The sequence below is a fragment of the Pelmatolapia mariae genome, linkage group LG10_11 (genome assembly GCF_036321145.2).
Source record: "Pelmatolapia mariae isolate MD_Pm_ZW linkage group LG10_11, Pm_UMD_F_2, whole genome shotgun sequence".
NCBI classification, from domain to species: domain Eukaryota; kingdom Metazoa; phylum Chordata; class Actinopteri; order Cichliformes; family Cichlidae; genus Pelmatolapia; species Pelmatolapia mariae.
The window spans coordinates 24402707-24471961 of record NC_086236.1 but is presented as its reverse complement, the minus strand read 5'-3'; the positions used below and the strand labels follow the sequence as shown (position 1 = coordinate 24471961).

At 40.5% G+C, this 69255-nt stretch overlaps 7 protein-coding genes across 11 annotated transcripts in view; 1 reads left to right on the top strand and 6 right to left on the bottom strand.

Annotated features, from left to right (window-relative positions):
* Positions 1 to 2206, top strand: part of cnih2 (cornichon family AMPA receptor auxiliary protein 2) — a 10238-nt gene extending 8032 nt beyond the window's left edge. The window contains exons 4-6 of the mRNA XM_063487219.1: positions 812 to 924; positions 1002 to 1145; positions 1276 to 2206. Coding sequence (XP_063343289.1) covers positions 812 to 924; positions 1002 to 1145; positions 1276 to 1303 — 285 coding nt within the window. The 3' untranslated portion in view covers positions 1304 to 2206. The remainder of the gene's footprint in view (positions 1 to 811; positions 925 to 1001; positions 1146 to 1275) is intronic.
* Positions 2207 to 10273: 8067 nt separating this feature from the next.
* Positions 10274 to 20446, bottom strand: tm7sf2 (transmembrane 7 superfamily member 2). Of its 2 annotated transcripts, none has more exons than XM_063486464.1 (11): positions 20305 to 20440; positions 19389 to 19471; positions 18340 to 18536; positions 17801 to 17855; positions 17213 to 17407; positions 16808 to 16911; positions 14363 to 14482; positions 14114 to 14282; positions 13928 to 14008; positions 13643 to 13765; positions 10274 to 10744 (listed from the first exon to the last, which is right to left on the bottom strand). In XM_063486464.1, exons 2-11 carry the CDS (start codon positions 19459 to 19461, stop codon positions 10584 to 10586), a joined length of 1278 nt encoding a protein of 425 aa, XP_063342534.1. In that variant the 5' UTR covers positions 19462 to 19471; positions 20305 to 20440; the 3' UTR covers positions 10274 to 10583. The 2 variants fall into 2 exon arrangements, with proteins under 2 accessions (XP_063342534.1, XP_063342535.1); XM_063486465.1 differs by having other exon boundaries at positions 10275 to 10744; positions 20374 to 20446.
* A 266-nt stretch (positions 20447 to 20712) lies between these two features.
* Positions 20713 to 27384, bottom strand: vps51 (VPS51 subunit of GARP complex). Its single transcript, XM_063488123.1, has 11 exons — positions 26960 to 27384; positions 26445 to 26574; positions 26189 to 26335; positions 25870 to 26089; positions 24490 to 25381; positions 24128 to 24343; positions 23934 to 24017; positions 23715 to 23849; positions 23507 to 23628; positions 21638 to 21725; positions 20713 to 21547 (listed from the first exon to the last, which is right to left on the bottom strand). Exons 1-11 carry the CDS (start codon positions 27134 to 27136, stop codon positions 21287 to 21289), a joined length of 2472 nt encoding a protein of 823 aa, XP_063344193.1. The 5' UTR covers positions 27137 to 27384; the 3' UTR covers positions 20713 to 21286.
* A 962-nt stretch (positions 27385 to 28346) lies between these two features.
* Positions 28347 to 40713, bottom strand: frmd8 (FERM domain containing 8). Its single transcript, XM_063486880.1, has 11 exons — positions 40292 to 40713; positions 38963 to 39060; positions 38680 to 38847; positions 38460 to 38561; positions 37125 to 37183; positions 36618 to 36784; positions 34492 to 34707; positions 34288 to 34411; positions 34041 to 34190; positions 30832 to 31060; positions 28347 to 30696 (listed from the first exon to the last, which is right to left on the bottom strand). The coding sequence occupies exons 2-11, from the start codon at positions 39051 to 39053 to the stop codon at positions 30587 to 30589; spliced, it is 1416 nt and encodes a 471-aa protein (XP_063342950.1). The 5' UTR covers positions 39054 to 39060; positions 40292 to 40713; the 3' UTR covers positions 28347 to 30586.
* A 1454-nt stretch (positions 40714 to 42167) lies between these two features.
* Positions 42168 to 47204, bottom strand: rom1a (retinal outer segment membrane protein 1a). Of its 2 annotated transcripts, none has more exons than XM_063485622.1 (5): positions 47075 to 47204; positions 46585 to 46822; positions 43569 to 43999; positions 43187 to 43433; positions 42168 to 43047 (listed from the first exon to the last, which is right to left on the bottom strand). In XM_063485622.1, the coding sequence occupies exons 2-5, from the start codon at positions 46732 to 46734 to the stop codon at positions 42826 to 42828; spliced, it is 1050 nt and encodes a 349-aa protein (XP_063341692.1). In that variant the 5' UTR covers positions 46735 to 46822; positions 47075 to 47204; the 3' UTR covers positions 42168 to 42825. The 2 variants fall into 2 exon arrangements, with proteins under 2 accessions (XP_063341692.1, XP_063341693.1); XM_063485623.1 differs by lacking the exon at positions 47075 to 47204 and adding an exon at positions 46897 to 46990.
* A 3371-nt stretch (positions 47205 to 50575) lies between these two features.
* si:dkey-273o13.3 (filaggrin) lies at positions 50576 to 58627 on the bottom strand. Of its 2 annotated transcripts, none has more exons than XM_063485819.1 (8): positions 58517 to 58627; positions 57222 to 57457; positions 54403 to 56911; positions 53977 to 54005; positions 53683 to 53844; positions 53528 to 53594; positions 53320 to 53424; positions 50576 to 52311 (listed from the first exon to the last, which is right to left on the bottom strand). In XM_063485819.1, exons 1-8 carry the CDS (start codon positions 58610 to 58612, stop codon positions 51469 to 51471), a joined length of 4047 nt encoding a protein of 1348 aa, XP_063341889.1. In that variant the 5' UTR covers positions 58613 to 58627; the 3' UTR covers positions 50576 to 51468. The 2 variants fall into 2 exon arrangements, with proteins under 2 accessions (XP_063341889.1, XP_063341890.1); XM_063485820.1 differs by having other exon boundaries at positions 57222 to 57410; positions 58517 to 58588.
* Positions 58628 to 61919: 3292 nt separating this feature from the next.
* zfpl1 (zinc finger protein-like 1) lies at positions 61920 to 67023 on the bottom strand. 2 transcript variants are annotated; one of them, XM_063486018.1, is made up of 8 exons: positions 66865 to 67023; positions 65284 to 65401; positions 65082 to 65193; positions 64729 to 64922; positions 64483 to 64561; positions 64175 to 64360; positions 63265 to 63388; positions 61920 to 63174 (listed from the first exon to the last, which is right to left on the bottom strand). In XM_063486018.1, the coding sequence occupies exons 2-8, from the start codon at positions 65383 to 65385 to the stop codon at positions 62988 to 62990; spliced, it is 984 nt and encodes a 327-aa protein (XP_063342088.1). In that variant the 5' UTR covers positions 65386 to 65401; positions 66865 to 67023; the 3' UTR covers positions 61920 to 62987. The 2 variants fall into 2 exon arrangements, with proteins under 2 accessions (XP_063342088.1, XP_063342087.1); XM_063486017.1 differs by having other exon boundaries at positions 65284 to 65398.
* Positions 67024 to 69255: the final 2232 nt, after the last annotated feature.

The following is a 69255-nucleotide window of genomic DNA, read 5'->3' as shown; positions in this document are numbered from 1 at the left end:
GCGCAGGTGAAAGCTTAAAAGATTTAAGGTGAAAAGCTAAATAAAGAAAAATTCACCTCCTGTAGTCAATTTGTAGGGGTATATTAGTTATAGCAACCAAAACTCTTTTTTGGAACAAGAAAGCTCTTTAACGTGGGATTATATGGTTACTCACTGACTTGTAGAACAGCTTTCAAGTGGCCACTTAAGGAACTTTCTGGTGCTTGCAAGCTGGCCTCATTTAGCCTAGACATTACAGCGTCGGTTCATTCTCAGTGCTCTCATTGCACTGCTTTTGGCTGCTACAAGCAGCTATTTTCAGAGAAAAGTTCTGAAAAGTGGTAACACACTCCCTGCCCAGCATGAAACACTAAAATCTTGATATGAAGTAAGTGTTTCTTACTTCATATCAAGAGCTTGTTTCTGTTGCCCTCAAGTTGCCCCCCAAAAGTTTTTGTCCTTTCACAGTAAATGTAGTTTTATCATCTTTGTTGCTATCCTGTTGCCATCTTGAGTCTTAACCCCATCTCAGATTTTCTCAAATAGTATTTTAACAACCAAACGCTAGACTTTACATCACAAGAAAAAAAGGTCAGCAACTTACATCACCTTCTACTAATGTATAAAAAACAGTCCACGTGCAAGTGAATGTATGTTTGCACCCGTAATAGCAGCTAGCCCTGACTAACAGCAACACCTTCCGTGTGAAAGTGTTTGCCCTGCAGTGTGGTCTTGTACACTGTAATTCTATCACATCAGTGTTTTCTGAAGAGTTGTTGGAGTGTTATCACTTAATCATTTCAGTTTCCGTCCTTCTTATATTTCTTATTAGTTGGTGGTACCAGAGTACTCCATCCACGGTCTCTTCTGCCTGATGTTCATGTGTGCTGGAGAGTGGGTCACACTTGGCCTAAATATCCCGCTGCTCTTCTACCATCTGTGGAGGTACGGTCCCACAGCAGATGTGTAACTAGTTTGTGTTGGTCTGATGGGTGAGTGAGCCAAACCTCCTGCTTTTTCAGGTTTTTTCATCGGCCCGCTGATGGCTCAGAGGTCATGTATGATCCTGTCAGCGTGATGAACGCGGACATTCTTAACTACTGTCAGAAAGAGTCCTGGTGTAAGCTGGGCTTTTATCTTCTCTCATTTTTCTATTATCTCTACAGGTAAGTGGGAGATTTACAATGTTTCTCATTTCATAATGACACTTCAAAGAATCCTTAGACGTGTGTTACGATTCATAAATTTGCAAAATTAATTTTAATTTTTCATCCATTGCACTATTTCTTGTTGTAGTATGGTCTACGCCTTGGTGAGCTTCTAACAAACAGGAGAGATGAAGAAATAAAATAACTGTAAAAGAAAAATTGGAGAACAAACGGAGACACAAACCTTTACTTTCTCCATGTATTCTGACCTTTCTGGCTTTGGGCTTTGGAAGTCTAACCTTGGACAAACCATGAAGAACAATTTGAGTGAATGTGAATTTTTTCGAAAAAGCCTCTTTTCGATTGTATCATTGTACACCCGATACTGCTGTCGGACAACCGGATGAAATCTTGAAGGACTGAAACGCAGGTGTTTGTGTTGCCTTTGACCCATTATACAATTTAACAATATTTCGGAAGGGCTGGATTTTCCCCACGCTGCTCTTAATAATCCAGTCGCTCAACTCACTGTGAATCTCCAAACACTTGGGGACTGGAAAATGAAAAATTATGTCTGTATTCTTTGACTTTGACAATGTACTAAAAGCAGGATTGTTTTGCATATGGAAACTCTGACATCAAACCATTACTCTGATCGTGTTGCAGGAATTGGGTTAGCAGTGTAAGACGTTTAACGGACCTGGCATGAGCTGGAGTGTGCACAGACACCTTTAACCATGACAGAGGATAAAGATTTGCCTGATGCCAGTCTCTGCCAAACGCAAAGTCAAATAAGACATTGGTAAAAAAAAATAAAAAAAAATAAAATGGAAAAAAAAGCAAGGAATTATCCAGGTTTGACTCAAATAAGTTTGACTTTAAGGGTCAATGCTTGTGATGCGCATTCAAAATAGGTGTGTCCATACGTGAGAGGGCATATTTTACGCTATATGCTAGGTTCATGCTTTCCAAAGAGCGTTCAGCTCAAACATGCCAAAATGTTACCGCTGAAAATCATTGTGCCAAATATAAAATCAAGGTCAAAAGAAAAATGATGAGACTAGAAAGTAGTTGCAGTATTTTGTGCTCTCAGACCTTATCTTTAATTCTACTTTCTTTAGCACATTATTTTTTTGGCACAATTTTTTTTTTCCCTCAAAAAAAAAAAGAAAAAAAACCTTTTGTTTTGTTGTGTTTTTTAGTGTGCAGGAAGCACCTTATTCCTCTTTCCAGTGATGTTTACTCTTATTCATCTGCATTTATACTATAGTCATTTTAGCACAGCAACTCTTCTCTGATTCGAGGTAGAATAGCATAGCATAGTCATCTCATGTACAAAAAAGCAATTAATAACAGTAATCTAGCAATGTAAATTGAGTCATGAGACATATCGATCCAGTGTTATTCAGTGTTTGTAACAGTGAGTGGGACAAAAGTGGCAGATGAGACAATAATGACTCTATGACAGTGTTTCAGCTGTTTAAGGAGTGCAATGACAGCATCGCAATACATCTACAAACATACAGCTTCAAAGGCAACAGACGTAAGAGACACACAGTCTTGCTAATGACCAAGATTTATAAACAGTAAAGCCTTTCCTCGGCTGGCCTTTGCCGCCATGTGTTCATTAGATGGATCTGTTTGCAGATAAGTGATGGTTCAGATGTGTGATATCAGTAGGAAAACAGAAACTCTGGGGGCCTGAGAACAAGCTGTGATATTTGCCATACACCAGCTCCAGGTGTACTAAATGGTGGTGTCTGATAGACAAACTGTGGGCTCAGATAGGAAAAAATGAGGTAAGGAGTCTCCGGAGAACACGGGTGGGCATTTCTCAGCTGCTAGACATGGCTGGCTGTAATCAGTTACCTTGCCCCCAGCCCTGACTAACCACGTCTTGCTGTCAAGGAATGCCCACTTAAAATAATGATCTCAGCTGCTGCAGCCTACTGAAGTTCTTGTTACATAGAAGGATTCACAGCAAAAATTGACACATTGTCATGACTTTTAGCCAATAATTAAATAGTAGATCTGTTTAAATAAATGTAATTACATTTTATTTTGATAGCACAAAATCACAACAACAGTCACATTCATATTACAAAGTAAAGACCCTACAATAATAGAAACAAAACCCCAACAATCAAACGACCCCCTATGAGCAAGCACTTGGCAACAGTGGGAAGTAAAAACTCCCTGATCATTCGATCAGTGATAAAAGTAACTGTATAATTTTCCAGTGTGTGTTAGCAATATATGAAATTTATTTCTAATGAAAACTATATTTTCTTTAGAAAACGCCCACACTGCACTGTATACCAGTGCTTGAGGCTGTTTTGCTAAGCTCAGCAAATTCAATACAAATGTGAACACCAGTGTTTGTGTACATCAGCATTTCACGCTTTCTTGCCCTGCCTGTACGACTTAGCCCCAAGCCCATATTTTTCACTGTAGTTTTAGCAAATGTCCCTCAAAACAGGAATAAATGCAATATTTCTTATAGATATATTTTTAGAAGTGGAAACATTTTTGCATCAGCACTTTTTCCGGCAACAGCACTGTGTTTATCAGATTCATAAAACATTAGCTCCATGCTCATTTGTGAAGCTGAAACACTGGGGGGAACAAAATGTATCAAGCCTTTGCTACAACTGTAATACTCACATCAGCTGAATTGTGGTTTGTTAATTTTCACAGAATGTGTTGGCAATTTGGAAAGGATGACTTTAATTCCTAATATTCAATTCAATTCAGTTTTATTTATATAGCTCCAAACCACAACAACAGTGGCCTCAAGGTGCTTTATAGGTGGAAGGTAAAACAGTCCCTACAATAGTAAAAAGAAAACAGAGAAAATCCCAGCAATCATATGACCCTCAGTGAGCAAGCGCTTTGGTGAAGGTGGGAAGGAAAAACTCCCTTTTAACAGGAAGAAACCTCCAGCAGAACCAGGTGTAGGGAGGGGCGGCCATCTGCTGTGACTTTTTGGGATGAGGGGAGGAAGGTTGTGAAAGAAAAGCAGAAATTAATAATAATTAATATAAACCTGTGAAGTGTCCAGAACGTACTTACAGTTCTAAAATCACCTTTATTGACTGACATACAGTATGCTCTACAGGAAGCCTAATTTCTTCAAAAAATATATCATATATTAGTCTTAAAGGAAAAAAAATTATGTTTTATAACCATTAATAACCCATGTTGTTAATGTAGCTGCACTGTAGATGTTCAGGACATACACATACATAAATATAAACAAAGCCTTATCTAAGTCTGAAATCATGGCACGCAGAGCAAATCAAACTGCCTGTGTGATCTGAATCGCAAGCACTGAAGCAATTTCAGTAGGCTGTCAGTGTGTCTGAAGACAAGACGGTATATGCTGTTCCAAATAATGTCAAAAGTAATCACAGGACCTCAAAACTACAGTGTGAGCGTGTAGAGTCTGGACAATCGCTACTAAAGCACAGGAACACGAGGAGAAAAAAAAGGGGGGAGGAGACATACAGCTTGGTTGAATGTCATTATGTAGTTGCTGTGAACAAAGCCTTTTAGAAAACTGTATTTGAGTATAATTATTTGTATCTGTCTTTTATACATTTCTCATCAATGTACGCTACAGTAAATTTGGTGGATGACTTTATATATAGATATTAGGCTACACTATGATGTACAGCTATTCTACATGCCGTATTCTAATAAAACAACAATGCCAAAATGTCCATTTCTATGTCGCTCATTTCCTGCCTGTTGAGGGTCAGCATTTATTTGTCCATTTGTGAAGAGTTGTCACAGAAATGCGATGTTTCTTCCGAAGATGTGCTGGAAAAGAAAAAATAAAACTGAAGGATGATGAGGACACTGAGTGGTGCATTAGAGGGAGGGATAGGAGACGAACTGCCTCATTGAGAAGCTGTTGAAAAACAGCTGCATTTAGAAGTGGTTCCAGAGACATTCAGCCAACCTCTCTAAAGGCACCAGAATAACTAAATACCAATACTGATGTGGAAAAAGCTTCTACTGGAGGGCAGCAAAGAGAGGATTAAAGCCTTTCATTAATGTCTGCACCTTCAGAATACTAACATTTCAAATTATAGAGCTCTGGATGCCTATTAGATTACATAATAAAATGAAGCTGACAGAGTTCGTCTCCACAGAGAGACATCATCACTTCTGAAAATGTCACTGTAGCTATAGAACATTTAAAATTCACAAGTTGTGATTCCTCAGAGAGAGAGGGGGAGAGAAAAAAGACACACAACCTAAAACACTGAGTGTGGGTCTAAGCTGGCTCTGGGGCTCATTTGTAGAGTCTGAAAGGTTTGCCAGGTTATCACTTGTTTAAATAATGATTCAGACAGAAAACAGAGAAACAACAAGGCTTCAAGTTGGCGTTTTCCCCTCTGTTTGAAGAGGACAGATCATTCTCCGCTGTCACCATGGAAACTAAACTGTATTAGAAATTCCTGTTGACTCACTCTGAAGCTGAAAACACAGAAAAATCCAATAGAAGTTGGTGCACATGCCTGGCAGCACTGCTTCACTGCCCAGTGCATTTATATTTATTACATCCACTACATACATACCACTTTCATATAAGCAGTTATGACACTTGCTTACACCAAGACAAAGACACTCACATGCGCGCATATATACAACATTCACACACACACTAAACCCGCTCACTCACAGCACATGCATCTGTTTCTCGTTCCCTCTCATCCCACGATTCACACTGTTTCACACTCATCATCTCGGGCTCTTCCTTTTTTCAGCACCCTCCACCACCATAATTGTCTCAACTCCTTTCCCCTCTCTCCTACGTCTGTGCACCTCTCAGCCAGGCGTTACCATGGAAACTGGCTAACAACTGATGGGCTTGAAAACGTCAGGATTGGCATGCACGATTGGCAAGCGCGCGCACGCTTGGAGGTGCATGCACAAACACACACATACATATTGTGCACATTCATTATTATACAATTCTAGCTTGGTGCATGTTATTCTGGCTCTATAGGCATGCATGCATAAGGAAAAGATAGGTATGGTGAAGGGTGCACATCACATTTAAAGGGGGGGGAGGTTAATTTAAGAAAAATTAAAGAAAAAGGAGAAGAATAAAAAATATGTAGTTATTGACTGTCCCTTTTTTGAATGCACATTCGGATTCCTGTAAAATGCAAAATGATTTTGGTTTGACATTTATCATAAACACTCTGCGCATGCAGTGAGACCTTTTCATATGTTTGAAAACTCAAAACAACAAACAAAAATGTAAGCTACTTCCAGCTGCTCCCTTAGACACAAGGGGTTACCACAGCAGGTACCGCCGCATGTTTGGTTTGGAGGATTTTCACACCGGATGCCCTTCCTGACGTAACACTCCCCCCCCCCCCCATGAAATGTATGAAAATTAACAAATCAATCAACCAGATTTATCACTGCATATCATGGATGTATTACAAAATTAACATGATGTTTTTGCATTTTTTTCTGAAGTCCTAAATTTGTGGAAGGAGCAGATGTGCTGTCTTAGCAGTCTCTTTTTGTTTCCAAGGATGTGTCAAACCTGTTCACACTTATGTTTTTATTTGGACTGTGCATCGTCTGTCCAGACAGAGACACGAGCGTGACTCACTCTGTCAGCTGCTGTCTCACTTATATAAATAAATTTCATCAAACTAACTACTAACTTCATTTTCAGTGACTGGCCTTAGAAAGTCATGACTTGGCTGCTGTTGTCTTTCCCTCTTCACTGTTATGTGAGACTGCTTTAAGACGAGTCTGAAAGTTCCCGGGTCACGTTTAAGGCCGCTTTATAAACAGAGTATTACTCGCTTGTAACAGACTTTTTAATCAGCCACGTCTGCTCATATCTAATTTTAATTTTCAATTTTCAGATCAAATTGAATATCTTAAATGGATGAAGCCCTCAGGCTGAGAGTTTTTTTTTTTCTTTTGGTAATGAGAATGGCAGTCTAATTTTAATCCTGATGACTACTGTAATGCTGATAGTGTAGTTTAATACCTGAAATATCTATATAGCATTTAATTAATACACAGGGAAAGCAACTTTTCACAGATTATACAGAATCAAAGTGACAATCATTTACAGAATAATTTGGCGCTACGGGGAGTGAAGAATGACAAAGTCTTTACCCACACATGTCAGTTGTCATTATATTCATTAAAGATGGCAGTGTGTTTGGATGGCATCATGTCAAAGAAATCATGAGCTGATATAATGTAATATAATAATGCCATGAGATGGTTTGTGACGTCCTGATTTAAAGAGTTAAACATTTAGTTCTTATTAAAACTGAACACCTAATCTAAGGGCTAATTACTCATTTTGTATAGAGACTTGTCAGTCACAAGTGTGATGATGACTTGCAAAGTAGACATCGTATTGTATTAAATAATGCTTGGAACAATAGAGTGTATATAAAAGATGGAGATGTGTCATTAATATCTAGTAGTCTTGGCTAAATACAAACATTGTATTTACATTCGAACTCCAGGTTGAATGACCATAAACAACTATATTATACAAAATAGTGTTGACCAGAAGTTAAAACAGGTGGGATTTAGGATTTAGCTAATTGCAGTAGTTTGCTGGTAGTCCTCAGTCACACTGACCTAGAAAATGGTCAGCAACCCCTTGGCAACCACCGGTCACTGGGGACAAAAAGTGTATTTCCCAAAAGGATGGGGAGCAGTTGCTGGAGACAGCTGGCAGTCGCTAGGGGAAATCTGTTCTGCACCTTGTGGTGGTCCCTGTGGTTATTATCAGATTAGCAGATTGCTGGAGTCACCCACAGTTTGCATGGAAGATGCCAATTTGTCTGCACACACCAACTATTTGCCTCTCTGTGCCTGTGCGACAGACCTAGCTGACATATATTAAGTGATTAAAGTAGTTTAATTACCTTTTGTCATTTATTGTGTGGCTAACTACTGCAACAACAACAGAAAAGGAAATAAAATATATTTGGCTGGTTTTTAATGTTCTGAATCTGAATTTATAAGCCACTATATTAGGTGTCAGCCATATTTATTACTGATATATATTAATAAGAAGCGGCTTGGTGCAATAGCCACACCTGAACTTACTGACTTCAAAGCTAAAGCTAACATTCCAGCTGAGATTTGTCATTTCGTTGGTTTATGTATGATGTGTGAACACTTTTTGCAGTTGACTACAGTTACTTTTTTAAGTTATATTTTGCTATTATTTTGTGTCACATGCACAGGTAGCTGTGGTGTAATCCAGCCTTATAATTACCATATGAACAAAAACAAAAATAACAGAGGAAAACAACACGCACAGTACATGCTGCACATGCATACAAATATTCGCATATCCTATAAAAAGCTAAGAAGCTTATGTAATAATTCAGCATGAGTCTAGCCACCATGTAGACACGCATTCACAGTATAGAAGCCCGTTCCTAATTAGCACTTAGCATTTGAAAAACAACACAAAATAGCTTGTGTAGGCGAGGCCAGAGGCCAACTGTACTGTAAATGGGTTTAAAAGGTGAAAAACGAAGGTGTGCATCAGCAGAGTGCTCTGTCATCTGTACGCACACGCCTCACTGCATGTGAGAAAAACATCATTTTCTAGTGTAAATGCAGGGTGATTTATAATGGAATAGGTCAAATATAATACGAACATTATTTTTAGACGAATCTGCATCGCTGCCTAATAGAATAGACGTCTCAATCTGTTTTTAAAAAGGGCAACAAACAAGCTCAAGCATTAAAGCGCCATATAAACCAAACTGCTGATCATCGCACAGTCATGAAAGATTTTGAGATTGCCTAAACAAAAAAACCTCTTCTCAAAGTGATGCATCAGTTCAGCAATAATGTGGCCACCTGTCACCTCCACAGCAAAAGAAGTTATTCTAATGCAAAACCTCAAGAAGAAATTATCGCTTTAATGCAGACAGAGGCCATTTCAGCAGCTTCTGATTGCATTTACTGGTACTAATATCTGCCGTGTACTTGTTCCTTTGGAATAATTTGAAACAGAGCGAGCTCAGAGATGAAGCCTAACAAATGTTTAAAAAGCCTAGAGGCTTGGCGAACATCTGCTATTGTAGCTTGGAAGCCTGGAAAGGGAATCCATTTGAACAAGATGATAACAGGTTCTAAAAGGTTAGCAGAGCGCGGTACAGCTAAAAACAGACATGTTCATAGCAAGTGGCTCCTAATAGCTGCTGTGGTTTTACTAATAAAAATTACACTCCCTGGCCACTTCATTAGGTACACCTCTACAACTGCGCATCAACACAAATATCTCATCAACCAATCACTTGGCCCCAATTAAGTGCACTTAGACATGATTAAGAAGAGCTAGTGAAATTCAAACTGAGCATCAGAATGGTGAAGAAAGGTTGTTGGTGCCAGATGGGCTGGTCTGAGTATTTCAGAAACCACTGATATGCTTTGATTTTCCCCACACAACCATCTCCATGGTTTGCAAACAATGGTCAGAAAATCTCCAGCGAGCGGCAGTTCTCGGGAAGAAAATGTGGAGGAAGGTCTGAGAAGAAGGGCCAGATTGATACAAATGAACTACTGCAGCAGAAGACCAGACTGAGCACCACTCCGTTGAGTTGAGAACAGGAACCAGAGGCTACAGTTTGCACAGGCTGATCAAAGGTGAACAGAAGATTGCAAAAACATTGGAAAAATGTTGTCTTGTCTGATGAGTCTGGATTTCTGCTGCTACACTTGGATTGTAGCAACTGAATTTGGTGTGAAACAATGTGGATCCACTCTGGTGGCGGTGGCTACTTCTGAAGGCTACTTCTATGCTGCAACGTCACAGAGCTAAGATCATGTCATACTGGTTTCTTGAATGTGACAATGAGTTCACTGTGCTTGAACGGCCTCCACAATTACCAAACTCAGGCCAATACAGAACCTTTGGGACCCAGTACAAGGAAGGCATATTTGACAAAGTGTCCACTGAGTGTATGAGTCACATTTTCACATGAGAATTTTCACAAAAGAATGGGCTTGACTTCTACATACATAATGCAACGATGTAAAACATCATCACGTTTTATCTTCATATTTCGAATACTTGGTGTTTTGTAGTTGTTTATTTCCAATGTAGTTTACTGTGACACTACATTTAAAAAAACAAAAAACAACAACAACAACAAAACAAGACACTGTAAAAAATGCTTTTACGCAGACTTTCTTTGAACAAAGGCACTGATATTTATGGGTTTGTTTCTACCGTCCAATCAGTATTTAAGTCATATTTGTTTTTCCAAAGAGATGTGGAGCACAGACTGACTTCACGGTCAAAATGCAAAGATTCAAACACTAGTCATCTTTGTTTTACTGAAAATAGATTTACATGAAATTATTGCTAGGTTTGTGTTCAATAAGTTGTATGGCAGTTCAGATCCCTCTCCTCCACATCTTCTTTCCTTCTTAGTATATATAAGGGAAAATCCTGTAAGGCACACGTCGGCAGTATGTGTCCCAAGCCAGCCCGTATTTGGCTCTACACTGTCTTTCATCACGGGCCTCTCGGTGAATCAGTAAAATGGTGAAGTATATGACGTAGAAATAAGGCAGAAGATGCGAGAATCCTATAAATAAAGAGACACATATGACAAAAAACACAAGACAATATTATATGATTCAGTAATGAATGGTGAAAAAAAAACTAGTACCTTCTTTTGCTACTGACATCAGCATTTGTGATTTGTATAAAACAAGCTGCAATCAAGTGTACATCCTCCTCTGCAAATAGCAGTTTACTTTCTATTCAGTCTGTATTGTACAAAAGCCCTGCAGTGAATACCAGTCTGATTAAGCTCTTAATATTCAGTGTTGATTCATCACAGTAATCTGTTTTTTGAGACTGCACTTAGTGTTTCAGAGCAGTACCCCTTGTCCCTTTAGTCAGCGCTTCCTCAGTCCAGGTTTACAGGGGACCACTGAGATCGTTTGTTAGGGCAGCTTTCATCCGTCATCACTTTTTTTTGGGAGTGCATAATTTTTGCAGTTTGTGCTACAGCGATAAAAAAGGATAAAAAGCAGAAACTAAAGAATGCATCTCAATTACAAAAGCAGAGAGACAAATGAGTCACATAATGTTGAATACCAATGAGAGAGTGTCAGCTATACAAAAGTCTGACAGTCACTATTTCAGGAAGTGGGTTTTTGAGAGAATAGGGCAATTTACAGAAGAACAAAGAGAACAGTCTCCTGCTGCCTTTGTTGGAAGTACACCAGTTGCAAATGTAATGCAAATACTTCATAAGGACATGGAGGTAGTCTGAATAAAAAATCACAGTGCACAAGGCCATTAATACCTTATATAACCAAAACCACATCAAAATGTACTGAGAGCACACAAAATGTGGCATTAAATGCTTAGTTAGATTGAGGCTGTTTTCCATCTGTATTTACCACAATGCAAAAAAAAAAGAAAAAAGAAAAACAATAGCGGCTCGGTGAGGAGGGGTAAAATTCAGAGAAAGAAAACCTCTGAATTTTCAACAAAACTGTTACAAATTTACTAGAAAACAACTTCCCAGGGAACAGGTCTTAACTGTTGTTTGTTCCTTGTGTGCTGAGCAACAGTTCAGGGTACCCTGCCATTAAGACTCCACCGTGGGCACCGAACAGGTGAGACCAGGTGGGGATTGATCAGGATGAATGGTCTGCCTGATCTGAGCCAGAGTGGTGTTTATCTATTGGACTTCTGTGCTAAGTACAGTTTGTCAAAAACAAACACCATGTTCAAGAAGAAGGGTGTTCATAAGCGGGGTCCTGGACAGGTCTTGTATACCCAAATGTACAGTGAGGACCATTTTGCAGAGCCCCCAGTCTGTGAGTGAGATTCTCATCCCAACCTCCAGCACAACTTCTGAAGCATTCAAAGGAAGGTTGGGTTAAAAAAAGGAACGTTTAACGCCTGAGGCGCCTTCGCGAATCTGCAGCTGCAAAGTGGCTGGTGTCTGTTCTGGCAGCAAAGAGTCCAGCCCTGTTAGTAGCTGAAGGAAGGTCAGGGAGGACTGGGTGAGACCAAGAAACAAGACTTTTGGACAGCCTTGAAACGATTCAGACATACTGTCATGTGACTTAGAATGGGAAAGCAGCTGACCTCAACTTCATATAATCAAGCAATGGAAGGAATACTTCCACTGAGGACCCCCTCAATCTTATTGTCACACCCAGAGGAAGAGAAGAAGTGAGGGGGAACACCGGCCCATCACTGGGGGTGAGGTCACTGAGGTAGTTTAACAGCTCCTTGGTCACAGAGCCCCTGGGGTGGATCAGATTCTCTAGAAGCATCTTAAGACTCTTGATGTCCTCCAGGACCAATTACACAAGGATCACACTTTTAAGCCTCGCTGGAAATATTAAGCTACTAGATGTAATAGAGAAGAAGTTTGTCCACATTGGTCCTCCTGAAGCTCAGTTAAAGAAGTTGTATGTAGTGTATGTAGTAAAATCTAGTTTTCGTCCTGGTTCTGGAATACTGGACTGCTTCTTTATCCTGCTGAGCATGTTTGAGGGTGTGTGCGAGTTTGCACAACCAGTCATGTTCTTTGTGGACTTGAAGAAGGGGTCTAACTGTAACCCTCAGTGGATCCTCTGGTATGTGCTTCAGGAGTGTGGGGTATCTGACCCATTGCTATGATCCATTTGGCCCTCATTTTGCAGTGAGAGCTTGGACTTACTGACAATTATTTGCTCCTGGTGGGTGTTGGACTTGGCCCAGGTTTTCATGGTTAAGTTTGAAATATTTGAAAATCCTTGGATCAGCACCCCATACAAAACGCTATTTAAATACCAAAAACACATCTTTCCAATCATATTATAAAGGTAGATAAACTCAAAGGAGTTGGAGCACGCCGCAAACACTCCCCTACTGGCCATAGATCTGTAAATCTCTACTTGTGTGACACACCCATTCATTCTCCCTCACGTTTCTTCTGTTTGTCAGTCTTTCTCAAAGCTATCAGTTGGATATGCCAGGCTCACGAGTCACCCCTGATCCGATAAAAGGCTTCCTCAAACTGCAGCTTGCTGCTTCATTATCAATAAATGCATTTGGGGTTGGGGTCCTTGCTGCTAAATACAAACATAAAGATTTTCTTAAAACGACCAATTTGAGGTATAATCACAATAAAAATGAAAGATTATGACTTTTGCTATGAGTTACTTTGCTATGAATGTCACTAATCCCTGGATTAGTGACATTCATAATGAGGAGGTCAAAACTTTAGTACATACATACATACAAGTAAAGTTTCCGAGAAAAAAAAGAACCTGGATTTCACAGTGGATCATTAACACAACCAGCCATCATTATCCATACTAATAATAAACAAGGCTGAAGATGATTAATACTCAGCCTGACATTAATCTCTTATCCATGACTTCACCCACATATGCTAAAAAAACTGTTATGTCAGCGTGGCCTTCTTTTCTAGCAAAAAAAAAAAGGGCAGAGGGCTTTTAAGATGTCTTACCACACGGAAGGGACCAGGCAAGGGCCATGAGGAGGTCCCCAAGGTAATTGGGATGACGAACGAGACCCCACCAGCCGGACACCAGCAGCCGCTTCCCTGTTGCTGTGGCAATGGTCTCCAGTCCTGTAGGGAGTCGTAAAACACACCGATATTTCTGAATAAGATTTACCAACTCTCTGTCTCCCTCCCCACTTTGATGTGAGGAGGAAATCAATAAAAATTAAAAAAAGACTTTATCTGAATGCATTAAAAGATAAAGATAAAAAAGGAGGGAAACAAACTTACTAGCGACACTTGGATGAGTGGGGTCCCGTCTGAACTGATTCTTCTGTGAGTTGGATTGTCTGAAAATGTAATATCCAATACCTGACGGCAAAACCCCCCCAAAAAACAAAACAAAAAAAAAAGGTTCATTATTCATTTTCAGCCACTTTTCAGCAGAACAGCAGAAAAGAGCTGACAAGCGATTACCATTCAGTGCTATTATGGCTGCAGCCTTGAGTGAACTTAGGGTCTGGGGGTGGACAACCAGGAAGGCTGCCTGCAGGCCGTACGTGAATGGAACCCAGGCCAGATCACCGAAGACCAGCATGAAACCAAAACCATCGTGCACAATGTCCATGGTGGTCAGGACAGCCTCCTGTTACAGCAAAATGAAGCAGACATTAAATAAAAGCAATGATCAAATAAAGTAAAAAAAAAAAAAAGTGTGACTCTCACCTCATTCCACAGAGCGTCCGCCACATACAGCAGCTGGAAACTGTTGACCAGAATTATGGCGAGGGAGGGGGACCCTCGGAGCTCCACCTCCTTCATCAGCATGCCGAGGTTAATGACCACCTGAGGGGGTCGTGAATAATGATGAACACAAGTGGGGCTGCGTGTGTTCATTTGCACGGGCAGACAAATTCCTTCTGTGATCATGAGATTGCCAACTAAAATAAATGGATGCTATGCTGTCATTATTCTACTATTTATTTTGCAATAAATAAAAAGCTTCTTTTGGCTGGTCACTTATTCTCGTGTGGATGGATCCACATATGCGATTTTTACAGATGATGCCCTACCTGATGCTTCCCTCCCAGGGATTTTCATCTCCTTCCAAACTCAAACAGGGGCTCTTTCATGTGTTAGGCAAATTAACCACTACACTACAGAGCCACTGTTTTTAGGATTAATAATCTGCCAAATAATGTCTCACTTAATCGAGTCTTTCATTTGTGAGTGAAATATAAGACACGTGTCACATTTTCTGTCTTTCTGAATAAGAAAATTCTTCCTGTGATGAAGTGATTATAAACATACAGTAAAAACCTACTCTGTATTTAGGTACATTTAATCTAACATAATATGAAACAGTATAGACTTCATTAAAAGTCAAGTCTTAGCCTTATCCATCCATGAGATCATTTGCAGGTCTTGTTCCAGTTTTCTTGAGTGAAAATTAAGAATGAATCTAACTTTTGGCAAACCGGCCATGTCGTCAAACAAGTCCTTGATATCTTCTTCACCTCCTCTGAATCACCTCAATCTGAATGACAGCTTGCAGTCAACTCTGGGTCACATGTGAGGTCTTTTGCGCAAATGTCCCATTTACATTTTAACCATTTGTGATTCAGGGCGACACGTTTAACCGTATCTCGCACGGAGTCTTTTCAGTGCTCTAATGAAAGCCCAGACTAGGCGCTGTGATCCATCATTTTATGTAAAATGGAATGAGCTGGAGTGCAGAGTCTAGAGAACAAAAAACTGTGCAAATAATTACAGCGTACACGCCAATCAATTGTCTGCCATTTGGACTAATCGAATAAATGATTAATAAATGCATTATCACACTCCAAATGCTTTCTGAAGGATATTCTGCAGCTGCATTCATTCCCCAGACTGTTGTCATTTATGTTCCCAGTGGGAAAAAAAATCCATACATTGTGTACATTTTTCTGACTTGATGATACACGAGAATGCAGAAACAAAATAAATATTTCACACTCGAGTCATAAACACTCCCATAACTCAAACTGAGTTATTAAATATGAAGCTGATTAAGATCTAAGAAGCAATATTTGGCACTATTATACTAAAGTCCAAGGAATCCATTAAATTATTAAGAAAGCCCATTGTGCTTTAATATTTGAGACTTTATCAGCAACTGTGAAATGCTGAACGTTAAAAGAAAGTAGTTTGGACGTTGAACAGGAAATGAAAATATCCCACACAGTGTCTGTAGCCAGTTGGTGGAGGCTTTTTCTGGGCTCTCCCACGCACATGGCTTTAAAACATTCACATGTGCAAAGGTTTTTCCTTTGTACACTGTAAATACCAAAGGAAAACGGCTCCTCGCATCATTGCTTTACCGAGACGCTTTAACCTTCTGCTGTCTCGGTGCTGTCGGTTTTGTGACCAGCGATGACATTGAGAACCTCGTGGTCATTTTAGGGATCTTGTTTGAGGTTCTACAGCACATTTATTCTAATTTAGTCTGATGACTCAGACACAGATAGCTGCGCGCTCCCCAGTCCTCCAGCAAATGTCTTACTGTGTCAGGTCAGCAGGGAGAAAAGCTTTTGATTGTGACTGTGTCAAACTCACAGACTGCAAATTATTATGGAAGCTCAGAGGAGAGCAATACCGCCACCTGTTGGTCATGTTGGGCTCTTGGACAGAAATGACCATCAATGTTATTTAATGCATTTAACGTGAATCTGAAGGTGTTTTGCACACTTACAAATACATCCGGGTAAGACTCTATTAAGACTCTATTATCTGGCCGGGCCTTTCTGTGCAGAGTCTGCATGTTCTCTCTGCAGCTCTGTCGATTCTGTCCGAGTACTCTGACTTCCTCCCACAGTCCAAAGACATGCAGTTAATGGGGTTAGCTTAACTGGTGATTCTGGTGTGATGTGAGTGTGAACGGTTGTTTGTCTCTTTGTGTTAACCCTGAGGCATAGTGGTGACCTGTCCAGGGTGTGCCCTGCCTATAGGGATAGGATTGTGGAGCCACTTAGATAAGTGGAAGAGAATGAATGGATGACCTCTAAAGTAAAAAGGATCTTGTCATCTAGTTAGAGACAGTTTTCAAATGTGTCTCTTATAGAGTACTGTATCTATAAATCTTTGAACAGTGTTAAGGTGAGCCAAGTAGTTTGCTAATCTGGGTAAACTCACCCAGCCAATCAGACCCGGTCTGAGCTCGCAGAAATATTTCAGGTCAAAATCTCCAATCCGGGGGTTTAGCTCCCGCCCGATGAAGAAGTCATAGAGCGGGTTTCCTAAATCATATCAAAGAGAAAAATGGGTTAAATCACAAAAATCAAATGCTATAATTACATGCTGACATAAAGGTAGCAGCGTAGCAAGTACAGGAGCGCTATCTCACTTAACAGTTTGCCTCATACATAATGCCTACAAGCTCCTGTTGAGCGTGGCAGTTAGATAATTACCCACAGGAACACCCAAATCCTCCAGCAAACAATACAACAAGCCTGTGGACGCACTGAATGCTGCCAGCTGCTGGGTTCAAACCGTGTTTTAGCATGGATAAACCTTTATTAATGATCCTCAACATCTCACCTGTGTTTCCCCCCAAAGCAAGCGCATGGGAAGGAGCCCAGAAGGAGCGGATGTAGAGGTAGATGGAGAACAGGAACGACACAGCTATTGCACATACTGCCAAAGGCAACAGCAGCTCAAACAGATACCCCAGAGGAGCCCCGAGCCCCAGTAACAACATCAGGAACACACCGCTGATGCACAGGCCATGAAAACCTGAGGGAGGGAAACAAACAACACTAAATGTTGTCGCCTGGAGGAGCGAGATAAGCAGGCTGACAGAGGCTTGCGTGGAGAAAAAGGTAAAAGTTGGAAGAGCTGAGTATTATGTAACTTCAACTTTTAGATCAGACCTGTGGATTTTAGATTTTCTTTTTCTTTTCTTTTTTTCTCAAATTTACTACAGTCAGCAGCACAACTGTGAACAACACATTTGCAGTAAAAACATGTATAATACTGAAGAATAGCTGTGAAACATTGCAGATAGTGCTGCAGGATTACAAATTATTTCACACTTAGGTTTAATATTTAAATCTGTTTCTTGAAGGTGCACAGATTCTGTCCTAAACAGAAATGCTTGTAGTTATATCGCGCCCTGCTCAACGATACCATTTATGGGATACTTGAGGCGTGTTCCATCTCTGAGCACCAGCCCCTCAGACACCTGCAGGCAATAAGCAGAATACAACACAAATCATATGCTGCATACCTATTACAGTGTCATAAGGTCAATAATTCAACCCATTCTTTCTCATTTCTCATTTCTTTATAATTGTGCAGCTTAGAAAGTTCCTCTGCAAAAATGCTGGACTCTATAGGCAGAGAGCGCCTATAGCCACAGATGAACTGTATTATACAGGTCGCTGTATTTTATAAACTTTTCAGTATGTAGCAAAGGAGAAGTGTTGAGGCGTGTAGCTCTGAAAGAACTCTAATTGCAGAGTACAGTCATTTAACCAAGAGGATGATCACACTGACTGGAACTTAACAGACAATAATTATCTGCTGATTTATTAGTATTAATTATTACACACAGCATGTTATAAAGCTACGTTTACAGCTTCATTATACACATAAGCTAGATCACAAACCCACAGCAGATTTCACTGTAAGTTTCACATTGAATAGGGCTGATGAACATGCCGTACCTTTCCTAATGGGATCAAATAGATGACTGCATGCAAAGCAAACCACCCAAGAAGAAGCACGGGGGCCAGCGGGTCCCACAGCTGGTCAGCTGAGGGGAGGGGGGGCGGCCATTGGAACAAACTGGCCTCAGGAGATCGGCTCAAACAGATCAGGAACAGCACCGTTAACGGAAGAAAGATGGGAATGCACACGGCACCTGAAAGATGAATACAATTAAAGAGTCAGACAAAAGTATGATGACAGGTTAGGTGCGTGTTAAGACAGCATGGCTGAGACAACATGTAAAGAAGTAAAACAGCATCCGTGGAGATTTGGCATTGCAGCACATTAATAATGCATATGCAGGTAAACTGTGGTAACTCTAATAACTGCAGAGTAGCAAAACAATTCAGTCAGCTGACTGTAAACATCAGTAGTGACGGATGTGAAATCTGTGGTTAGCTTAACTGGAAAAGCAAGACATGAAGCATCATGCACATTTCACTCCAGCAATGATGAATCTGACCTAGGAGGCTGCCTTGATTCTTGATTAGAGGTGTAATGACGGAGATGATGCTGTGATGCCAGCGATCATTACTACAGTGCAACATCCTACATCCTATTAGTTTTACTGAGGCATCAATCTTATGGTCCACCAAACAAACTGCTCAATTTAATAAAACAACACATCTCTAGGCAGTGTCAGCATCATAAATAGCACATTAGTGTAAACGTTCTTTTGTATGTCAGCTAAAATGATCACCACCGCTTATTTCTTCCTTTTATAAAATCAGGATCCTCTTAGCTTCTATCTAATTTGTATATAAAAACAGCATTTAGCTGCAGGGAAATGCAGGTAATGTGATAGCACTGTATTTGCAGACAGCAGCTTGAGCATCAGAGTGCATGAATGAATCAAAGGAAAGAAACGTTGCTGTTGTTTTTCTAGTTTAGTGCAGCAATGGCACATGCTGCATCAATGCCCAGCACTGTGATCATGGCAACGTGACATCAAACTAAATCGAAGATGTCTACTAACACAACATTAAGACACACTGCTGTGACTTACCCAGGGTTCCTCCAAATTCCCTCTCTGAGTCATGTGACAGTTTGTGTTTGAGTGCTTGACTGTTTGGTCTCATTATTGTGCTCCTGTTTAAAAAGTAGACAATATATACAATAAGTTAAAAGGTTGTAAAAATGACAACACAAACCCCTCAGAGACTGTATTATTATTAAGATCTTGAAGCTTGAAGATACTTTTCCCTTGAGTATTTCCATTTTATTGGGCACTTTTTACCAACTACCAGCAATCAGTAATGATTATCTAAAACCGGAGATTTAAAGAGCATACACACTGCAATACACTTATAACTGATTTAATAAACCCTGTAAACCCACAGAGTCCCTCCTCAGGTTAGACAAACTGAGATTTCCACCAGACTGTACCAACAAGACTGTCAGCGTTTGAACTCTATCTATAACAAAGCTGTCAGGAAAGTGAAGTTGACTTCAAAGGCATCTCTCCTATTTCAGTAAAATCTAAAGCTGAGGGCTTCCGCTTGCAGTAGAGTATTTTTTAAATGATTCTATTTGTACTTTTACCAGAGTAGATCCAAGTACTTCTTCTACAGGTGCATACTTGTCAGACTATATTTGATGTAAACCCCTCACACTAAATGGCGAGGCCATAATAATGATGCATTCAAACACCCAAAGGGAATTCTAAATGTGGGCTAATAATCAAACTTGACCAAAAGGAAGAGAAATGGCCAACGAGACGATTAAAAGTCATCAAAAAGTCATTATGGTTCGATTTAAAAACCTTTTTCTAATAAAATTTTAAACCGCCGCTTATTTCTGCACACCCGTGCTGGACTGTTGCGATGGGTGCCATAAATAAATAAGGCAAAGTTCAGGTCAAGCTGCTGTCAGTTCCTGAGCAGTTCTGCTGTGGACGGTGAAACACGGGTTGGACCAGTTACCTGTGAACGAACTGAAGGCTTTCCGCAAACACGAAGAGTGCAAATCTGTAGTCCTGTTTAGCCTCTTACCGGTTACTGCAAAATGGGATGTTTGCATCAAGGCAGCTCGTGAGCGTCCATCCAGCAACCTGCACACGGACACGCCCCCACCTACGTTACCGCAGCACGAAATCCTCCCCGCGCCAATCAGGAGTCTCCGCGGTCATCAGAAGAGGGTGGGAGAAAAAGGCTTAGCCAATCAAATGCGATCGTCAGGTGGCGACAGTCAGCTGTTCCCTCCAGATAGTAGAAAATGTTGTGAAATTCGCCTCAGTCACCCTCATGCTCACAAGTTTAGATCAGTGCAGGCGCACACCGTTATATCTACCAGCTGATTTCAACAGGGACAGCACAACCTCTGAATCCCACATTCATACACTTTTATTGCAGACAAGCTACATTTAAACATTCCTTACATGGAAACAAGCCCAGAAAACAGAGACTCAAACGACCTGAAGGTAGCAGGTAGACACACATGGATTACATAATCAGAAAATTATTATTCAGCAAAGCACTCTTAAAAATTATTTATTAATACATGTGATTTTCACAGGACACAGCTTCTCTCTGTAGTCATTAATATTATGTACTCAAGGTCAATATTTTATCCTTCAAGTGAAACAGGTGCTAAAAGCTTCAGCTTGTACAGTGGATTATTCAACTCTATCTTTGTATAAGGAGGAGATGGTTTTGTTAGTTTGTAACAGTTACGATATCAAACCAAAGTGGTACACGCTCATTTGGACTTTAATGACAAGCACTTCGATTTAAATCTGCCACAAATTTGCCGTCAGTTAACAGCTACTACTGTTTGATTTAGTGTTGAAAAAATAATCATTCCTGACTCGTTCGATCTGGATCAACAGACTGAACAGCAAGTGTTGAACAGAAAAGAAGTGTTTAAATTTGGATTCATGATTTCAGTGCAATTCTTTCCATCCCCTTAGCCTCTTTCACAGATAACTTCGATCACACTCTGCTCCATTGGTGCGGGATCCAGGCAGCGGTGGGCGGCGCTTCCAACGATCTCATCTAGCAGGAAGTGCACGAGATTCTCGTCGGAAACAAAGCGCCACAAGTACATCTGCAGGTAGTGGCAGTCCACCTGGATCTGCTGCAGCCCGTATCGGCCAAAAGTGCGCAGGCGGACACACTCCAGGAATGTTTTTAAGCTGATTTTGATAATTCCCGTCATCACGGACACCTAAGGAAGCAGAAAGATGTGCAAGTGAAAATCTAAGATTTTTCCTTTTTCATTTTATTAAATGAGGACCATCTGCAGATCTGCACCCACCTTGTTGAACTCCACTGAGCTAAAGATGTCGATCCTCTCAGAGAACAGCTTGTGTATGTTGCTCAGCAGATTGGTATCCATGGGAGCACTGAAGGTAAACAGAAGACAAGTGTTCAAGTAAATGTGTTTAAAAATAAAATAAAATAAAATAAGTTAAAGTATGATTAAAAATGCCTATGAAACAACTGACATCGTACTTTCAAGTATAATGTAACACTGTATCTATGTGCCTTTTATTTATAACATTTTAATAACCACTCAGTGGTTATTAAAACCACTGAGTTTTAATAACTCAGTGGTTATTAAAATGTCATTACAATGTCATTACTTTATGCTGACATTTCCAAAATCACTCACTGTACTCTACCAAAATAAATAAATAAATGAATCAAAATCAAAAACAGGGTGCCAAACATGAGGCCCAAGGTCCAAAATCTGCCCGACAAAGGCTCCAACCTGGCCCACTGACTGGCATAGAAAAATGTGAAGGCAAGCATACATTTTGGAATTTTTATTGTGTTTTCAGAAGTTTTACAACTTTTCTTACTTATAAAGAGCTTCCCTGTGGCCATTCATAGCAAAGTAAAATAATTAAGAAAAGTAAAGTAAGATAGGCACAGAATTACAGAAAGATTCCTGTTTTTTCACTGTATATTGTATTTTTTACTGTGAGTGAACAAATGTTCAGTTTTATAATTATAGGACAGTATGGTAATAAGCTACCAGATCTTTCTCTGTAATTTTACAAATTTATTTCTCACAGTTTAAGCCCAATGAGTCATGCTGACAGTTTTCTTTCATTAACTGCAGCAGCATTTCTTCATCACGTAGAAAAACCGAGATGTAGTGTTGAAATTACACTTCTTTTTCTTATATTGGGATATATTAGGGATTAAATGTTTGGTTAAACTTCCGGGCCTCTTACGGTCAAAATAGGCTGCATGTGTCCCACAATATAAACAAGTTTGACATTCCTGATTTAAAATTTGCTTTCGCCCCATTTATAGGTAGCTCTGCACCACTGCTAGCACTATTATTAACTATTTTAAGGTCAATCGTTGAAAATCCCATTCTGTCCACTTGCACTGGTGTGTTTGCAGTGCACACTGGATCACATGCTGGGTGGTTAAGAGGACAAAGTTACAAGCCAGAGAGCCATAACTTGTAAACAGGTTGAACATGTGCTGCATGCTTACACACCAGTCAGTTAATTTCTACAGAAATATTTATCTTCAGATACCTCCAGACATAGACTGTTATGACCTTACAGACAAAGTCACAGCACAAAACTGTGTAAATGTTGCAAGTAAACTACACGAATTCTGCATTTTCACCTTTGACCTAATGCACGGCCTCTGAGCTTGAACACTCCAACCTTTTCCACTGAAAACTCCTGTTTGGGAGTTGGTATTTGTTCTCTATGGAAGTTTGAAATCACAGATGTTCAAGAACATCCAAGCGCTGACTGAAAATCTTGACGGGAAACATTGGACAAATTTATAAAGGCCCTTCTATCGTTTCATTTTCTGCACATTAGACTCTACTTACTCTACTTTTGCGCAATGGTGTAAACCAGTGGTGTCCAAACCCAGGCCTCAAGGGCCGGTGTCCTGCAGGTTTTAGATGTGTCCTTGATCCATCACAGCTGATTTAAAAGCTAAATTACCTCCTCAACATGTCTTGAAGTTCTCCAGAGGCCTGCTAATGAACTAATCATTTGATTCAAGTGTGATGACCCAGGGTGTTATCTAAAACCTGCAGGACACCGGCCCTAGAGGCCTGGAGTTGGCCAATCCTGGTGTGAACAGAACCAAAAAAAACAAAACCACAACTGCCACCAGCTGAGCAGTGTGTGTAGAGCTATGGTACCTTGGGGTGTAGCTGGCAGCATAGCGGGCTTGCTGCCTGGAGCTGCTGTAGACAGAGAAAGTCCTTTTGCTGGAGTCGCTGCTGTGCGCTTTCCTCACGCCCTCTTCATACAAGAGACCAACCTATCGTGCAGAAGGTTCATAAAACAGCCCGTTCATGTGGGATCATGAGTGCGTGAGGACAGTGGAACAGTTGCAAAAACGCTCACCTGCACATCAATGGATGTGGTGTCCTCTACTACTCTCTTCATGACAGCGCGGACATTTCTTGGCTCAATGGTGTTAACCCAGTCTCTGGTTTCAACGCTTTTTCTTAACATTTGGGAAATAATCAGACCCTGAACCTGAAGCAAAACAAAAATACAGCAACTAAATAAAAAGGTTGTTTTGCTTTTGTGACTTTTAAAGGTTGTTGATAAAATGCCTACCTTGACATAATGGTTGAGTAGTTTCTGTGCTGCCTCCCTGGCTTCTGCACATAAAGTTGTAACAGGTGTTACGGGACTGTGGTGCTGAGAGAAAGAGCAAAAAGAACATTCTTGTCATTACCTTTGGCAGGGTGACTGGCTGATTAGCGAGATCAAAAGCATAATGACAGCTAGCTCTTCTTGTTTTGTGATACCTGTACAAGGAACTGTTCATCTGTGAGAGTAAGTATGTAGGAGATGGTAGAGGTTTCGTAGTCCAAGCAAAGACGAGACAGCAGCAACAGAAGGGCTGGGGGAGTTGAACCTCCTTTGTCTCCGGCGGTCTCACAAAACTGCCGAGAAGACTGGCACACAAACTTGATAAAGCTCACCACCAGGCTCTCACGTACACCCTTGCTGCAGAATTCACCCTAAAAGGGGGGGAGACACACACAAACCGGTATCACTCGCACAATGTAGAGACAACACACAGGGTTACAGTAACACATGATGTCACACATTGGTTCAAACTCATATGAAAACTATAAAAGGTAGTTTGGGAGCAGAAAATGTTCACCTTGAAGTACGGCTTGTTGGAGAATGTGATGTCCTTAGCTGTAAAGAGATGCACTGACGCCAGCACCGACTTAATCTGATTGAGAATTGAGGCTGACAGGGAGGAGAGCAGCTCTGGTAGGCTGGTTGGAGCGTCTCTGCCAGAGGCTGGCCCAGCCACAGAAGTGCCAGCCACAGAGAGACGAGGAGTTGCCAGAGCCTGCCTCACGTCTGTCAAGCTGTCCATGTAGAAGCTCTGCAGAGCGGAAAGGTACTGCTTGACTCGCTCCGTCGCCGCCCGTATCACAATCTCCGTCCCCTTGTTTGGCACAGCTGAGCCAGGCAGAAGTTTGGCCACAGCCTGGAGTCTGCGGTGGAAGCGGTCCAGCGCACGTACAAGTAGGGAGTTATCCCCAACTCCTTTCTCCTCTTGTATTCTCCGCTCGACAAGCATGAAATATCGAGCAGCCAAATCATCCACAAAGGCATGCAGCTTGCCATTTGCCATCTGAGGAATATTTTTGGATGCCAGTTCGCCCTTTTGAGCATGGTTGATAAACAGTTCTTGATAGGAAGTGATGACCAAGCATAAGCTACTCACAAACTCATTGCAGCCTCTGTCAATGAATTCCAGGATGTCAGTATTTGATGCGGGGGAAGGCAGAGAGCTGTTTTTGGGAGAGCCGTCGGTCGGCGATCCGGGGGCTGTTGCAGACGACAACCCGTGCGCGGAAGCATCTTTTGTGGCTGTGGACGGGTACGGCCTTATCTCTGCTTCCAGGCCCTGAAGATCTGACTCAAGGCGAGACTGCGCGTGGCTCAGGAATTTATCACACAGCTCTTCTGCTGGCTCATCCAACTGCAACAGAAGCTCCACACACTCTGATAAATCTTTGGCACTTGACCCACCATCCCTATGATCACAAGAAGAAAAGACAGAAGCAGAAATGTAATGAAACGTGTGATTTTTTTCCCTGAAGTTTGGTCAGTTGTGGCTCATTCATCAGCCTCTTATAAAAGGAAAAGTTTTTGAGTAATGTTCCCTCAAGTTGGCATCTAAAACTACACTAAAAACTAAAACTAGGTGTGAAAGCACATCCGAGTCAACTTAAATAAAACTAGACTATTTAAACTAGGCTTTGGAAAAAAAAAACTTACTGAAACAGTATAGAACAAAACTACCCAAAATAAAATAAAATAAAACAAAAACAGTATATATGTAATAAATTTGTCAATAAAACCTCTCTGATGAGGCTTATGTCCATTTGTTTATTGTCTATGAGTCAACTCAATTTGTGTTTATTTATTTGCAATTTTAATATCTATGCAGTTGTGTCAAACATGCTGTTTATCCTAATTAAAATTATTTTTCTTATATATTGTAATAACTAGTCATTGTCACCTGAACTTCTGTCGAAGCTCCTGTGCCAGCTTGTCCATGATGGCGTGACAGTCATCCTGAATTCCCTTGAAGGAGGGCAGGTGGCTGTACTGCTGCAGTACGCAGCGGGCACGGCGGTGGGTGTTCACTGCCTGAGCGTAGGCCTGCAGCTCCAAACATTTATTCAACCTTGCGGGGAGTTCAAACAGAAACTGCAGCTTCCTCAACAGAGTGTGAACACCTGGAGTGAAACATGGTAAGACCCCCAAAATAAATAAATAAAATATGAATCAACCTATTAAAAAGTTTAATCCAAACAAACAGTCAGGTTAGGTCTCACCAGAGAGTTTGGTTATCTGCGCATGCTGGTCTTGAAGAGTGCCGCTGATCCGAGCGCTGAACTCTGTGATCGCAGCCATGTTAGCAGACAGACAATCCATTTCATCTTCCATTTTCTTGAAGTCATTCTTCATCTTTCTTATGGTGTCTGGCAGAAGGAAAGAAAGAAAGAAGGATATTTCAGCTATCCAGGTTTGCACAATTTAATGTCAGCTTACGTTAGGGCAGCAGTGTGTGTGTTTGTGATGTTCCTTCACCTGTAGCAGATATAAACTTGTTGTAGTTTTCATACACCAGGGTTTGCATGTCGCTGTCCAAAGAGCGGATCTGCCTGACCATACAGGTCTCCTGGTCCATCAGCTCCGTGAGAGAGCACTCCCTCCTGAGCTGGATTTGGATATTTAAATAAAAAAGTTACTGCACGTATGCTTAGTGGTCATTTGTGTCTTCTAGATATAGTGTGATATAGTATTACAACTGATTCATTCCTCACTGTTTGGCAAAGACAGAAGCAGATTTTTAAAAAAGTGTTTTAAAATTCACAGCCATCTACATCTTCACCTGTAGTGACATTACAACTGGGACAAATGAAGGAAATACTCTGGTGTTTTCTTCAGTTCATGTAACATTACTGCAATCTGCACTGTGTATAGTATTGTCGATTTCAGCATTTCATTTTCTATTATCTGGCATCAAGCTTACGCTAAAATTCTGAAGCAGTCCAGCTTTGTGAGCCACTGAGCGGATTACAATGACAGTAGCAGTTTCGCACCTTGTTGAGATAGAGCTCCGGGTCGAAATGAGGCCCATTGATGTCGCAGGGATCCAGGGACTCCGGCTGCTCCGGGGCCTTTCCTTCCTCATTCAGCCCGTAGTAGAGCTTCAACATGCCGTGCACCCTCCGCCTCCTTCCCGGGTCTTCAGCCACCGGCACCGAGCCCTCGTCCATAATGAACGGCGGCCAGCTGTGAAACGTTTAAAGTAAAATAACGATAAACAAAGGCGACGACAAACCAGCTGACAGGAGACAAACGACAGCCACTAGCTGGGAAACGGCAGCACACAGCTCCTGTGTAATCGCTGTGTGTTTAGCCTCGCTGCCAACTGGAAACAACAAACTCATTCAGGATAAATATTCAGAAAATGTCATATTTTCTCTGAGACAGAAGCAGCTAGGTGGAAGCGCTGTTGTTTCCGGGTTTCTAGCCTATCCGGTGTTACGTCGTCCACCAGTGCACGTAATCTAAACAGCCAATTAGAGCAGTTTCTCTTTGTTGAGCTTTTTATTCACTAAAGGCTTCAAAATTTATGTATTTTATGTAAGAATGTATTTTTTGGCAAAGTATAGACAGAGACAAAGCTCATAATTGTTCAGGTAAGTGTTCTAGTTATGCGCACAACTGCGCATGTCCTAATTGGCACGTAACGCCATATTAAAGTGCTTAGATTGAAGGAATCTTCAATTTGTTTTTTGGTTGTAGGGAAAAATTAAATGATGACACCAAAATGGATTAAGTGTGTATGATAAAATTAACATACAGTCTTGATTGTACTGCAATCTGATCATAGCAAATCCTACAGTGTTGAAATCAAGAAAAACACAAAAATGTTAATCCCTTGAGTGCTCAGAGGAAAAAAAAACACTTTTATTATAAGATTTAAAATGTGACAAAAGTCTATATTGTATCATGAACATAAAAATCACAGAGGAATAATAATCTGGGATATAGTTCAGGTATTTGAAAATCATTTGTATAAACAGAAAATCAGAGGTTTTAGGTGCATGTTAAATCATTTCCACAGGAGCACTCACCAAGCTTTCTACAGATATATATCAACTCTTATCATACCTGCCATATATTAAAACAAACATTTAACAATAAACTTATTTCCTCAAACAATTTGAAATGGATCTAGTTAAGATGGCACCTCAACTAAGAAATTGTTGGCTCAACTCTAACATTATTCTACAACTGCAAGTGTTAAAGTAAAACAAAATGCCACAGAAATACTGATGAGAAGTTTGCATGAAGTTATGTTATTAAATCATATGCAGAATAACATGTTGGTTAAAATATGGCTTTAGTACACTTAAGCAGCAGGTAGCACACTGAGGAAGGAATATTTGATGACAGGTATGTTCAGAAAAACGGGGCCACTTTGCATCATCCCATAATTTTAATGAAGGCCGAGCTGACAACCGAGAGGAATTATACAGTACACCGTTCAACATCCGCCATCCAGTTACTCAAATATACTCACATCAGATAACATAAAGGAAATACATCATTTTAAACCATAGCAATACCACAACTGTCCATTTTCTGGTTTCAATGCACCAAAACAGTAATTTATATGCCAACTTAGTAGAAACAAAAAAGGCACTTTAAGCTTCTGTAAAGTGTTTGAGACCTATTTCTTCATTCACATATACAAACACTGGCAAGTACATGAAATCAAACCAAAAGAAAGTAAAAATGTTCTCTCATAAAAGCTAACAAACAATACAAAACAAATCTCCTGCTGTAAAATGTTTAGAAACAGTGTATTAGTATTAACAAGTGCAGCATCACATGTGTCGGAATGCCTAGTCTACAACGTGACATGCATAGTGTTTGTTCGCAACAACATACTGAGCTGCTGGCATTAGTATACAGACAGCAGCTGATACACAAGTCGAAGCATAGAAAAGTAAGAACATTCTGCCGTTTGCGTGCTGAGGAGAGTCGGGAAGAATAGACCGCATGTGCCGCCACATCTCCAACGAGGGCACGTGTTCAAGTGGAAGGCGCTATTATAGAGATGTGGAGACAGAAACTGCCTCCGTTAGCATTAGGGTGGGGTTCAGAGTGACACCTGGGGGACTCTGCCAAGTGCTGGAGGCTAAAATCTGTCTCTGCAGCGTTAAGGTAGCATACCCTTGGTTGCAGCATGTCAGACAGGCTTGCTTTGGTGGAAAGACTTAAGATTTTCAACAGTGTGGCCACACCTTGGTCCTTGTTTTGTGTTCAGAACACACAGTCGCTCTCTAGTGACAACCGAGTCAACAGATTGGTTAGCTTTTGGAGATAAAGTGAAGCAGAAATTGTTTTAATGCTATATAAATCTAATAATCTAGTAATGAAATTCTTCGCATTGGTAGATGAATCGTTCTAAAGCTGAAAACGAGGCCTTTTTTCCCCCCCAATGATGTCAACAGTGACCGTGTTTGCAGAAAACAACACTGTTAGTTTCTTTAATGTCTACTCTTTCAATTTACCTTCTGTCATGTCAGAAGTTGCACAAGAACAGTATTGCATCAGTTTTCTTGCTCATCAGGTCCAACAGTCAGGTTAGACTGTGTGCCGAGAGATCGCTTGTACTAATCGTCCATGCTTTGAAATTTAACATTTGAATACAAGCATGGTGCAGCAGTGCTGGATGATCTATAGATGAATATACTTTTTCCTTACACAGGTTCTACAGTTTTATAGCTTTAATTCGATTCTTTTATTAGTGCAAATCCATTTAAACACTTGATACTGTGACCACAGAGTTGCGGCTTCTTTAACAAGAAGTTTTAAAACTCACATTTTTTTAAAGCAGGTCGGTCGTGCCACCTCTTTCAAACTAGCTGCAGATATCGCTTAATATTGACTTTGTCAAAAACTCCTGTACTTACAAAAGTCCTCCACAACACAGCCAATGTGCTCCCATAAGGATTGTTTATGGTCAGGATAGCCGGACGCGACGCGTTTCTACTTTTTCTGAAGTGGCTTCACCCTTTCTAGAGATCAAGGCACTGGCAGTTTGAAAAAAGCAGAATAGCGGAAATGCACCCTTAGATAGTCCCCTGAAAAATGTTTGTCATGCTGACTGTTGCCGTTTGTGGTATCGCTTAAAGTCTGAGGTGGAGTTACGAAAGCTTTAAATATTCTTAATGCTCAATCCCCGATAAGATGAGTAGAGGTAATGCAGTGGTTATACTCATTTGAGGTGCAACATGTTTGAATAATAGCAGTAAATCCGCTTCCAGAGCGCTGCAGAAAGGTCAAAAACAGTTATTGACTGGAGTCACTGTTTGAGGATTATTATAAGGCTTGTCTCACACTTATTCATCATATGACCTTTACAATAGGCTGTTTAAGGAACAGCCACTTCAGTTGAACCTTGGAAGCATAGCTGCTAGATCTTTTTTCACATTACTGTACTCGCTTACTGTACACAACTTCAGAAGATAAATATTGTCACTCACACTTGGATCGCTGTCATTTGGTCCTTTACATGTTCATATATTAGCAGATAAGTGTCTCAAGCTCAAAGTAAGTCTCTCCGTTTTTGTTTTTTTTTGTTTTAAATCTCAGTGTAAAATGTTCAGATTTGGTCTCTGAGAGGATCGGGTCAGATCTGATGTGCGACTTTAACCCTGCTCCAGACTCTCTGTTTGCACTGCAGAGTACGACACTGCAGATGCCTGTCGGGCGAAGAAAGACGCAGCTCTCTTGGGCTTCAAGCGTTTGATTTCTTTTCCTAAAAAAACAAAACAAAAACAAAAAACACAAAAATGAACAAAGGCTGAAAAAAAATCTCTGACACTGTGAAACGGCACAGAAGGAGCTACCTCCAGAAAGGATAACACTGCTGTTAAACAAGTTTGGCCCTCACCGTCATCGACGTAGCTGATGGTGTTGAGCGATTGGACTCGGCTGCACACAACGCTGCCTTGCCTGTGCAGCATCCCACGCCTTCCGCCACGCCCATTCTTGCTCCTTTCTTCCTGTCCGCTGGGCTGCTGTGACAAACTCACCTCGCCGTCCATCTCGGCTGCAGCTGCCCCCTCGGACGCAGACTTAAGCTCCACGCAGAACTCGATGAAGCCGCTCATGAGCTCCGCCTTGTTGGAGGGGGAAGAAAAAAAAATCATAACTGAGTCTGCTGTAGTCTGCTGTTTAATGGCCTATTACGGAACACAGACATCCTAAGACTGGGGGATCTAATATCACAACAGAAGTCACTACTTCACCACAATATAGTGCATTTTCTGTAAATTCAGTGAATAGTTTATATAATCGCCACACGTAAAGTACAAATTCTTTTTTACACTTAAATTAATTAATAAAAAATGAACAGTACTCATTCATACGTGATTATTTTTGTGCTTTTATGTATAACATCTTGACATATGTTTGACATATGACACTTTTCAATATCAAATGACTAAAGACCCAACATAAACTACTCACAACATATATGAAATGCAAATGCACACTAAAAACTATATAAGGCTAATAAACACTTTAAACAAAATAAATATGGGTCTTGTGTGGCATCATCCATTGTGGCACATACTAGATGACCCTCACACAGTCCCCATGACTCGAGAGCCTCCCTGAGGGCTCTGGCTAACATTTCCCCTACATGGTCGTCAGGAAAACAGCACATCTGCAAACACTGACTGCAGTGTGTCCGGTCTCGGATGAAGTGCACTTTGCATACATTTGATGCTGCAGTGTAGCATGACACATTGTAGATTTCCTCCAATGTTTTGGCCCGACACTCATAATATAAATGAGGCAACTGGACTTGTGTGAAGTGTTTTCGGCTGGACATGTCAAGTGTTTTGACCAATTTAGAAATCCCTGTTTCTCGACATTCTAAGTTAGGGCCGTGTCTTTATAGATAATAGCTGCAATAGCAATAATTATCTCCTTCCATCTTTGTGAGTCTATTATATGGCGCGCCAAGGGTAAAGGGTGTTCTAACACTTGACTCCGTTTTATTTTGAGCACCTAACGGTTCTTTTTTTGCTTCTCATTCGTGAACCCTCTCCATACTCTTTCATGTGATTCTTGCGTAGGTGCTAGAACAGGTTTGTTTTGTCGGAATCTGTGCTGGGGACTGGTTTGTGGTATAATTTTGCAAAGTATAGTTTTCTGGTCCATGTCAGACATTTTACAACACAACTATGTATATGCTACAGAAGTAGCCCCTTGTTTAGGAATAGGGATGGGTATTGATAAGATTTTCACGATTCCGATTCTCTTATCGATTCTTTTTAAAAAGGGAGAACACTAAGGTCGATTAGCTTAGAACTTTGTTTTATATCTTCTCTTTGAACAAGATAGAAATTTAGGAGTAACATGGCCTTACAAACCCAACAGTGAGATCTTAAGAGATCCACAGCCTATGGCTCTTCAATGGGGTGTCACAGGGTCCCCGGGGAAAAAATTGTAAATGTAAAATAATAAAATAAATATTCTTCTGTAGCAATAACAAAGTATAACATAAATTATTCTGTAGCAATTACACAAGAATATCCAGTAATCTCCCTGCCTACAATTAAACACATTCACTTACCGAAAATTGGGGGCATCTGGTGTGGCAAATGCCTTTTACCACAAACTTAGTCACTGCTCGGTGACATTCTGGCCTGAAAGGAGACGCTACCGGTAGACTGCAGCGAAAACTGCCAGCATCTGAGCCAGCCAGACTCTGTCTGTCTCTCTCATCATGGTCACCTAAATGCACAGTAATGGCAGGTTTTGTAATAAGGCAGATCGCGCTAACATAATATGCACTGTTAGTTGATTATTTACCTGCCGCATTAACGGGAGAGGACGTGCAAACGTTACCGCTGCTGCTGGGTTGAGATTCACAAGTCCGGAGCGGAATTAAAAAGACGACGTTCATTTAAGGTCATCGCGTGTTTTGTGAGCAAATGCTTTTGCATATTCGTAGTGTTTCCTCCCTTAAATGAAATATCTACTTTGCAAGTATTGCAAGTTGCCCTGTTGTCATCCGTTCTCGTAAAGTATGACCAAACTTTTTAGCGTTTGAGCCGCCATGTTTCCTGTCAGGTAAATGACGCGCCGCAACGCGGTGACGTCATTCGGGGCGACTGGAATCGATAAGGGAATCGTTTGCAAAAATGGCAAACAATTCCAAGGAATTGAAACAGTGGGAACCGGTTCTCAACAAGAACCGGTTTTCGATACCCATCCCTATTTAGGAACAAACTCTTTGATTTGTTTTGCAGTAAACAGTGTGTGTGTGACAGCACAAAATAAACAACGGTATAATATGAAACAACAGGCATTTTAATTCCATCTTCTGATATATTTCGTCATTTCCTACAGCCCTACTAAGGCTTAGAGCCTGGTGATTATGGTAATAATGCTTTTACTATTAGGTAACAACTTTTTGGTGCCACGTTCACGGAATGAGGATGATAAACCTGAAGCACAAAAATGACTTGATATTTTTTAGGCTTCAGCACCTACATCAATTTTAACACTCATCTAAACATAAATATGCACAGCTGCTTCATTCAATCCTGGAAATCTCACAAACAGCAGGTGCTCTTGACAAGTGACTGCATCTTTTGTCCAAGTTGAAAACATCTCATTTGAAACTGCGTCAGAGGACTACAGCTGACAGCCAAGACATGCTTGAATAGAGCAAAGAAAGTGGAGATATTCACACCATATTATTATTATTTTTAATTTCATAAAAAGTTTTCAAACAGCTGGCTTCAATAGTCGAGTACTGAGGATAGTGGATAGAGGCTTTCTCCAAATGGGCATAGGCCTCTCCCTTAAAGATAGGGTGAGGAGTTCAGGGCTCAGAGTTGAGCTGCTACTCCACTGTATCAAAAGGAGCCAGCTGACAAGGATGTCTACTAGAAACTGAGATATTCTGAGCATGTCCTACCAAGAAGATTCCCCAAGGCCTGGGAATGCCTCAGTGTTCCCCTTGGGTGAGCTGAAGGAGGTAGCGAGGGGAACACAAAGGAGGTTTGGACTTCTCTGCTAAGGCTGCTGCCACAATGACTCAGCCCTGGATGAGCGGATGGATGGATGGAAAAAGTTTCTTACCTGTTTTGAGTAGATCTTTAGCAACTTGTTGACAGGAGTGCCGTCTTCATCTCCGTCAAACTCCAGCCACAGGATGTGTGAATCTCCCTCCTCCTCGGGGTAGCTGTGGTCCCAGGAGAGCTCACTAAAGCGCAGGCCAAGCAGCACGTGCTGCGGGAAAACATTTCCATAACAGGAACAGAAACGCAGAGTGAGAACCACGGCATGTGCGGCTGCTGTTTTACAAAAAGTGTGAATCACTGCTCACCTTCTCTTTGACATCCATCACATAAACACCCTCCAGGCAGATCCCGATGTTGACAGCTTTACGTTTTCCCCTTTGCAGGATCCCCTGCGCTGGTTTGTCAATCTCCCCAAAGAAGAAAGCGCACCTGTTTTCACATTTAAAGTTAATAATTTGCCTTCTGTGGAAAAATACAATGCAAAAATGTGTCATTATGCTACTTCATACCCATAATAAGGCAGCGTGTGACACGTGTTGAGGTACTGGTGTAGGAGCTGCGTGGGCTCGGGAGAGCTTCCAGCAGATGTGCAGATCTTACTGTACTCCTTAAAAAGGTTCTGCTCCAGCCCGACCTGACGGCTTGACTTCCCTCGCAAAGTAGAGAACAAGCCTCCGCTCCCCATGGTGACATGTGCAGGCAGATAAGAAGACAGCTTCTTCTCCCTGTGGAAAACAGAGGACAGAGGTTTGCATCGGATCTGTGAAGTATTTTCTCTCGTCTGCTCCTCTTTCCTAATTTACCCAACTGTCAATCTTTCTTCCTTTCATGTTTGTCTCATTTAAATGTTCTTCGCAGCACGTCTTACTGTGACTTTTTGTGAGCCCAAAGGACAAAATGCATTCATCTCCCAATTAAATTGTTTAGAGTGTAGCTCTAGTTTTTGACCTTTGCTCCTTAAATGCTGCCACTCACATTCTTAGATAAACACGCTCCTTAAGTGCAAGAGGACTACTTCCTTTACAGAATCTATTTTATATAATTATGTAGAAATCTTCTGATGAGAGCATCTATATTTAAAATAACCCATAAACATGCCTCAAAGAATTGCCCGGCTTTGTCTCGTCATCGGCCATCATAGGAATCTATTTTGTTCTACTTTGGACAGTTAACGTGAATGTTTTATGTAGAGGACAAAGCAAGTATCTCGTCTCATTTTTAAACTGGTTGGGGTGCAGCATTATTGTTTATGTTCATGCAGTAAGAACATCAGATTATCTTTCGTAGTATAAAACTTATGGATCAGTCAGTAAATTGCTTTGAAACAGCAGGCAGGAAGTTCAGACACCAGATAAAAACACACAGTAGGATTTTGCAACTCCATAAGCAAAGACTTCCTTAAAAAGTCTATAAATATGCATGTTTTTGTGTAGCTGCCTGTAAGATGCTTCTAAGAGTAGATAGGTTACACTAATAATAATATACCTAATGCTGTATTGTATGTGCAGTGTCAATTTTTAGTACTTCACTTGCAGTGGCTCTTAGACAACCTGACAGAGAAGAAAACAATGATGAATGTTGTCATTAGAAATGCCTTATCCCACCTGCACACCAACAAGTACTTAGAAAAACACTGCAGTGTTCAGGCAACTGTTAATATAAAAAAGGCTTCTCAAACAAAAGGACTACTGACCTTATTCACAGTATCTGTGTACCTTTTACAGGACTGCATCACATTGTCATAGACTTTAGTGAAGCACTCAAAGCTACTCAGTCTATCAGATCCCTAATTGAGGAATATGCAGGCTGTGGGAAATGGTTTGGGTGGTGCTTTTTACATTGTTTATTTTTTCTACTACATTAGGCTGTGCTGTAGAAAGGAATCCTCTCCGAGTCTGACAGATTTATGAAAAGCAGAGCGACCATTTATTTATAAATAAATGGAAGAGAGATACTGTTTCATTTTGCATAGACTGCAAAGTCTGTGTGAACGTGTATGAGCACATTCTCTAAGTGCAAGAGTAAACATACACAGAGTAGAATACTGGGAAAAACTTAGTCAGATTAAGCAAGGATTACTTTTCTGAAATGGCACGCAACTGGCTCACTTTCACAGATATGTATTAACCTCACTGACTCTGCAGTTTCCTTCTCTTCCATCTATACTTTAAGAAATGTGTTTTAAGAAAAATGAATCCCACTAAATTACCAAGGCCTTAAGCAAAAATTATTTGAAATACTTTAGGTGGAGGGTACATAATGTGAATAAGGCAATGACTGAATGTTGCCAGACCACTAACAAAACACATAAAATAAACATCAGTAGGGTCTGGGGACCGATTTCTTCCTTTACTATTATGTAAAGAGGAAGATATAACTGAAGTAGGAAGAAGCAATTGCTTTCAAATTGTCATTGTCCTGTAGATAAATGACTGAAACTGACAAAATCTAACCATTCCTTAAGCTTGTAGCTCACAACTTCCCCCCCCAAAACTACAATATCGGACCAAGAAGCAGAACCGATATAAGACTTAAGACATATCGGCCAATACGTTTTTCTTTCAGGCATATGAAACATAAACAAATTCCCCCTAGCATCATCATGTGTAGTTATTTATGAGCAGTTGCTTCTCACCTTATAGTTGTAGTAAACTGTTGGCTGTCCAGACTAGTTCCCTCATCGAGAGCAATAGACAAAGCTCCAAGACTAGTCCAATGCTCAGGGTCGCAGGGGTATCGACCGGTGAGGATGTTGCTCCTGGCTTCCTCATAAAGAAGTCGCAACACTCCCTCCTCTTGTATCTGCACAGGAGTGAGACAGTAACTCCCAGTAAGCACATTAAATTTGAAATTGAAAAAGAGTTTTTGTCTAATTAAGTCAAAATTTGTATTTCATTTAGCTTCGTTTGATTTGATTTGACATATTTCATAATAAAAACCATTAATATTATGAGTCGTCAACTTTAATTTGCTGCTATGTGTGTAACACAAGGAAACACTGTTAGTTTTAACAAGCCATGTGAAGTCAATAAATTAGACAAAATCTTCAGAAAAATGAAATGCAGACCTCTGTTACCCCTGGAGTATAACACCGTTTTCACCATTTTAAGATTAGTGAAAGTTGTAGCAGAGTTAAAAATACCTGCAGCTCTTTAGATTTCGGATAAAACACACTGCGTCTGTACTGGAGACATGGTTCATCTGTAAAAAGGCAGAGGACAATCATGCTTTACTTTTTGGTGAAGTATTCAAGTCCACATTGGATGACATTCAGCCTCATCATCCAGTGTGGAGGAGTGAGGGTAGAAAGACAATGTGAGTCCCCTCAAGCCCACTCTGCTGTGGCTCACAGTCCTGTGCCGTGGGTGGAATTTACTCCACAGGAAAAGTAACAGCTTTTAAGGGATTATACAATACCTGTGTGATACTTTTTATGCTTTATTAGTGGAAAGCTGTCACTGTAGACTAAAAGCACCTGCCACACTGCAAACATGTGGGCTGATCGTCTCTGGGGGGGGGGAGGTTTTAGGACAAAAAAACAAACAGAAAAAGAAACAAAAAACAGCAGACTGAGTCAGTGCCTCTTACCCCACTTACAACTGATTTAAAATGTGCTGTACTTAACCTTAAGTCTAACACAAGCAGTAACTAACAGTAAAAGCTATTGCTATTCTGTTCTGCATAACCCATGCTAAGGGATGCTAATGAATTAGCACATAAGAACTTCTGTAATCCTAAAAGGATCACATAATCTCTCCAAGTGTGGAATATAACGTCTGTTTTTCTCTTCCTCCAAATGGTTGTTCCATATTCACTTTGATTTTCTACCTGTTTCAGTCGTTTCTTTTCCTGTTCAACAACAGCAGTCCATGTCAATGCCTCCTTTTCCTTGTTTCTCTTTTATCTCATCCAAGCAAACCTGACAGCCCTTTTATCCATTATTTACCTCGAGTAACCCAGCAACCACCATTAACTTATAAGTAAGCTAGAAATAAAGAGGAAACAGCTGCAGAAAAAGAAACAAGCTGTTGTCAGCACGTAAAAATGCTTTGTTTGGATACAGAAAACCAGGCTGATGACAGAAGTCAGCTTAAGGCAAACAGAGAGTGCCAATTACTAGACTGGACTGATGTTTACGTGCAGCTCATTGGCAAATACAGTGTTCTAGAAACTATAGAATAATCTTCTTCAGTCTGTAGAGGATTGCAGCTGTTTAATTGTTAGATTTATGGCAAAATAAGAGGGCATACTCTGTAAGCAAAAGGCTTTACTTCATCTTATTAGGAAGGGTTTACAAGAATAATCTACCACTCAGCAGCAGAAGCCATTATCTTTCCTTTCATCTCTTTGTACACTGCAACCACCCTTTTCCTGTACGAAGTTCCTGTCATGCTTTCATTACAGAAACTAGATTTCTTGCGTTGACAGCTTTTCTTTAGTCCAGTGTTTGGTGGCGCACGCAAGTCAAAACTCTGACCTTGGGAAATGTCTTCCTCTGAAGCCTCGGTGAAGCGATACAGCAAGTCGTGCCACTGCCGACACAACTTGTATGGTTGATGCCTCGTCTTTAACTGCAGCTCTGAAGATAGGGAGTGAGGAAAAAAAGTTATACAGCAACATGTTTTACTCATATCAAGTAATATCACATAATACAGTTAAGTGATAGAAGTATGAGGGGGGGGGGGAAGAGTTCTAACCGAGCAGTGAAGAGCAAAGCCAGAAGGCAAAAACATCCTGTACAGACTCAGGAATATGGAGAGCTTCACGAACGTTGCGGCCCAGCTCTTGCACGGTGACAGTGCCGAGCCCTTCTAGAGTTAAGTGTACTGCACTGTCACCAAACAAGTATATAAGCACATCTTGAGCTGTGTGAACAAACATAATTAAAAAAAAAAAGCAAAAAGATTAATAACAAAAACAATAATAATAATAATAATAGATGAACTACTTCGGGGTGGGTGAGACTGTTTGACATCATACCACGGGATAGTGTTGCAGAGGAAGCCACACTTCCTCTTAGCGAGTGATCATCTGATGAATCTGGAGGAAAACTGCACTCATCTCCTTCCATCTCTAACCTGAAATGAAAACACCAAAAATTCAGACGACTAACAACACAGACTCAAGACAAGATACTTTACAGGGAGGAGCAATGCAACCGGAAGGGATGGCTAGAAATGTACCCAAGTGTCTGATGGGTGAGACAAAACAATCACCAGGAGTGAAAAGCAAAACAATACTGTAAACTGCACTTGAGGAACACAAACACGTCGCAGTTGAACACAGAAATGGCAACAGAGGCAGCGCACCTGCAATATATTAGAGTCCCACTCCCAACCCTAATGGACTCTCAAGTTATTCATCAACAGTATGCTAAAAGGAAATGCCAGCAAAGCGGTGTAGGCGTGTGTGCTGCTTATACTGACATTCTTACACATGTGTGTAATAGCTTGGGAATAGCCACATACTATATATCTCTATATAAAGCATTACAGCTAAGTAACCTCTTCAGAGATAACTAGACCAGCAGGAATTCAATTCAATTTTATTTATATAGCGCCAAATCACAAGAACAGTCGCCTCAAGGCGCTTTATATTGTAAGGTAGACCCTACAATAATAGGGGGTGCATCTTTATCACTTTATTCCACTTGGTGCTCTTTCTATTATAGTTTGTTCAAAACAAAAGTCAGGGTTCAATACATAACCCAGCGCCACCTCGTGTTTTTAACCCGAGAATGATCCTATACGATCACTACATCCCAGTCAGTCGACTGCTGACCTCACCCTGTTCAACTGCAGTGCTCCGTGAGCACCAACATGTAACTGTTACGGTTTTTAACGTGGCTTCGAACATTTCTAGAACAGCCTTCATACCGTTACAGAGAGACAACAAACACGGGCGTCGTTGAAACGGGCAACATCTCGCCTCCCGTGGATAAAACAATAGCTAGCTCCTCAGTTTTAACAGGGCTGCCCCAAACTCAGCCGGGGATTAAATTTGTGTGACATTATAGAGAATAACTCAACACACAAAAAGTGAATTGCGTTGACGTTAGCTAAAAGGCAGTTGAAAACACCATGCTAGCTAAATAAGCTAGGCATCGGAAATATTACCAACACTGGACGTCACTGCGATCATTTTAGACGTGTTAATGCGCTTCATTTATCTGCCTGTAGGAAACAATTTAGATGCTGAAGCTATCTGGCCCATTGGCTAACTTTGTGTGTGTTTTGTTTAACAGAGTGACCCACTATTAATAGCAAGTGATGAAACTACTATGTTCCAATGTCTCTGTTGTCCACCTACCTGCCAGTTCCTGTAAGTTTCCGTCCACTCGCTTCTCTAGATGGGATCCTGTTGATTTTGTAAATACTGTGGCCAAGTACACTAACTAATTAAAAACCCGCTGTTATTGCCCTCACCACAGCTTCCCAGCTACCCTGAACTAGCTCTTCTAGCAGCTGCAACAGTTTCAAATTTTGCGACTCCCGAACGACTCGATTATTCTAAACCGTTCCTCATTACTTGGGTGTGACAGCCAAGCTAGAAGATTTTTTTAACCACAGCAATTCAAATATTTCTAAATTAAACAGTCACGGAGGCAACTGGAAGCGAATATCCATACATGTTCCATCTGGAGGTACTTTGAAAGTTCACTGACTGACATAGAGTGTACACTGTGAAGTCGTTCACATGAGATCGGGTCAAAAATATTTGATCCTCAGAATGACGGGGAAAAATGAGGCGAACGTCAGAGAGTGCGTCGTCCCGTCACGTGACTGAAACGTAATCGCAGCTGTACTTCAGCAGGCAGCGGATTAATTCTGTTTATCTGCTGACTGTCATTAAATTTACCTGCGAAAAACAGATTACAGCCACGGTAATACAATCGATTCCACGCAGTCACAGCTTCAGACGTCCTCATGAATCAACTTTGATCTGATACAGTCTCAACCCATGTCTCACAAAGTGGTATTTATTGGATTGCATTTACTCACAGTTTAATATCACCCATTGTATTTTCCCATATTTATAGACTTCTTAAATTGTATGTGTATATATCCTTGGCAGTATGTTGACCTGTTATTTAAGTTTAATGCACCATGTCAGGGAGTATTGCCATAATTATGTTATCCTTGGATAATGACAATAAAGAGTCATGAATCTTTTCAACAGATTTAAAAACAGTGACTCTAAATATACACCGACCAGGCATAACATTATGACCACCTGCCTAAAGTTGTGTTTGTCACATGTCACCCTTTTGCTGACCCATGGAGGCATGGACTCCACTAGACCCCTGGAGGTGTGCTGTGGTATCTGGCACCCAGATGTTAGCAACAGATCCTTTAAGTCCTGTAAGGTGCGACATGGGGCCTTCATGGCTCGGACTTGTCTGCCCTGAATGTCACACAGATGCTCAACTGGATTGAGACCCGGGGAACTAATCAAACCTTATCAAACTCTGTCAAATCCTTACTCTCACCCAATTTCCCTGCTTCTAATACATCAACTTTGAGGACAAAATGTTCACTTGCTCCCTAATATATCCCACACAATAACTCTTGCCAAGATGAAGAGATAATCAGTTATGCCTGATAGGTGTAAATAACATGATGGAAATACTGCACTTTGTAATGTGCAAAAAAGGCATGTATGTAAACAGTAAAGTGATTTTTTTTTTTTTAATAAACTGCCTTGTACAGTTTTAGGGAAATACATTACATTACATATTGGCATGCCTATATAACTTTGTGTTTGAATGATTATCTCTCAGCTTTACCAGTCTTCCCTTTTACCAGTCTCAGTATTATTATTTTTCACCTTTTCAAATTTGTATAAGGAGACTTTGTATAAGGAGCCTTCATATGGTTCACCGTTCATCTGCCAGCCACCTGACGCAGGCGTCTAACTGCAAAGGCAGCAGGCTGGGTATTAACTAATGGGATTTAGCAGCTAAGGTGTCAGAACAGAGGACACACTCGATGGCTTTCACTGCATTACTGACAACGATTAATCAGCCTTTGTAATCTGATTCCTTTCACTGAGTGAGAGAAGAGAGGAGAGGAGAAAGTGCTATCTCACAGCCACTGTCATGAAAGGTGACAAGTGAAGTATTTTAATGTCTCTGCGTGCTGTATTTACATCACAAAGAAAATAAGAAAACAACTCCACTCCATGAGACATTTAGTAACCTCAAACTTTAATAAGTCATCTTTTATATATTATTGTCATAATCCTGTTGCGCAGCAGAGCATTGTGCCTCATGTCTCTCTACAGTCAGCTTTACATCTTCCAAAAAATATATAATTTCTGTACACTTGCTCTTCGATTAATGTTTATCCTCTGATTGATGGGTGACTGCTTTATTGCGTTTGAGACAAACAAGTCTTGTGAGTGTGTAATTATAATCCAAACCACTTTCAAAAGCAATATTGGTAATTGCATATATTTGTAGGACTGTAAACATATAACAATCAAGGATTTGTTAATCTTGTGCAGTGAATAACAGGCAAAATAAAAGTGATAGACAATAAAAAAAGTTCTCATTATTTTAAGCATCTTATTCATTTTAAGGAGTACAAGTGTCTGAAAACTGGATTAATCATAGCTGCTATGGGTACATTTACTGGCAATAAAGACACAAAGATAGAATTTGACCGGGAATTAGAGTAGATGGGTGGATGGTCATCTGACAATAAAAAAACAAAAACACTATCCCTAAATTTGTGAAATTCACAGAAATTTGTTATTTGTGTTCTTTTTTGAAAATTGAAATCATTCCTTAGATGCCGTCTTGTACAAGTTATTTACACGTGATGTTTGATGTAAAATGTGGTTTAGGTGGGAGTTGGTGTAGCAGCTGTTGTGGCTGCAGCACTCCCTTCTTCGACCTGGTTTTTGAGCAGGAAGAACTTCAGCACAGGGTCGAGGTACTCCATGATAGTTTCTTTCACTCCCTTCTCTAGCAAGTACCCTTCTGTCTCAATTTCAGTGTTTTCCTTTCCTGCCACTGCCTCCATGGCGGTCTGGAGGAGGCGCAAACTCACCAGCACAGAGCCCTGCAAAAGTGAGAGCGTTTGGGGAGCAAGTTAGACAAGGGTAAGCTCTTTAAAACCCAGTGTTGTATGTCTCCCATTTTATAAATTACAAGCTCGCTGTGGCACCACAATCTCTGCCTGAAATCATTGTCGGGCTTACCTGTAAGAGGAAGATTGACAGAACTCCAGCCCCAATTGTGTTCATCAGGCCCATGTAGTAGTTGACCAGAGCCTCTCTGCACCCTCGGAGGTAGATGTTGAGCTCCTCAGTTTGGTAATCATAGTTATAGTGAGCTGAATTGTTGGTAAGCTGATACTGGATGCACGGCCGTGGAGAACTGGGGTTACAGCAACTGAATGGAACTCCGTCTACCAAGTAACGGCCATCCACGTTGCTCTTGATGCGGCTATAGAAATAAATGAGGGATTACTAACGCTGTTACCACATGATTGTTTTCTTTAGTCACACTTTTTCAATCCAAACTCTTTCATTTTTTAAGAATATGCACAAATTTGAAACCCACTACCCTCCAGCCCCTTACTCTTTCACTTCCTTAGAGCTGAAATCAAGGTAGCGGTTGCTGATCCACTGGACCTCGAACCAATCCCTGAAGTCATTGTTCCCACAACACTGAAACTCCATCTGCAGGCGATCGATGTTCTGCTTCTGGAAGCAGCGGCCTGGTGTGTCTGTATCCTTGTAGAAGCGGATGCCATTCCTCAGGCCAGCCTTTAGAGAAGACTCCAGACTGCCCTTCATTGCGTAGCTCATGATGACAGCTAGCAGCATGAGCACAGTGAAGAAGCAAGAGACGGCGAAGTAGGGCTTCAAGAAGTTCTTCCAGCGAGGGAATCGCCCAGCATCCAGGGCATCCTGACAGATCTTTGATGCAAAGTAGTTGATGCCCAAGGAGGCGAGACCAACAATCATGAGGGTGTTCGGCACAATATGAATGTCTTGGTTATCCATTACCTGAAAGTGAGTCACACAGCAATGTATGGAATATTAAACCATTCAAATTTATCTCAATAATTATGCAGAACAAATAAACAAATTAGTGAAGTATGAAATTCTATGAAAATCGCACTCACAAGCCACTTTGTGAGGTACGCCTGTTCAATTACTTGTTAACAGAAACAACAAAGTAGCCAGTCACATGGCAACAACTCAGTTCATTTAGGCATGTAGACATGGTCAAGACGACTTGCTCAAGTTCAAATTGAGCATCAGAAGAAAGGTGACTTGGTGCCTGGTCTGAGTATTTCAGAAACTGCTGATATACTGGGTTTTATTTTCTACACAACCATGACTAGGGTTTGCAGAAAATTGCTTGTATCCAGTGAGCTTCAGCTCTCTGAGTGAAAATGTCTCTGTGATACTAAAGGTTTAAGTAGAAAGGCCTGACTACTTCAATCTAATAGGTAAGGAATGGTAACTGAAAAAAACACTTGTTACAAACAGGGTATGCAGAAGAGCATCTCTGAGTGCACAACACATTTAAGCAATGGGCTACAGCAGCAGAAGACCACATCAGGTACCACTCCTGTCAGCTAAGAACAGGAAATTGTGGCTACAATTTGCATGGCCTCTGCAAAATTGAACATCAGAAGACTAGAAAAATGTTGGTCGGGTGAGTCTCGTTTTCTGCCTTGTATCAATGATTTACTTTGTTGTTTTGGGGTTGTAATGATGTGGCGATATTTTCTTGGCACACTTTGGGCCCCTCAGTACCAACTGAGCATGGTTTAAACCCCAAAGCTTACATGCTCCTGACCATGTCCATCCCTTTATAATCACAGTGTACCCATCTTCTGATGGCTGTGGCCTTGTACAGGACAACACACCATGTCACAAAGCTGAGATAATCCCAAACTGGTTTCTTGAACATGATCATGTTCACTGTCCACAAACATTCTCCACAGCCACCAGATCTTAATCTGGCACCTTTGGGAGTGATGCGACACCAAAATTCAAATCATGGATGTGCAGCCAAAAAAAATCTGCAATAACTGTGTGATGCTATCATGTCAATATGGACCAAGCTCTCTAAGGAATGTTTCCAGCACCATGTTGAAACTTTGCTATGAATAATTAAGGCAGTTCTTAAAAGCAAAAAGCAGTTGTGTCAGGTGTATGTCTAATAAAATGTCCAGAGAGCTTATGTTTGCAGCCATAAACATAATTGCATGTATATGTAAACCTTTTAACCAATTTTTTCTCCTCAAATAAGTCAGACTGTTCTTCTCCAATGCCTACTATTTTGAATATATATACACTAATGCCTAGAGTACAGTCCTGAAATGAAAGTTAACATTTTTGACATCACAACATGCGTTGATGAGACGTAGAAGGCTTAAAAGGATTCCACCTTTATTTATGAAGAGAGGTCAATTTGTAAATGTGCGTAAATATATATAGAAATGCACATATTGTCAGCATTACTGTCAGATGCTAAATCTCATAATGAAGAGCTAGACCAGAATGTATGAGCCACAAGCAGCTGGGGCTTAAACGTATCGTTCAAGGATACCTGTCGTACATTTAGTAACTCAGAACTCAGTTTGTTATCCACTTCTACCATACAGAACAGACACAAACACCAAAACTGCATGAAATTGCAGTCACTTCCCTTTTAAACATGGTAGTGAGGTTCTACTGAATGTTGCATTATTTGTCTTTGGTTTGTCTTTTGTTTACATATTTGGTAAACCAATGTGATTCCAATGAATCACGTTTGTAGAGCACATTTCCTGAAGTTATATGTCAAGCAAACTAACATCTGCAGAGATTCATTTTGGTAAAATGGAAATTTAAGAAAATTGTTCAGTTTTGAAAACACAACAAAGTCTTGTGTTCAGTCAAACGGAGTTCTCTGATGATGGGATTAAACCTTTGCTGTAATCTACATAATAAGATAATATTTTCTTTGCATTTTTCAATCATTCCAAGTGTTTCAGTGTTATAATAAAACTGATCATACAAAGCTATGGTGACAGCCTTAAGTAGCAGTAGGGATTAGGGTAATTAAGACTGACGGAGCCTAATTTATGAAATGATGAGTCAGGATCCAAAGTGGGTCACAGGTGTGTTGATTGCCGATTAGCACGGAGATTTCATTTATCCTCTAAGACCTTTTCTTTTTGCATTTTCCCTGAAAATCTAGTGTCTACAGTTAAAACCCAACACAGATGGCGTTTGTTGAGTGTACTCAGGAATATTCACACCTGGTATTATAGTGGATAATCAGATTCGTCAGGCAATTAAATATATCATCCCTGATATTTAATGCACAATTTGATGTGAGATTAGAAATATTAGCACTTATTAGTGGTTTATTATTTGACATTATTTGTAATAGTTATCATTGCAGACAACAATAATTGTAATGACTTTCTTCCCATTACACACCGTTACAGTAACTATGCATACTCTTAATACTACATTGCATGCAAATAGTAATTACCCAGTAGTTATTTTCAGGCATCCTACATGACAAAAACGGGTAAATTCAATAAGTATAAGAAAGTATTCACTCTAGGAGGTCAAATTTTAAGTACCTCTGCCCTCCTGCGGAGCTCCGTCTTGAGGATGCACCCCAGGGTGAAGGTCGTGGCCCCAGCAACTGTGGCACACCAAGACAGGAGCCACAGTCCCTGGGCTAGCTTCACCCTTTTCTGAAAGGGGAACTTCATCTTCATCACCACCATGGTTGCAGCGGGGGAATCTTACCAGGTCTCACCGGGGGAGTAGGGGAAGGAGAGCGATGAGGCCGCGGGGGACGATGCTGTGCTCTGGCTGTGAGAGAGGAGAAGAGATGAGAGAGAGGACTCCAAAGGCTTAAAGATGAAGACGGCAGAACTGAAACACACCTGTATAAACAGTGTGAGGACAGTTCAGACACAAAAATAGTAGTTTTGTGAGAAACAAACAACCAAACTAAGAAGTAGAGAGGTTAGCAGAAAGTCCCTGGAAACTTCTGAGTTTTAGAGCTTTACATCACAAGTGGTGCATCTTCAATTAAACTGATGTTGGTGGGTCAAATTTTACCTTATTTTTTTCCTAAAAGATTCTGAAAAAAAGTCCAGTTATCTCCAGCAACCACTGTGTACCGTCCAATGTGCCACACAGTGGATTTGGCACACTGGATTTGGTAAACCTGGATGCAGGGGGGCGTCTTACCACTAATACCTACCTATCCTATTAAACTGGTTTGTGGATCCAGGCCACTGTCTGCTCAGCATCCGTCACTCATACAGAGGGACATGGATGACAAGCCAAATTGAACTTGACAGGGAGGTATTATTAATACACAAGTCATTATCTGTGTAATGCAGACACTTGGGACACATCTACTGGAAAAAATTGCAAAGTACAAGAAAATGACATGAGATTTAAAAAAAAATATTTAGACAAATAGGTCTAAATATTTATTTCCATTTTCAATTTGCCATTATGTAGAAGTCTACAGGTTGAGAAACAGTCAAAGCCCTGTATTGGACCCAGAGTCACTGGCTCTCAACTCTGAGTAGTAATATATGAGGGGAAGAGTAGCCAACTCTCATTACTGCCTGACTAATACTCTGAATCCAAGTAACATGGTCCCAAGGTGGGAAACATTCTCACCTCCTCCTCCATACTGGTACCAATTTTCCATTAATATTTCTGGTCAATATGATCTCTGTCATTTTCCCTGACTTTGCAGAACTCCTCTTATATGTAAGCAAACAAATCTGCAATGAATATTTGTCTCCACCTTCTTAATCAGAACATGTATACAGTGAGATGTTGATTTATTACAGTTTACAAAAGGCATCTGAAAGTGTATCACTACTGTTGTACTAATTTTGGTATCAATCCAGTATCAAGTAAATACAGGGTAAGTATTGACATTTTTGCTTTCCACAATTATTAGTCAGTGCAACAAAAACACACCTTTCAGCTTTTCTTCTATTTTGAAACTGGAATTTTTGGAGACCTGGAATGTAAACGTGCTTTTCTTTAAAGCACTTTGGATCAACTTAGGTTGTCTAAAATGTGATATAGGCCATAAATAAAATAGATGTGACAGCAATGCTATAAGTTTCAGACGTTTTTCATGTTTAAGGTGTATCTATAGATTTTTTTCATTTCCAAAAAATAATTTATTTAACTCAATTCAGTGGACTACATCACTTAGATAATAGAAACAAAGTATCCACGCTGTCATGCTAGTATTGAATTTTTACTTCTTTTTTTCTTTTTTTTTTTACTTTGCTCTGCTCTACCAATAATTACCGTACTGGTCCATTATTTGTACCCTGTTGGAGTATTTGGATAATTAACCGTGAAAGTTGGGGAAATAATTTTAATTCCCGGTGTCTCCTTCCTCGTACTAGCTGCTGCTCTGTCTGCACAAAAATGGGAGAGCTATAACTTCCTGAGTTTGCCAAACAGTATGTGCAAAACTTCTCAAGCAGAGCTCCTGCAGTGTGAACGTATATGCTCAGTATCATTTGTAACTGTGTCAATATGCAAACTGAGACAGATGGGACTCTGGATAAACTCTAGTTCAGTTTGAGCTTTTCATGAAGAAGGCATGTTCCTGTTATTTTACCTCTATTACTGGTAAAATAGTAATAGAGAGAAACACAATGGTTATTACTGTGGCTGTGGGTGGAAGGAAAATGTTCAGCAATCTTTGCAGGAATTGACTTAGAAAGTCATGTAGAGTTAGATCCACCCAAATACCCCAAAACTCTAAACCATCAAGCCTCAACGACTACCACCCGGTAGCCCTCACCCCCAACATTACAAAGTGCTTAGAGCGACTGGTCCTAGCACACCTCAAATCCTGTCTCCGCCCCACCCTGGACCCCCACCAATTCACATACCATCAGAACAGGAGCACAGAGGATGCAGTCTCCATTGTGCTGCACTCTGTCCTCTCATACCTGGACAATAAAAACACCTACACCAGAATGCTGTTTATAGACTTCAGTTCAGCGTTCAATACAATCCTCCCCTCACAACTCATCAGGAAACTGACAGACCTAGGCATCAGTTCCCTCATGTGCAAATGGTTACTGGACTTCCTGACCAACCGGCCCCAACATGTCCGGCTGGATAACCACTGGTCGTCTATCATCACAATGAACACCGGTGTACCACAAGGCTGTGTGATGAGTCCTTTCCTCTGCTCCCTCTTCACCCATGACTGCAGACCTGCCGATGGTTCCAACACAATCATTAAGTTTGCAGATGACACCACGGTGATTGGCTTCATCAAAGACAACAATGAGGCCGCAGGCAGGGAGGAGGTGGATCATCTGGCTGAGTGGTGCGACACCAACAACGTGCTGCTCAACACTGAGAACACCAAGGAGCTCATCGTGGACCACAGGAGGAATGCTGACCCACATCCACCCATCTACATTAAACGGACAGCTGTGGAGCTTGTGAACAGCTTCAAGTTCCTGGGAGTCCACATCTCAGAGGATCTCACCTGGACGACCAACTGCTCCAAGCTGGTCAAGAGGGCTCACCAGCGCCTCTTCTTTCTGAGGACTCTGAGGAAGAATCACCTGTCCTCAGACAACCTGTTGAACTTCTACTGCTGCACCATCGAGAGCATCCTGACCAACTGTATAACAGTCTGTATGGGAGCTGCTCTGCCTCAGACCGGAAGGCGTTGCAGAGGGTCGTGGAAACCGCCCAGCACCGGAGCACCACTTCCTGCCATACAAGACATCTACAGGAAGCGGTGTCTGAAAAAGGCTGGGAAAATCATCAAAGACCCCAGTCACCCAGCACACGGACTCTTCACCCTCCTGCCCTCTGAGAGGCGCCACAAGGTACCGGAACAGCTTCTTCCCTACAGCTGTCAGACTCCTGAACTCTGCCTCCTGACATCTCACCCACATCAAACTCATGGACTGAACATACACACACACACACACACAACCACCCATAACTGAACACACAGACAATGGACAAAACAAATAAATGGCCAACTGTACCCTCATACACACAATAATAACACTGAACCATTGAACTTACAACCACTGGCACTTTATATAACTACTGTATAATTTATCCATATATCTCACTGATCTCAACTGCACTACTGTAAATGCTGTATAGACAATCATACTGTACATATAATAATTAGAGTTTTACAACTGTTCAGAACTGTGTACAACTGTTTATTAATACTCGCAATTGTATATCTACAATCTGTATAGTTTTCATATTTTTAACCATATGTATAACCTGTTCATAGCCTGTACATACTTATAGTTATAGTATATTCATAACATACCTTCATACCGTGTACATTGTAACATGCCTATAATAGATCTATATTCTGTAATATATCTATATTATTGCTAAAGCACTTTCTGGATGGATGCAAACTGCATTTCATTGCCTTGTACTTGTGACATGTGCAATGACAATAAAGTAGAATTCTATTCTATTCTATTCTATTCACAGCTGAAACTGTGTCTCACTGTTTTGTTTTGTCTATTTCAGTTAGATGTGACATGGACAGAGACACAACTGTAAAATCTGTTCATTTGCAAGCTTTTATTTTGGCAGGATATTGTAATAGAAGGAAAACAGCAAACTTAAGATAATTTTCACATTTTAAAAGCTATAGCAATACCGTATTTATAAGTATATATATATTATCAGTAGCATGTAAGGCAAGCCTATCATAATTACATTTTACTATAAACTAAAAGGAAATCAGGTTCAATATGATCTTTTTAACTGTTTTAAATTGTGCTTGATGTTGTTTATAGCATTCAAGAGTGTCTAACAGTAGCTAGCTATGTAAATAAGTATAACTTATATGATGACTTTTTAAAATTCTGCAATGATGAAAAAAGAAAAGGAACTGCACTGATCAGCCACCTGCCTAACATTGTGTATGTCGTCCTTTAGCCACAAAACCACATTTGACCTGTCAGAGTATGAACTGTGGCTGTTTTGTTGTTTCAGCAGTGGAACCTTTGGATCATGTGGGCTCTGTGGTGGCGCCTTGGAGGCTCACCTGTCAGTGGTTTTGGCTGACCATTCTATTTGTATCTATGCAACAAAAATACACATTTACATTTTACGATGAATTAATCAGTTTATCTAAGCTGTACAGGATTTTCCAAGGTGCACATTTATATATATAGTATTCATCGACCAACAATCACTTTCAGCAAATGCCAGCTATAATAATTTAAAGCTAGAAACTCATCGCTTTTATTGGATACACCAGTTGGACAGTAGGAAAGTGACAGCATCAGTTTATCAAAGTAAATCCATAAAATCTACTTTTCAAATTCAAAAATTAAATTACATCAAACATCAAATTAATGTGGCTGAACCCATAAACCACTAAAATGAGCTTATTCATTAAACTTTCTACTATAGCTACATTAAATTAGGATTTTAGTACAGTCATGTTACTGTCACAGCTTTGTTCGCTCTCCTTTCAGCACCTCATCTGGAATCCCTCCTATCCAGCCATGTACTTCAGCCCTGTCCTGCTCTCTTCCCTCTGTAGTGTATGAATCACATATGAAGTGGTTTAGCATCCGCTCGGCTGACTGCAGGCTGGCCAAGCTGCTATCTGCCTCTGACATACTGCTATCTATTGGCCTCCCAATAACCCTGTGGTTGCTTGTGTTCCAATGATGAATGATCTCATTATCTAAATCCTCAGTAGCTTCATTCCCTCGATGGCGGAGGTCCATCATGGCCTCTGTGCCTCTCAGCTCTTTTTGCATGTGATGGCATGCCAGAGGAATTTCCTCCAGGCTTGCTGACCGGATAAGAATGGCAGATCCGTGATTTGGACTAGAGGACCTATAACTTCCCTCACCTGTAATGCCATCAGAAAGATTCTTCATGCCAGAAGGGCGAGAACTAGTTTGTGGTGCAGGTAAATTGTCACTGTGGGAGGTGAACTGAAGATGAGGTATTTGCAGTGGGCGTGGAGAGTGTCGTCTGGCAATTTCCTCACTTCCTGACTCGCTGTCTCTGTCCAGGTCTGCTTCCCGGTGTCTCCAGGTCTGACCCCTGTTTGATCCTGTCAGTATAAGCCGTGGGGTCTCTTCTCCCATTTCAGACCAGTCAGATTCCTCCTCCTCTGGGACTGACCCTAGAGGTTGCTCCTGCCCAGCAGCTTTAACCTTTCCAAAATTATCGTTGTCCATAAACTGAACTGGAGGGGGAGCGATTGGGAGAACCACCTGATTAATGGTATCATCTGACTGAAAATGATGGTTGTTTTTGTGTATTGCAGAAGTCACCTGAAATGAGAAGAGAAACTGATCAGTTCAATGGAATCTGGAAATAATAAATACGAAATATGATTGAAAGGAAAACAAAGGTTTTGTATGAAAAAAATTATACTAATGCCAAGTGCTACACTGTCCTCTAAACTATTTAAGACATAGGAAAAACATATTTATTCTTCATACTGTATGAAAAGACTAATATAGCCTGCATGTCATGTGGACTCTGAAACCTCAAATTTGACATTTTGGTCAATATCATCTTGACAGACATCAGAAATCACAAGGGATGAATGGATCCGACTGAGAAACTAAGGACACTCCAGATACATTTGCAACTTGTCAATCACAAGCTAGGAACACCATAAATCATGTGGTTTGTCATCTATTTAACAAATTTACAACTAGAACATCAAATTATTATTGCGGTATTGAATCCAGTGGGAATTTAGGTATTTTTCCATAAACTTTTAAATAAGCCATTCCTGATATCAAGAGTGCTGCGGGCCTGCTTAAAGACCGAATCATAAATCTCACTCTAATCAAAGAGTGATGCATTTCCTTGAAAACTGTATTTAAAAAACATAAACTACACAGGCTGTTGGTTATAAATTGCTAATGCTACTCAGACATAAGTGTTTAGACCATTGTGTGACCCACTTGTCTCTGGGACACAAACTTCAATACAAGAATGGTACATTTAGGTGAGAGTAATGATTAATATCACAAACTAACCCCCTCCTGTTACCAGTTTAAAGTTATTTTTTATATAATTAAATACATTTATATAAATATCTAACTGTATGTGACTAGAGAGTAATTTCAAAATGAATTTCTGTTATTACTGCAGCTCACCTGCAGCACCTAGAGATACTTCCCACACTTAGGGAATCACTGATCTAAACAATCAGATTTTTTTCTTCAACCTGAGCAGCCGCTACTTTGATATTTGCAAGGAATACCAGAATTAAATGTTACTAATATTTTCCAGACCTAGAAATGAAAGAATGTCAAAGAGCTTACACTGAACACTTCGCCAGAGTTGGCAAATTTCACATTACCAAGCTGCTGTGTCAGCTCTGAAATACGACGGTTCAACCTTTGTCGTTCTTCTTCCATATTTTGAGTCTGAAACAGAAGGAAAATGGGGGAACAAGACGTAATAGCTCACATATATGTTTATAGTAATGGATGTCTTACATCAGATGTACAGCCATGCTTGCTTTCTCACCACTGAGTGAAGCTTTTGCTCCAGAACATTATTAGTCTGCTGTGTGGAGGAGCAGTTATCATGTAGTCTGAAATAAGGCAAAGACAGAGTTACTCAGCAATCATTAGAACTGTTATCACTATTTGCAGTTAGTCTCTGGAAATGGCATTCTTCACCTCTTAAACCTCTCCGTGAGGTTGCTGAGCTCTGTGCGTGTCCTCTGAAGTTCTGCCTCCAACAGCTTTTGGCTACTCATGAATTCCTCTCCCAAACACTCCATCCTCACAGCTGTCTTCAGCAAACTGTGGTGCAGACCTTCATTTTGTTCCTGTATTATCCTATAATACAGACAGACAAAAAGCAAGTGTTCTCCAGCTTAGATGCATAGTTCTTTTTCTTTTTAAATGAACAGTTCTATATTTTCCATGTTATTCACATCCAAATACCCAAACGAATAACATTATACTTACATGATTCTACCCAGCTCCTGTTTCTTCTCCTGTATTAAAGAAATAAATACATAAATTTAATGAGAAAAACAGCATTCAACAGGTACTCTATTATCTAAAGTGAAAAATGAAATGAAATGAAAGATGAACACAGAATATTAGTCTAGCATGTCAAATTGATTGCTATTAGTTTGTATTTAGTAGCTAATCTATTGTTCTGTAACTAATCTATTGTTCTTTAACACGTGAACGTCATTTGCAGATCTATTGTCTGCCATGGCGTGCAAGCTGTTGCCCAAATCAATATGAATGGAAATTAGATGAACATCATTACATAACCAGTTAATAAAACACATAAAACACAGGCAGCCATGTGATCCTGGTAGTTACTTGTATGTATGAACACCATAATAGAAAACATTTTCAGTGAGTATAATAATGCCATACTTGATGTAATGATGGACCAATGAAACTTGTTCGTTCCTCTTCGTGGCTGCTGGGGTTGCTTGTTGTTGTCCCGGAAGACTCTGGTTTAATGGAAAGAGGCTCTGTCTTCCTGTGTGCCGGTGGACTGCCAGCAGAATGCCCCTTCAAATGAGTGTGGTGGTCATCATGGTCAAGATCATTGTTTCTTGAGTGGTGCTGGTTGGGATGTGATTCATGGTGGTGATGACCTGATCTGTAGTGGTCTCCATGTTGTACACAATGGCCTGGATTGTGTTGGTCTCCATGATGCTGATTGTGATGAGATTCCCTATGTTGATCTTCCTGGTGATGATGGCCTGAACTATCAACATCATCATGATGATGATCTAGACTGTGGTGGTCATGTTGATGGTGAATGTTCAAACTATGATGGTCACGGTGTAGATAGTGATGGTCTGGACTGTGATGGTCTCCATGATGACGATGATGGTCTGAAAGGTGGTGGTCTCTATGATGATGGTGATGATGATCTTGACTGTGGTGGTCTCCATGATGATGATGGGGATGCCCCAGATTGTGGTGGTCTCCGTGATGCTGATGCACTGGACTGTGGTGATCCCTATGATGATGGTGGTGGTGTTCTGGGCTATTGTGGTCCCCATGGTGATGGTGATGGTTTGGGCTGTGGTGGCCCCCATGGTGATGGTGATGGCCTTGGCTATGGTGATCTCCGTGATGATGGTGATGGTCTGGATTGTGATGGTCTCCACCATGACGGTGATGGTCTGGACTGTGGTGGTCTCCATGGTGATGGTGGTGACCTTGGCTATGGTCTTCTTGGTGATGATGGCGATGGTCTGGACTATGGTGGTCTCTGTGATGATGGTGATGGTCTGGACTACGGTGGTCTTTGTGATGATGCTGATGGTCTAGACTATGGTTGTCTCCATGGTGATGGTGTTGACCTTGGCTATGGTCTTCTTGGTGATGATGGCGATGGTCTGGACTATGGTGGTCTCTGTGATGATGGTGATGGTCTGGACTATGGTGGTCTCTGTGATGATGGTGATAGTCTGGACTATGGTGGTCTCTGTGATGATGGTGATGGTCTGGACTATGGTGGTCTTTGTGATGATGGTGATGGTCTGGACTATCATGGTCTCCTTGGTGATGGCCTTGGCTATTGTGGTCTACATGATGATGGTGATGGTGATGAACATGACCGTAGTGCTTGCCTTGGTGGTGATGGTGTGCACTACTATGATGATGGGATGGGCTATAGGGTTCTCTATGTCGATGTTGCCCATGGTAATGGTGATGTGATGCAGTGTGGTAATCTTTGTTGTGGTAAGTATGGCTATGTGAATCTCCATGGGGATAAACAGGACTGTGGTCCTTTCTGTGATGATGATGATGACTTGGGCTATTTCCATGGTAATGATGATGGTGATGGGGACTAGAAGTCTCATGGTCTCCTTTGTGGTGGTTACGGTAGCGCTTAAAAGAATGGGAGTGACGCTCAGGAGATTGAGACCATGAGTGACGTCTTCTAAAACAGCTGAATTCTGTGCAGCTTTTTGGCCTATGATGCATGTGATGGGGTGACTCTTCAAAATAGCGACTTTCACCGTGGAAAGATTTAGACTGAGACAACTGCGAAGAGTGTGAATATTTGCTGGAGCTAATTGAGTCCGCACTGGTGGGCCGGCTTCTTTGCTGTCTAGGTTTGTCAGTCCTGCTGTCCGCCTTCCTGGATCTAAGAGAGGCCTGCCCTGGACTGCTGGGTCGTTGCGCATCTGTCACGCCAAGAGTGGTTAGCCTCATTGGGCTGAGCACCTGCCGAGTAATCTCATTAAGAAAAGCAGAGAACTTCATTTTTTCTTTCATTAAATTTTTCCTGGCTTCATTTTTCCTCTTCTCCGATTCATTTTCATCCTCATTTCCATGTCCTTTGTCTTTGGGTGTGGTGAGAGCCTCCATTGATTTGGCTTTGCGGAAACTTCCATCATTTTCAAAGCTTCTTGTAATTTTCTTAGGGCTTTTTAATGTTCCTTTTTTGGGGCCACAACGAGAGGACTTGCTTTTCTCTTGTTTCTGTTTGTTGGGCAGCTCATTTAGATTAGCTGGTTTGTTTATCAAAGGAGCCATGTCATCTCCTTCATCAAAGTACTTGTGTTTTCCAGAGATATCGGTCCAGGATTGTGAATGCTGTGGCTTCCTGAAAGGATTGCTATCTGAAGTGTCACTGCTGCTGCTGTTCTCAGAAGACAGACTAGAAGAAGAGGAAGATGTTGTAGAAGAGGAAGAGGAAGGGGAGGAGGAAGAAGAAGAGGAGGAGGACAAAGAGGAAGATGAGGATGTCGATGAAGATGAAGAGGATGAAGAAGAATGGCTTGAGGAACTTGAGGAAGTTTGTGAAAGAGAAACATGACGATGGTTTTGCTTGTGGTGGTAATGGTGAGATTCGGACTGATGTTGACGGTTGGTATGATGATCACTCAAAATGCTCTCCTCTGCTGTTGAATGAGTGCTGTTTCAAAAAGAAAACATGGGTGTTAAAGGGCACACTGTCTACAGTAAATGAATTCTGATACGTGGTTAGCCTAACTACCAACCAACCCCCGAGATTCACTTCCCCAGACTTTGAAGGACAATTTTAAGAAGAAACAAAAATTCTATTCTGATAGCATATGGCATGATTGGTGAAAAGGTTACTTCTCATCACTTATAATGGAAAAGACCTCACATGATTCATCCTTATTTTGTAAAAACCCCAAAAATCTATATGAAATGCTTAAATAATTATTGGTAACATACAGTTAGAAAAAGGATGGACTTACTCATGACTATCGTCATCCAACCTTTGTTTATTATCGTGACGCTGATGGCCTTGATTTTGATGGTGGTGCTTCACATGTGGAGCTTTTGAGCCAGGTGGTCTTCTGTGCTTGTGCTCTTTTTCTTGATGATCACACATTTCTGCCTTGTGACTTATGATCTCCCTGGTGTTCTGATGAGGATGTACAGGTCTGGCAATGCAATCAAGAGTCCTCAGACACGTGCACAAACTCAGTTCCTGGGAAAACATTTGCTTTATTTACAACTTCGCAATATAAATCCCTCTGCTTTGATCACATTGTTGCCTCTGCTAATGTAAATGTGAAAGGTTTTTGAATGAATTGTGATAAAACATTGTAGGGGTGTAGGGTAGGATATGTCAGCAGTCCATTAAAATTTGGCTTACATCCACCAATTCTTCAAGGTCAATGTAATGATTTATTAGTCAAGAATTGACAAAAAACCTTATAACTTAGAAACAAAAATAAACACCACAACAAAATTGTGGTGTTTATTGTACCATAGAAAGATTTAAAATATTATGTCACATTTAACCTCTAACCTTTGCTTCAATGTGATAATAATCATATATAGATCTATTTAAAACTATATATCTTATTGTCATTGTTTGTACTGATAAGGTATTGGTATGTAGTGAATGATACATGAGGATTCTAAATATCACATTACTTTGGACCTCTGACTTCTTCAAGGCCAAATAAGTTAAAACTTTGATAAAACTTTCTCTTAAACTATGCTTAAAATTCTGTTGCCTTTGTTTGCGTTGGCAGAATAAAGGAAATGAAACTGGTATATGATGGGGATTCTTACATTATAGTTTGTATCCAAATGTCACGTCACATTTGACCTCCGACCTCACGTTTACATTTCACATCTGCCTGTCTTTGAAGTTGACCCCAAGAGAGTGAGCTGCCTTAGTGGAGGTTTGTGCTTTCAGAGTCTTGCTTATTTTTCTGTCATATTCAAAGTGTGCATAATAACAGGAACACAGCAATACTTCAAATTTGCATCTATAAAATCTGAGAATGCCTGTTATAATATACATTCAGTGATTACAAATTCATAGATCTATTCTAGATTACTACAATCTAGATCCATAATGAAAACAAATAACTTAAACTTACTTAAACTTAATTTAAACGTAAAATTACAGCATTAACATCAGTCTCATTTCTCACATGTAATGAAAAACAACAGGTTTCGAGAGGATGAAAAACTGTTTCAGCTGCTTTTTTGTGACTAACTAAGCTGCCATAGAGACAAGAGCTGTACTCACAGTCTTCCACAGGCCCTGATGTTCACAGAAGCTTCCCTTGTGTGATGCGCCTTCTAATTGAACTGGGAGGCACATGTGAAGCACACACACTCCCATTTCAATTTATACTCCTGCACCGTCCAATGACAGAAAGGAGAGCTGCCGCGAGCAGCTACTTTGAACTCTATTAAACTCTATTGAATACTCTGTACGACACCTTTTGAATTTAAAAATAACCAGCTGAATGAGGAATGTATTGGTCTGTGCATGTACAGTATAACTCCAAAATCAATACAAGCCACATGTTCACATTTCTGCAGTGTACATTAAAAAAAGCCTGAAACATTAATTTTCACTGCAGTTTTCATTCACTTTCATTTTTTTTTTAATATTTCTGGATTTTTGTACTGGTTTTGTTCTGCTGAAGCTGCAAGACATCGAAGCAGCGCTGCATTATTTGAACTTTGTCTTCCTGTCTCAATATATCACCAAAGAAGTCTCAAAAATCACAAGAATCTATCTTTATTTTGGAAATGGCCTGAAGACACAGCGATAGAATGAAGCCTTAATGTCACTGATGTGAGATGCTATGCCAGCCAAAAAAACACAATGGCTTCCAGCATTCATTGCTCAGTGTGCACAGGGGCACGTACAGCTGGGCTCATCAAAAATAGGAACAGCAAAGGGAACAAAATGTGAGGTAAACTCTGTTTTTGAAGCCAGTCTGTATGACTGCAAGGCATGGTGGTGGGTGGGTATCAGATGTTATCTTCTTGTATCATACATTTCACAGAATGCTCTTTTTTGTCTCTTAATGTGTTAGAGATGGGAAAATGAAAATTCTTCTGTTAAAAAGGCCAAGCTACCCTATAAAACTCACTCCAGATGTGAGAGTTCATTACAAAGACATTTTTACCGCCTACGATTGGCATCAGGAGTGCAGCGAGGTGCAGGAAAAGTGTGCAGCGTGTTAACAAGAAAGTGTGAACGTATTGATCAGGATGCCCCTATTATGTCAGTGCAATGGACAATCTAATAACTCAGAGTTACTGAGAAATACATTGAACTCCGATAGAGTGACAAAAACCATTAGACTTCACAAAGCAGTCAAGCGGTTATGTTAAACCACCACAGAAAATTTTCATGTATCGAGTAACATGTCGGAGAATACAATCAAAATATTCTGGTGTATACCACAGAGCTGTGATCCGCTTTGTAATTTTTGCAACATGTGCATGTTGATAACTGCTGGCAGGTCTCCCCTCATCAATGTAACCGTGGCTCAGAACCACAGACAATCAATAGCATGCACAATGGAAAGCTGGGAGAGTCAGATAATGCTCATGCGCATTGGTGGATATTTATAACACTAATATCTACACAGGACACAATAAAGCAGGATGTGGCAAAGTTACATCACGCAATAAGTCATTGCAGGCAGAAATGAATGCTGTACTCTCCACGCTAAAAGACTGTGATTGTCCTTTTTCAAATACATTTAATTATTATAGCTTTTAAGTAAACTTTTTATGCAGGGAAAATATGACTGTTGAATGGGTATGTTGCCCTATCATGTGATGCAGGTTCACTTGGTACATCACATGAACAATCCAAAGCATGCCTTAAGGTCACTTACTGAATCTCAGACCAACTGTTTGGGCCTCTGGCATTTTAATAATAAACTAACAGAAGTAATACAGAGATTTTAAATGTGGTACAGTTCCTGGTGCCAGGTGTGCTGGTCTGAGTGTAGCTTGGGAACACCAAGCAAGGGAAGAGCCAATCACAAGTGAGTCACACAGGTGATTGCTGCCAGCTGTAGGGCCTGCTTCCTGCCTGACTGACTTCCAGATCTGACTAATACTTTTGTCAGATAAAATGAAATGACAGATATTTTATGAGTAGTTTTAATAATTGTAAAGATTTACTGTTTCTGTATTGGTGTATTTTGTATTTATTAATTCATACGTTACTTTTAATTGTAGGCAGAAAATGAGCAGAGCACTGGCTGCCTTTTATTTAAGGATTGTTTTAGACGCCATTCACAGCACTGACTTGTTTAGTAATTCTAGCGGCTGTATTTAGTGTAGATTTTTAATTCCTTGTTTGCTTCTAGGACTGCAGCTGGTGGTTGCCTCCAGTCACGGGAGTTGTTGCCATACAAGGAATTCAATGACTTTTGCAGTCATATAATTTCTTTGCATGTTTGTACGTTTCTAATAAATGGCCAGTTGTGGTCTGTTAATTGAAGCTCCTGCACTGAAGCTCCTATTGCCATTTTCACATGAATATTTTATTGCTATTCATTTCCACACTGGCATTTCCCCACCCAGCCATCTCCGGGGTTTACAAAGGATGTTCTGGAAAAAAGGGAGAATATCCAGTGAGTGGCATCTCTCTGGGAGAAAAGACAATGTTGCCCAGACTGCTTTAAGTTGATAGGAAGGCAACAGTAACGCAGATAACCATGCATTACAAAGTATGCAGAACAGCATCTCTGAATGGAGAGCACATTGAACCTTGTAGCAGACGGGCTACAGAAGACCACATCAGGTGACACTTCTTTCCGCTAAGCAGAAGAAACTGAAGCTACAATTTGCACAAGTTCACAAAAACTGGATAATAGAAGAGTGGAAAAACATTGCCTATTCTAATGTCTTCTGCAACATTTACATGGTAGGGTGAGAATTTTGAAAAATGAAAGAATGGATCCATCCTGCCTTGTATCAACAGTTCAGGGTGATGGATTGTTTAAAGGTCACAGCCTGCATGAGTATTGTTGCTGACATGTCAGTGTCCTTTATGACCACAGTGTACCCATGTCCTAATGGCTGCATTGTTACTGATCTATGAAGTAAATATGGGCCAAATATCACAAAACCAGAGGAACGTAGTATTAGCAATGTGTTCCTAACAAAGTGGCCAGTGAGTGTGTGACGAGATGAGACTAAAAGGTTTAATATGATTCTGGATCTTTAAGCCCCAAATTGTAACTATTATGCTTTTGAGCACTGACTACTGTCATATGTACATAACTATTCAGGAAAACCCTGCATAAAGTATTTAATTAATAATAATAAATTTTAAAACAGGGGAACTGGGAGTCTGTTCAGAGGGCAGACTCTGATCTTTAAGAGCAAAGTTAGACCAGCAGGGGGAGTTGAGTTAGAGTTGCTTGCAGTCACATGGTTTAGCACCGCGTTGATTATTCATCAGGCTTTGTCTACACCATGTAGGCCTGCTTGTATTTTTTTTCCTAATGTATCAAGTCCGAGCATGCAGCTCCTTCAAAACATATAATTTTAAAGCCCATGCATACTCCCTGTTGAAAAATTAAAAAAAAAAAAAAAAAAGTATGATTTTAAAATATATCCTGATTGAAAAACGTGAAAACCTACTGAAATAAGATACAAACTCCAAAACCTTTCAAAGTCACCATTTATTAGAACAGATGTACTCTATATGTAGTGTTTTGTCACAGTGAGATACTGTAGAAGAGAAGACGCACTCCTGCAGGCTGCTGTCTGCAGGAGTGACAGCAGTTGTTTTTTCCTTTCTTCCTGCTCTTTGAAGGCTGGAGAAATCATCCAGAAATGTTGTCATTTATGTGGGATCTTATTTACTCTTAAAATCACTGGTCTGCATCGCCAGCAGTCAGCAGGAGCTTCATTAAAACTGGGCAATAAGATAATAAATATGTTTGATATACGACACTATAAAGTGCAATATAACATATCCCCGCTGAAGCTATACAAATGGCATTTCAAACAAAGCTCCCGCATGATTTCTGTTGCGCACAGCAGAAGAATACATCACCATAAAATTAAAAAAATACTGCCTTTCTGGAGCATTTCTATTTAATGGCCAGTCAAAAATATCAGGAAAAATGTACACACAGTATGTATGGAAAATCTAAAAGCAAAGCATTCAGTTTTCAGGAGTAATGCAGACACTTATAAATAGTTGTGTATTATGTGTGGGGTACAACTCCAGTTATAAGGGCAACATTTTCTCAATGAGAGATTCACAACCCTCAAAAACAAACCTGTAACTGGAATCTGTTTAAATCTGCGTAAAGGTGGCTTTTTTTGTTACATTCTGGCATTTCTGCCAGCTTAAGATGTTCTTTCAACATCAACAGTGTTTAGTTTCTAGTAAACTTGAGGAAAAAGAAAAAAAAAAAAAAAAGAGAAAATCAAATTATAAAGATCAGTGACAAATATTATACAAATACTGCCCCTCTTTATCAAAGCAACAGTTACCAAATCCTTTGCCAAAACACACCAAGCCTTGGTCACGTCCCCAGGTCCATGGCCCTGTGTAACAGAGAGAAATCAGGGATTGCCTCCACTATAAAGTACAGCCTCTTCCCAGTGGGTAAACAGCACCCTCTGGTGAGCTAACCCTATAATAGTAGTCCAGTTTCAGCTCTTTTTCTACACAGGCATACGTTGTGTAACGCATGAGAAAAAGAAGGGGTCATTGCATGTCATTAGTTTTTCCCCACACGGATGTTGGGGTTAAGAAGAGGATCTAAATTTGGGTCTGAGCCAGCCGACGCGCGTCCAAGTTTAGCCATGATGATTATCAACGTAAAGAATCCCAGAACTCCGACCAGCAGAAGCATGAAGACGCGCTGTTTCCAGGAAAGAGAGCTCCGCTTTCCACCAGTGCGGTTCCTGGAAAGATCACAAGAACATTCCCATATTATTTTCTGTCACAGTAAATAAAGAAGTCTCTGTCCCAAAATGCTGTCATATAATACTAACTTGAGTATTTGAGCAAACCAACTTAACGCTGGTCGCCGCCGATACTTGTCGTCATCAAAGTCGATCTGTGTCACAGAGCTGTGACCACCGTCCCGTGTGTCATATACCTTTCTCGGTGATGACGCTGGAGGAAAGAAAAGGATTATGTCTCAGCAAGAAAGGAAAACTGTTTTTATATTATATTTTGAGCTACAGAGTTCAAGAAGGCTCTGGGCTCAAACCCATTAGCCAGCTAAGATCTTTTTATATGGAGTGTGCAGGTTCTCTCCAGGTACACTGGTGATTCTAAACTGGCTGTAGGTGGATATGCGAGTGTGAATAGTTGGCTGTCTCTCTACTTTAGCGCTGCCATGGACTAGTGACCTGTTCAAGGTGTACCCGCTCATTTCACCCTGACAACCGACACAGGCTTCAGCTCCCCCCATGCGACCCTGAATTGGACAGCTGGAAGAAAATGGATGGATAGAGTTTTGACAGCAGAAATTTATGACACGTCCTCCAGCTGCTATCATGGCTGTCCCTGAGGACGTAGCACAGAGATGAATGGGGGAGAAATAACGGACAGGCATCTTGCCCCAATTCTGTAAATTTCAATTTCTTGGCCCAATTTGGGCATCAAGGTTGACGCACTGCTCCACAACATCGTGGACTGTCACCACTAGAATCTTAATCATTGTCTGCACAAAGACATTTTAGGGGAGCACTTGGGGAAACTTGGGGTTGAAGAGGTTGGGTATAAAAGTCAGATGGTGGTAAAAGGACTTATGTTTTACACCCTGAATGCATTTTGGCGTTTATGAGAATGCTTATGAAAAGTTTAGCTTTGTTTGGCAAAAAGGGTGGAAGGATTCAAGAAATCGGTCTCAGCAGAGAGTGGGAGCAGATTGGAAGGGCTTTCTGAGCACTGTACCTGTGTGTATTGTGATAGTATCGCCGGCGGTGCCAGTAGTAAAGTTGATCATAGAGTGCTCCTGCATGTTTGGATCCCCATTCTTATGAGGACCTCCAATGTCTCCCTGTTGTGGAGGTGAGATGTAATTAGATGGTGCGCTGCTGGTGTAAGAATGGCTGGGGTACATGTTGCTTTGTTCTTGTGCTGTAGAAACACACAAAAAAAAGAAAAAAAGAGAGACCGATGATCTGATCTGATGTTTGCTACTTTTATTACAAATGAAAAAACTTCAAATAGAACGGAGAAGGAAACGGAGTAAGGCTTACAATCAAATGTTGACCAGTCTGCATAATCTGTGACATCATTAGATGCAGTCTCATCAAGGACCTGGACAGGCTCCTCAATCTGAGATAGTCAAACATCACTCGCTTCATTATCTCAGAGCATCACACGTGTAAACTTGATATTTAAATACAACCAGAAAATGCTAAGAATGGCTGTGTATGCTTTTTTTACTTGATTAGTTTTTCAGGATACAACGGCAACAGGGAGATTACACAACAATGACTTACCAGTGGCAGCCCCAAACCAGCTCTAGCCCAGTTAACAGATGACAGCTGTTCTTTCAGCACATCAGCAACTGGGCTGGCCATGTTGGTAGGGGGGAAAACTGGACCCTGGCAGGTGGGACACTGGTATCCTGCTGGGGCCGTATGGAGGGGCAGTCGAGATGCCAGGTTATTAAGACATGCCCAGTGAAACACATCTGTGAGGGAAAAATAAAGTTTCACTTTGCAGAGATAGGATCAGAATCGTATTTATTTAAGCTATGAGCACAAAAAAAAATTTAAATAGTCCATTAATCTTTGCTGTTCTGCTTACAATGAACTGCTGACTTGTACAGGAAAAGAAACTTGAATCTCACCGTAGCAGATCAGTCTGACAGTGTCCTGTGCAGTGAGTGGATTATTACACAGAGTACAGTTGGGGTTGTAATCACTGTCCTGAAGCCATTGCAAATATGATTGCACAATACACTGAAGGAGAAAATGTTAAAAACACAAAAGGTTACTGTGATACTACAAGTTTGTACAAATATGCGCGACACCATGCATTCACCCACTAACCTTATTGTGGTTGGAGACAAGGCAATGCTCGCACACGTTTACACGGTGTTCGAAGCAGAATAAATTGGTCACTTTTCTCTTTGGACACTTGCAGAGACCCATGGCCACCTGCGATCTGCTGAGGACAAACAAGTAGTTTGTGTTGGACTCCTAAAAAAGCATGAGCTCAGACTGAGGATCACAGTTGTCATTATTTTGTAACTTCAAGGCTACACTCCATTTTACTATGAGCAGAAGCTACAAACATGAAGCATGCCTGTAAAACATGAGACTTTTAAAGGCTCACATTTAATCTAGTTATCCTGAAGCCAGCTGCACTTTAAATACAGCTTAGAGACAAAAAAATGACATAACTTTATTTGTTGATGTTTTCCTGACAGGAAATGTTTGACAAAATTCCTGACATTGAGTGTAGAAATCCTCCTGAATAAAAAAAAGTAATGAGTCGGGTTTTAACTTAAGTTATGTTTTGCTCAAGAAAATAAACCTATTCAACATCTGGCATGAAAAATATTTAATGGCTTTAATACAAATTTAATTTTATGGCTTGGAAACTTGATATGTCAGTATATATCAATATAAAAATGGTATGTGATGATATAAAGAGCTAGCTTTGTCTGCTTTCTTATTCACAAAGAGAAACGCATATATTTGGTTTGAACCAAATATATTCCCCAAGGAATCTTTGTTTCCTCCTGGGATCGAACTGTGGATCTTTTGCTGGTCAGGCAAATGTAAACCACCACACAATGAAGCCAGTATGCGGCTTTGAAAACAGACAAAATTTATGTTTTTATAACGGTGTGCATATATATAACAGGTATTTCATTTTCTGCTTTCGCCTAACACACATTCTTTACATATTTCTCCAAAGAACAGATCCTATCTTGATATGTTACAGTACTTCCTACATAGTTCCATACAGAGTTACAAATGATGTTAGTATTGCAGGGGCTGAAGTCAACTTGACTTCAGCTTTTCTGAATTTAGAATTCTGTTAAATATAAGTGACGTTTCCTGAGTGTTTTGCCCTAGCTAGGTGATATTAAGTACAAAGGCTGAAGTATGGGTGGTCTTCATAACTACTTCGCTGATGTCACCCTGTTGTCATGTCACAGTCAGCAAATGAAGTGTCCCAAACAAACCTAACACTCTTTGGATATTATAACGCAGTTTAAAGGCTGGGGTTTCAAATCATCGCCACCTTCTGCCAACGTGCCATAATTTAGATATGAGCAATATACCACTCAAACACGGCAATAGATGCTACTCATTGTATTTACTGTCAGTACTTTTTATTTCTTTATCTGTAATAGTTGCACGCAGTGTTTGGACGTGGGAACTTCCCATAAGTAATTCGAAAACCTAGCTGCTCAGCATCTACGTCTTTTTAAATATCAACTAACACGTCTTGACAGCTGTAACACCCGGCCACAGCGTAATTCCCACATTTAACTGAGCTAACAGCGGCTAGCTGCTAGCTCAACTGGAAGTTATCGGGTAAAGCAGCGTTAGCGAGCTAAACTAGCTAGCTGTTGGAGTTGACGAAGTTCAAATATAGACAATAATTACTGACGTTACCTATCAGACAGACATTAATCGAGTCGCTTTCGCTTTAGGTGATGTGGTACGCCTGTCATTTAAGCTTCCTTGCTGAATTCACATGGAAGGCGGCTCCAGAGGTTGTCATCAGTAAAACTGGTTCCTTCCTCCTTCTGTTTATGTGCCACGTCTCTTCCGCTTCTCTTTCTTCTTCGTGTATTTTTGTAAACAAACCGATTGGCGTATGCTGCCATCTGCTGCGTCGAAGCGCACAGGACTACCCCGTTAGAATGATTTCTAAAAAGCTGAATGTTGTCATATCGGCAATTAAATGTATAAAAGTGATAAGTATAAACCTTAGCATGAGCCAGGCTTTGTTTTGTAAATCTGTTTCTAATCACAACCAACTTATGCCAAAGAGGCATAAGTTACAGACCCTGGGCCAAATGTTTGACGGGCACTAGCCAACATGTTTTTTTCCTTCTTCAAAAATTACACATGAATTATACAGAATACTTGGAGTATGGCATGTGAGATGTAAATTAAAAGCATAAACTTTCATGTTTTTCATGAAACACTAACACCATTATACCCCCCACCCAACCACCCACCAACCCACCCACCCACACACACACACACACACACACACACACCTCCCTTTTGTTTCTCTTTCCCCTTTTCTCCTAGTCTGCTCTCCAGGGGCTTGTGTCTGACTGATGAGCTAAATTGGTCTTCCCTTTTTTTCTATTTTCATAATACTGACTGCACAATTCAACTAATTATATAATTCCATCGATAGATAGATAGATAGATAGATAGATAGATAGATAGATAGATAGATAGATAGATAGATAGATAGATAGATAGATTTCCTGCATTTTCTGTCAATTAGAAATCAGCTATAACTCCAGATAAAGACATTACCCTTTCATCATCAAACCAGGCTGCACAATATAGATTATCGACCTATGTTTGTGCATGCATTTTTTGAATAGCTGATCAATGAATGTCTGTGATCATTTACTCATGTAGATCCCAGCAGTTTGAGTTTCAGTTTGGTTCAGTAATATATCATGAATGCAAATGGGAGTAAAGAAATACAGCAATAACAAACGTGCGTAGAATACTTGATAATTTCAGATGGACATCAGCTGCGAACAAAAAATAACAATAAAAGAAAAAGAAAAATCAGAGCTTCTGCTTTAAAAAGTATAGCCACTTCCACATTGGCCACCATGACAGATCTCAATCCTGCCCTGACAAGCAGCTTTTAAATGCATGGTAATGACATCTCTGCGGGCATGATGCTGCCTGCTCATGCATAATAATGACTTTTTGTCTTTACAGAATGCATGTATGCTTGCGTGTGTAAATGGGCATGGATGTATTTGAGAATGAGAATACAAATTGTTTCCTTCACAGTTCACTGCACATGTGAATTGCCTGCAGAGGGAAGCGTTGAGAGTAAAATGAGAAAATGAAAAGTCAAAAATAAACCCCCCCAAAAACAAACACAATGTAAAAAATGTCAAGGAAAGAGACTGGCATGTGCTGTATAAGGCTCAAGCCACTATTCCTCATAAAATTGAAATGTCTTTTTTCTTTAAATTCTCAATTCAACTTAAGTTCTTCTAATTAATTTTAGTGAAACTGCATCAACAAGGAGATTAAAAAAGTGGAGCAGTTCACTCTCATCCACACACTTGTGTGTCTAGGTGGTTTTCTGAAGCAGCATGATTAAACAACTTTGGATACATGTGGGACTGCATCACCGCGAGTGGCAAGCTGCTTAATTTCTTCAAAATAAAAATATGAAAATGAGATTTAATGACTTTGTGCAAATGAGTATGGACTTGTAGTGCCCTTGCTGACAACCAGGGAGAGTATAAATCACTGACAGGGGGTATGAGGGCATGTGGAAAGGGCATTTGAAAAGATTGGAGCTATCAGATGGAAGGGAAATCTAAAGACAAATGACAGAGGCACTGGAGGACAAATCACCCCTGGAGCTGATGCAGCTCGGTCTGAAACAGCGAAAGAGCGTTTAGTTGGGCGAGGCTGGGGGACATTGATTGATCGAGTCTGGCAGTTATTGATCAGTTATCAGCCCTATCTTTGAGGGAAAGTGTTAAGACTCAGGCATAGCTTGTTTGATTTATCTGTGTCACTGTGAACTTTTGTGTTATTTTAAATATTACTACATTTACTAATACTAATCATTAAGACATCCAAACACCATTTAAATGAACAAATAGCTTTGTTTCTGCAGCATGCATGGCAGGTTCAGGTCTGTAATGTGGAAGAGAAGATTTAATCATCAGAGCTCGAGATTTGTCACGGTTTCTTGGACCCTAGACAACAATTTTCTGTACACCAAATTATGACTGAACTATAAATCTAACCTTAATTGTAAGTCTTGCAGCTGCACAG

What these genes read in the sequence shown, in the direction of transcription:
- tm7sf2 (XM_063486465.1), bottom strand. Translation starts at nt 19,461, where the DNA reads ATGAGACCAAACAGTCAAGCACTCAAACACAAACTGTCACATGACTCA. An exon ending in GGAATTTGGAGGAACCCTGG is followed by an intron (nt 18,537 to 19,388) that starts GTAAGTCACAGC and finishes TTCATCTTTCAG; the next exon opens with GTGCCGTGTGCATTCCCATC. An exon ending in CGGACGCTCTGTGGAATGAG is followed by an intron (nt 14,283 to 14,362) that starts GTGAGAGTCACA and finishes TTGCTGTAACAG; the next exon opens with GAGGCTGTCCTGACCACCAT.
- vps51 (XM_063488123.1), bottom strand. Translation starts at nt 27,136, where the DNA reads ATGGACGAGGGCTCGGTGCCGGTGGCTGAAGACCCGGGAAGGAGGCGG. An exon ending in CCAACAAGCCGTACTTCAAG is followed by an intron (nt 24,344 to 24,489) that starts GTGAACATTTTC and finishes CCCCCCTTTTAG; the next exon opens with GGTGAATTCTGCAGCAAGGG. An exon ending in TACTCAACCATTATGTCAAG is followed by an intron (nt 23,850 to 23,933) that starts GTAGGCATTTTA and finishes GTTTTGCTTCAG; the next exon opens with GTTCAGGGTCTGATTATTTC.
- frmd8 (XM_063486880.1), bottom strand. Translation starts at nt 39,053, where the DNA reads ATGGAAGGAGATGAGTGCAGTTTTCCTCCAGATTCATCAGATGATCAC. An exon ending in TGATGGATGTCAAAGAGAAG is followed by an intron (nt 34,191 to 34,287) that starts GTGAGCAGTGAT and finishes GTTTTCCCGCAG; the next exon opens with CACGTGCTGCTTGGCCTGCG. An exon ending in CATCAGCTACGTCGATGACG is followed by an intron (nt 30,697 to 30,831) that starts GTGAGGGCCAAA and finishes TTGTTTTTTTAG; the next exon opens with GAAAAGAAATCAAACGCTTG.
- rom1a (XM_063485622.1), bottom strand. Translation starts at nt 46,734, where the DNA reads ATGGTGGTGATGAAGATGAAGTTCCCCTTTCAGAAAAGGGTGAAGCTA. An exon ending in AGCTCCGCAGGAGGGCAGAG is followed by an intron (nt 44,000 to 46,584) that starts GTACTTAAAATT and finishes ACTCACTTTCAG; the next exon opens with GTAATGGATAACCAAGACAT. An exon ending in TGTCAATCTTCCTCTTACAG is followed by an intron (nt 43,048 to 43,186) that starts GTAAGCCCGACA and finishes TCACTTTTGCAG; the next exon opens with GGCTCTGTGCTGGTGAGTTT.
- si:dkey-273o13.3 (XM_063485819.1), bottom strand. Translation starts at nt 58,612, where the DNA reads ATGGGAGTGTGTGTGCTTCACATGTGCCTCCCAGTTCAATTAGAAGGC. An exon ending in TTGGTCCATCATTACATCAA is followed by an intron (nt 54,006 to 54,402) that starts GTATGGCATTAT and finishes TCTTTAATACAG; the next exon opens with GAGAAGAAACAGGAGCTGGG. An exon ending in CTCACGGAGAGGTTTAAGAG is followed by an intron (nt 53,595 to 53,682) that starts GTGAAGAATGCC and finishes GCCTTATTTCAG; the next exon opens with ACTACATGATAACTGCTCCT.
- zfpl1 (XM_063486018.1), bottom strand. Translation starts at nt 65,385, where the DNA reads ATGGGTCTCTGCAAGTGTCCAAAGAGAAAAGTGACCAATTTATTCTGC. An exon ending in TTGTCTCCAACCACAATAAG is followed by an intron (nt 65,194 to 65,283) that starts GTTAGTGGGTGA and finishes TTTCTCCTTCAG; the next exon opens with TGTATTGTGCAATCATATTT. An exon ending in TGGTTTGCTCAAATACTCAA is followed by an intron (nt 63,175 to 63,264) that starts GTTAGTATTATA and finishes TGATCTTTCCAG; the next exon opens with GAACCGCACTGGTGGAAAGC.